The sequence below is a fragment of the Marmota marmota genome, unplaced genomic scaffold (assembly GCF_001458135.2).
Source record: "Marmota marmota marmota unplaced genomic scaffold, marMar, whole genome shotgun sequence".
Classification (NCBI taxonomy): Eukaryota; Metazoa; Chordata; class Mammalia; order Rodentia; family Sciuridae; genus Marmota; species Marmota marmota.
The window spans coordinates 26,802,136-26,874,224 of NW_026000242.1; the positions used below are offsets into that span (position 1 = coordinate 26,802,136).

Genomic DNA, 72,089 nt, shown 5'->3' on the forward strand with positions numbered 1-72,089 from the left:
ATTTCCCAGACAGCTAAAGATGTCATGTAATTTTCATATAATTGTTGGCCATTTGTATTGAGAAACTGATGTGACTCCATCACATCAGTTTCTCAATACAAAAAAAAAAAAAAAAAATCTCTACCTCAGAGCAAAGCCTGTCCAAGGAACGGGTGTGACCCTTGTCCTTGGAAAAACCCACAGAGCCTGAGGAGGCAGATAGCCACCCTGCTGAGTTGTTTGTCTGCAAATAACAGGAGAGATCTGTGGTGCCAGGTGTCCCTGACTCAGTTAGGCTAGGTGAGGACCCATAGCAACTTCCTAGCAACCATCAATCAGCATGAGACAGGGAAATACCTGGGATACCAGATGACCCCCCAGTAGTTTATGGTGGTTGATAACATGTTGGGAAACCATGTAGTTTAGCACGTACACCCCTCATGGATTAAACCAATCCGTTCAAACAAATCCCCCTCGTGTACTAACCAATCACCCCTACCCAACTTGTTCCCACCAGTGAATGTGCTAATCAATGCTAAGAGTTGTTTAAATTTCCTGTGGTGTGGAATGATTTGCTGTGTGATGTTGTGACTCATAGAGTATCCCCCAAAACCTATAAAATCTCATTGAACATAGGACCAGGGCTCACTTCCTGGGAAGTGAGCTGCTTCAGAAACTGTTGTGAGTCCAGGCTCAAGCTTGCAATAAAGACTCTTGTGTGATTGCGTTGGATTCGGCTCCTGAAGGTCTGTTGGAGTCCCAGGAATCTGGTAATACAGTACTTCTTTTGAAAAGGGTCTGTTCATTTCATGCACCCATCTATTAAATGGGTTGTTTGTTTTTTTCATTTGCCTGCATGTTGAGTTTTATCACTAGGTAATACTGGATTATGAAAGAGCTACACTCTTGAACTAATGAGTTTGAGTCCCATGGAATCACCTTCTCTGAACAGTTGCTCTTGGGGTGCCATTGTCCCTCCTCCAAACCCCCCAGCATCATGAAATCAGCCTGAGGCAGAATAGAGAGGCTTTTGTAGGGTGTTGTGCAGGGCCATCCCCCACACTTCATCACAATATGGCTTCTCAGTCAGGAGCCGTGGAACATTCCTCAGGGCCAGATTGTGGCAATGGAGGAAATGGACTGGTTTTAAATCACAGCCTGTGTGAGTTCTATAAAGGCTGGGTGCTCCTATTTGTTCCATCATGAAGTTCTGAGGCAGATCTGTGCAGATCCCTTGTGTGGGAGGGTAAAAAACCTCTTCTACTCTCCAAGATTCAGTACCTGGAAATTAACTGACAAAAAACACATTAAGAGGAGAGAAAAGGTTTTTCATATGCATATGAGCTAACAAAAGGAGTAGCCAGCCTGGTTCACAGCTAAAGTTAGAGATTTACAGACCTAAATTAGTAGTGGGAGAATAAGAGTCTCTGGGAAGAACAGTTTTCTTTAGAAAGACAAACAGATTCTTCGGAGAGATAAGAACGTCTGTGATACTGTTTGTCCATACAGGAGCAAATGGTCCTCCTGTCTTCTTAGGGCCATATAACACCTGGTGACTTATGCTCAGTGTGCTATTTATTGCCCCTGGGAGTAGATCCATCCTGAAGAGTGACTATAAGTCAGCCTCTTTTCCTATAAGTAGCAGCTGTTAGATAAAGGAAGCTTATTTCTACGCTGCTGAGTTTCAGATGTCTTTAGCTTAAAGCCTCTTCATAGCAACTCTGGGGTTCCAAGCAGGTCCTGGAAACTGCACCCCATGTCTCACTATGATTCCTTTGCTAGTCAGAACTATTTTTCCTTTGCCCCCTTGTTTTTGAGTCCTGTGTAGTTTATAAAGCAGCATACATCCTTTCTGGTAAAAAGAATAGATTTAGATGATTATATTTAGAATATTTACATTTAGAAGATTATACGACACCTTGAATGATTTCTTAACAGTTTCCTTATGTACATTTAATCTTCTTAAATAGATTATAGTCAAAACAAAAGGAGAATCATTTTTCAAGTTGCTGGGATTACAGGCATGTGCCACCATGCCCAGCCATTTTTATTACTTCCTTTATGTCTCTCATTGTGTCATCTGTCTCCAAGAAAGAATTAGACAGGCAAGAGATTTCCTGGGGACAGGGAGCAGGAGGGGTGAGAAGCATCTTTAGTTCCTGATGTAGATATGTCACCTATGAAAGGAGAGAGCAAAGTCAGGCAGGAAGAGTTCTGTGTAACAGGAGCTCCTACCTGCAGGCCAATGGGGAGAGCCAGAGCAAAGGTTCTCCAGCAGAGCAGTCTGCCTTGGATAGAGAATCTTCTGGGAGAAGTCATTGGAGACCTGGCCTCTGGATGAAGATGAAGACTTGGATGGATCTGAATGGGCATAGCTGGAAACTGCTCCCCAGCTACCCTCCCTGCAGCAGTTTCCCTTGAAAAGAGATCCAAGGGGCACTTCAGTGGCTGCCACCCGCGTGGCACCTCACCAACCATGTGCCAGGGACTCCAACTTTGAAGTCACTTCAGCAATGTTCATGCATCATATCTTTCACTCTCTCCTCAGCATCAGTACTTGGTTGTTTTGCATACAGTTCTTTATTAACTGATTAATTAACTTTTTGCATATTGTTTGAGATGTTGTGTACCATTTCCTGAGGACCTGGATTCCTTCTATAGAAAATGTTGCTGCAGTGGAGTAATTAAGAGTCTGGAGCCAGACTGCCTGGGTTCCCAGCCCAGATTCACTGACTAATAGTTGCAGGATTGTGCCTCAGTTTCTTCATTTACAAAATTATAACAATTATGGTGAAGCAAGAATTAAAGACAGACAGTCAATATAGATAGGTAACCAGGTTGGATGCAGTACCTGGAAATTAAATGACAAAAGACACATTAAGAGGAGAGGAAATGTTTTTCATATGCATATGAGCTAACAAAAGGAGTAGCCAGCTGGTTTGTGTCTGAGCAGTTGGAGACCACCACTGGGAGATTGGAATATTAATGTCTCCAGAGCACTTTGATTACCAAGATCACCTGCCTATACTACCTCTCCCAAAATGTTGCAGAGTTAATGCCTCCTGGGCTGCTTCCTGCCTGGATCACTCCATTTGGCCCTTCTCCTTGCCCATCTCACCTTTTGGCCAACCCACCCAGCATTTCCCAGGCCTTGTCAAGTTTTCAGGAAGGAGAGAGAGAAGGAGGAAGAGGGCAGAAGAACAAAGAAAGTCTAAAATGCATAAAAGGGGCAGGTTGCTCTCATTTCTTGGGATATCAGAAATGAGACACCAGCTATGTCCCCCTTTTCCCTCTCAGGAGAAGTCTGTGTTAGTATTTTTTAAATAAAACCTGCTTTATACACTTGCCTCAGTGTGCTTCTCTAATGTTCAAACTTCAACATTTGAGGAAGCAGAACTCATCACAGATAAATGGTGGTATCAATAGCATTATTGTGAAAATTAAATGCTACATGGGAAGCACTTAGTACAGGGATTTGGCAGTTGTGTGTTTTAAGTCAACATTAACATATGTCTCCCATTGATTCTTTTACCTTTGAAATTTTGCCTTTCAATGCATATATCCTTTTTGAAAATTTGGAGTATGCGTTTTGGTCTGGCTGAGTGTTTAAGGATCTTCCTATCATATTGGGATGGTGGATGTTCTGCCTAGCTTTGGAATCTGCTATAAAATTAGGTTAACCTAGAGTGTAACACACAGTAAACACTTGAAAATGGTAGTGATTTCTAGTGGGAGCTCTGTTAAAAGTTAGTCTCTGCCTCCATTTATTCCTCTTCACTCTCATTTACACAATGAACATTTACTGGGTATCCGTGAATGTCAGGTACTATGTAAATACCAGAGTATTGAAGACAAGTCAGCCATAGTCCTTATCCTCTACAAGACCAAACTCTGAGAGAAGGTACCAGCATACACACACACACACACACACACACACACACACACACACACAAAATCTATAATAAGAATTGTGAGATTTTTAGTTGAGGCCTGGATAACATGCTAGGAAAAGTAGAAGGAGAAATTGCTTTCACTTGGTTCTTAAGTGCCACACTCTAGGGTCCAGGCTAATGCACGTGAGAGGCCCTTTGAAAAGGAGAAACATTGAGCATCACATTTGTCATCTGCTTTAGGTTGGCCTAGGAGAATATTCAGGAACCACCTGCTTCTCAAATCACATTGTAAGTACAAATGGCTGAATTACACAGTGAAGCAGAAATAATAACAAGGATTGCTTCAAGCCTGTCATCTGTCCCTCTTAAGCATTCTATAAACAACATCCATCTCTGACAAGATTACTTTTCTGGAGCATGAGGAGAAGTGCACCAGGGCTCTTTCTATTCTTTTGTTTCGGGTCATTAGCAGAATAATTGCGGGAGGTGTCAATGCCCCATTAACCATGTTGACTCCATGCTTCTGGGGAATCGCACCTGTCTTTTGCTCAGCCTGAATCTGCTTTGAACTGTGTTTGTTACTCTTTTTATTTATTTACATTCTGCCTTCACAGCCTCCCTCACTAGGTTTCTCCTAAAATACTGGCACTCCAAGGGCTCAGATCACTTGTGTTTTTGTCCCTTCAAAACTCCTCTTGGTAACAAGAGCTGCTGGCTGTCAATCACATTTCAGTTGCCCTATTTGCAGCCCATTTTCTGCAAGAGCAGGGAACTCAGGGTTTTTCTGCCCACATGTGATAACTGGGAGGCACTGAACTGGCCAGGCCATTTCATTTGTGCTCTGTTATTAGATTCAGCAGTCCTGACTCTAATATAGGAAAAAGCAAGGAAACCTGTGGTGACACGGGGCTAATGAAGGAGCAGGATTCCTGGCAATACTGCCTGAAAATCGGTTCACTAATACTAAGAACTGGGGGAACAGAGAAAATAGGAGGAAAACGAGTTTAGTTTGGGAAACTTTGGGATCTCTTTCAAGCCATCCAAGTGGAAATACAGAGAATACATATATAAATGTGTAGTTTCAAACAAACAAAAAAAAAGAAGTTAAAGTTACAGAGTACACACACACACACACACACACACACGAGAAACTTCAGGTTATAGAATTTCTTAAATCCATAAGACTGGATGATGTCATCAAGGAAGTGAATATTTATGGAGAAGAGATCAAAGAGTTCTAGGGCCTTCCAAAGTGTAGACATCAGGGAAAGGAAGAGGACCTAGCCAAAGAGATCAAGGAGTAATCAATAAAGCAGGGAAGTTTGGAACCTAGAATCCTGAAAGCATTTCAAGAAGGCAGAATGATCAATTTTTCCAGTCAGCTGAAAGGTCAAGTGTGGTGGGGACTGAGAACTGACTGTCAGGTTTAGCAACTTAAAAGTTTCTGTTAACATTGACAAGAGCACTTCAGGCAAGTTGGCTCTGGCCTTGGAGCCCATGTTCTCCCATACTAACTTTTGGGGTTCTAGCCCTCTGCCTCCCAGACCTCTGGCCTCTTCTCCTGGCTCTCAGCCTCTCAACATTCTTGGACTCTTTTGCCACTGCCTTGATCTTCTGTATTCAGATATTGCCAAATTTCTCAACTGCTTGGGATCAGCAACCGTTTAAAAAACCTGTATAAGTATGTGCTCTTTCTGCACATATGCAACACATATATAGATTTATGTATATAATTTCAGGTGCTCATGGACTTCCTGATTCTTGGGCCTGTTAAGAAATCCTTACTCTAGTTTCATCAAATAATTTTCCCTTCACCTCTGGGAGCTCAGAGTTTTTAAAGTCAGTTTGCCAGTCCCCAGGCCCAAAAGCCTTCTCAGATCATTGTTCAAATTAAAGACAGTTAGAGCTAAGAGCATGTTCTTAATTTAAGCTTTCAGGGAGACAAATTTGAGGTAAAACCAGTAGTCCTGTAACCAATTCAAAGATATGTTAAATATGATGATTTCATCTGTATTCACACCTTCTTAGTTTGGCTTCAGATCTGATATCTTCTAGTTACCATAGATGGTTACACTAAGGACAGCCAAATCCCCTAGGCCAAGGATCTAAAATTAACATCCATGGGGACCAGAAGTTGAAAGGCATGGAAAATCATCTTGTTACAGAGTCTGTGGTGAACAGACAAGGAGAAAGCATATATACTTGGTTTAAAAAGAGAAGTTGATACTCTACTCAAACAAATTGTTGACTTGCAAGAATTTCAGCTCAAGTTGGGTGTGATCATGCAAGCCTAGAATCCCAGCTACTTGGAAGGCTAAGGCAGGAGGGTCACAACTTTGAGCCTAGGCTGGGCAACTTAGTGGGATTTTGTCTCAAAAAAAAAAAAAAGGTCTAGGGATTTAGCTCAGTGGTAAAGAGTCCCTGGTTCAATCCCCAACACCACCACCAAAAAAAAAAAAAAAAAAAAAAATCAGTTCAACAATACTAGAACTTCAGATTTTTTGAGATAATCTAAAATCTTGATTTTCATACAGACTATGTAGGCAGAAGCCTAACTCTGATGACCAGCTTATGATCCCTTAGCTAGGCGAAGTCAGAGAATGTAGGTTAATTTTATTGTAGAGCCCACTTGAAAACTCTTTTCATCATTTTGACAGATTGTGTTTTCAAAAAATAGTGAAAGCAATATTTCTAGTTGTATTAGTCAGCTTTTTGTTGCTGTGACAAAACACTTGAGATAAACAACTTAAAAGGGGGATGTACTTTTGGCTTTTGGGTTCAGATATTTCAGTTCATGGTTGCTGGCTCCACTATTTCTGGGCCTGAGGTAAGGCAGAACATCCTGATGACAGGGGACAGGGGAGGAAATTTGCTCACCTCATGGCAGCTGGAAGCAAAGAAAAATAGAGGAAGGGGCCAGGGACAAAATATAATATTCAAAGGGATGGCCCCCCACCAGTGACATACTTCCTTCAACTAGGCCCCGCATCCAAACACTATAGCATTAGGAACCAAACCTTGGGCACATGAGCTTTTGGTGGACGTTTTAGATCCAACCCATAACAACAGTCCTGCATATTTTTGAATGTAGGACTTGACATTCATATCAAGTGAATCTGGAATGAGGAAGACCCTTGTAACTACCTTGACAAACAGTATGTGGTTTGTGTGATGCTGCACAACTTAAGGTCGGGTCCTGCAAAGTGATACGGTTTCTACTCATTCTGTCTTGGGACACTGACTCTTGGAATCCAGCCCCAAGGCTGTGAGGAAGCCAAAGGAGCCTACACAGAGATCATTAGCAGAGATGCACTGTTATGTTTTAGTCCTATGCCAGGCAAGGCCCCTGGAGCTGTCAGTTATGAATGGGAGAAAGTTAGTAAATAGTAAGTAGGGCCTGGCAGGGGAATTAGGGCCTTGCCATGTGTGCCTGCAGGGGGCACCAATCACACAGAACACCGTAACCTAGTCAGTCTAGGAAGTGAGGCCCAGTGGGAGCAGAGCCAGGAGCAAGTAAGCACCTGGCTGATCTAACCTGAACTTAATGCCAAGGTGAGTGGGGTGAGTGGAGGGCACAGTGCACGGGGCAAGTCAAGTGCCCAGGAGAGGGGGCTGGCCTGGAGACAAGGCACTGGAATGAGCCTAGGCACTTGGTCAGCATGGATGATTTCGGCTGAACAAATTAAGCATTCCATTATGGAGCACATTCTGGGAACATCTCACAGGTTATGGTGTCTGTGTGGGATTCTGAGACACCCTCCATATCCAGAGCCTACTGCAGATACCAAAATCTATGAAAATCTGTGCATTAAAGTCTTTTCTATTAAATGGCATTTTTGCATATAACATGTGTACATCTTTCTGTTTGCTTTATATCATCTCTAAATTATCATATTATCGTATCAAATATTACTATGTTCTGTGAATAATTGTTACACTGTATTGTTAGGGAATAATGACAAAAAAGCCTGTATTGTTTTTATTATAACAATATTTTTCTAAATAATTTTGATTTGCAGTTGATTGAATCCACAGATGCCAAACTCTTGGCATATGAAAGGCCAACTGTACGTAACTAATATCGTTCTCATTCCTCAGAGAGTTCATTCATTCTCAAGGAGCAGTTTTGTGGTACTCCTAAGATGCACCACAGGAACATATCATAATGTCACTTACCTCTCTCTGCACTTCCTTTCTGATTGTTTTTTCTTTGGAAACAGGGTCTTACTAAATTGCTGACGCTGACCTTGAGCTTATGCTCCTCCTGCCTCAGGCTCCAGAGTTACTGAAATTGCAGATAGGCACCACCATGCCCCACATTACCTCTGCTCTTTCTGATATATCTTTCCCTCCATCTTGAAAATTTAAGTCCAGTGTTACCTTTTCCTGGAAACCTTCTCTTGGATTGGTTGCTGCTTCCCTTGTGTTTCTGAATAGTACTAAATGGCCTATGGACTTTTCTCCTCTAAATTATGAACTCTTTGTGTATGTTCATAGATGCATAAAAGATGTTCAAGAAATGCTTGTTGAATGTGTCAATCATTGGCACAGAGAGGAGACATTTTACCTGGTTGAGTCCAGGTGATAGTTGATTACCTGGACTCACAGTGGCAGCTCAGTTGGACAGCAGCCTGTATACCTGTGGCCTGAACTGGGCCTACCCCTGCTGGAGGGCTGGGCAGGCAGGGTACCCTTCACATGCACAGCAGTTTCTTGTTTTTGTTCCCTCCTACCAAGGAGCAGCCTGGAGTCACAGATCCGAAAGCCAAGGAAGGTGTGGTAACTAATTGGTAATAAAACTCTGGCTGAGGAGGAGCAAGCCTCAAGTACACTGGTCCCAGACTCAGAAATCTCATTTGTTACAATTTTGCTATTAGCTTAATATGAGTACACCACACACATCCAGTGGGGATGGAAACCAGGGCTTCACATATGCAAGGTGAACACCATCACTGCACCACATCTCCTGGCTGTGCAATTTTCTGCCAAGTTGCCTCTTTTCGTGGGTGATTCAACTTGCCTCTCACTGCCAGAACTCTCAGAAGGAAGGGAGGTGAGAAAAAAAAATCAGCTGTAGTCAATTGGCTTGACCAGGTTGGGGGCCTTCCTTTTTCCCTGGGGAAAGAGCTTCCCTCTATAAGAAAGGATATATGTCTGATCTAAGACCTGGAACATTTTCTCTTTCATTCAGATTCCTATCAAGATATTTGCTATACATTTTTAAAATAAAAAATGACTACAATTGAATTTTATTGGTTTGTTTATTTACTGGTACTAAGGTTCACCCAGGGGCACTTTATCAGTGATCTACACCCCCAGCCCTTTTTATTTTTTATTTGGAGACAGGGTCTCACTAAGTTGCTGAGGCTGGCCTTGAACTTGTAATCCTCCTGTCTCAGCTTCTTGAGCCTTTGGAATTACAGGCATATGCCGTTGGGCCTGGTCAGTTTTATTTTTGGAGTTGGCATTTTTAAACATTTACTAAACCATTCTCAATAAGTTCCTAGTAATTTTCAAATTTGAATTGGTGAGGACAAGTCTCCCCAACCACATTCACTCCCTAACCTGGAAGGACTAGGGCAGTCAAGAAAAGGTGTGAGGGAAATGGATCGGGTGGGACCCACAGCCCAGCTCTGAAGCCACTCTCCTCCCAGCTTATGTAGACTAGGCCTGGGTGTTCTTAGCAACTGTCAGGAGTGGCTGCCATGCAGCATAATGCCCCGAACACAGACTTGCCTAATCCTGCCACAGGATGCCTGCTAACCGGGATTATCCCATGCCAGCCATGACCCTGTTGGTCTTCAGGACTGCAACTAGTCATCGGATGCCTCCAGGCCTTTCAGCCTCCCAGCCCTCCTTATGAGACAACCTAGAGTCAGGTGTTCTCTGACTTTTTGAGCCAAAGAGCAAATTGATTGTGTTTGGGCGGCGTTGAAGATTGAAGAGGTTGCACACACCATCAGCCACCTTTGACTCCTGCCTTTCCCTCCCCATGGTCCAGCTGGCCAGTGGGCTGGGGAGGCTAATCATCTTAAAAGCAGGTTGGGCACATTGCTGGATGCCCACATCTATTCCAAGGAAAAATCAGGGTCCATCTCTCTTACCACACCTTGCTTCTCAGCACCTCCACCCAGCCCGGTCCCCACATCAGTGCAGGGGGATAGGGTGAGGTCAGAAAGGTTCTTAGCATGCTTACTTCAAAGAGAAGAGTATGTGAAGCCAGTAAAAAGTTCTCATCCATGAGGAGATGTGAAATTTATGCAAAATATCACAGAGGTCCCTGCCCTGGGTGCTCTGTGCAAAGAAAACAGACCACCAGCAGAAGAAGTTCCTGGTTTTCACTCCATGTCCTGTGGCTGGCCTGACCCTTCCTGGGCTCTCCAGGGAGTCAGGGCCATGAGGTCAGAGATGCAGATGGTGACCCAGACCTGAGGCCCAGGGAAAAAATTTTCTTGTTTTCTTGTCCCAGAGGGCTTCCTCTTCCCCACTGAGACCGAAGCCACAGGAAATTAGGTCAAATAGCAGCAAGAGAGGGTGATTTCCATTAGAGAAAAGGGGGTTTCAGACAAAACTGAGGACTTTCTAGCACTCAGGTCACCTAGTCTGGAGCTTTGGTGGCTGTTTAGGAAGAAGTTATGAGGCACACTTGAAGGAGCACTGGGACAGGAACTGAGGGTTCTGATTCTGGTTCTGGCACTGACTAGCCGTGTGACAAAGTCAACCTCCTAAGGACTCAGTTTCCTCCTGGAAAATGGAGAAAATATGTCCTGCTCTGCTTGCTACACACAGTGCTCAGGATGATGATCAAACAAGAAACAAAATGTGCACAGAGGTTCTCTGTGATCAAACAGAACAGATTTTACAAGCACTTTGAGTCACTCAGAGAAAAAGTGTTGTTAAAAACAGGCAGTAATAAATCTGGTAGCAGGAAGACGAGGCCACTCTGATTGCCTGACATCCTTGCTCGGCTCCCCGCTGGTTACCCTTTCTTTACCCATAACACTGGTTGTAGAAGATCAAGGAGAACATGACTCAACTAATTTTCACAACTAAGGTATTGGGTCAGTTTAAGCCAACTGCTTTCCACTCTGGATAGAATTGGTTGAGCTGAATTTTGAACAGAATTGAATTGTCAGGTAGAGCATCAGCTAGGAAGCCTTACCTGATACAGCCCCAGGGGAATAAAGAACCCTGGAACCTCTGGGTGAAGCCTAGGCTGACAGGGGCAGTATGGAAGAGACTGAAGGCCCAGCCCTAAAGCCATAATCACAATAGCTGTTGTTTTCAATATCATTAAAATAAGTTGAGTGCTTATTACAGGTCAGGTACTATGCGAAATTCTTTAAAATATTGCTCTTTTAAATTCAAAAACCCTGTAAATTACCTATTGCTATTTTACGTATGAAAACACTAGAGCTCAAACTGATTCCATTAGGTATGTAACCAGAGTCACACAGGTGAGAGAGCCAGCATTCAAACATAAACATGTTTGATCCCTGAAGCTGAGCTACTAGTCATTATGTTAGTGATCCCACCAGGACACAAGGTACTGGAATCACCACAGGGCCAGCTCTATCCCCAATTTCTGGGCCCCACGCCCCAGAGGGTTTGATTCAGTTGGCCTGGAATTTCCACTCCTATCAAGTTCCCAGGTAATGCTGCTGTCAACAGCGCCAGGGAGCACCCTAGGTGGGGGAGTCTTAATGCTTTTCACGCAGCTAGGGGGCACTGCAGACGGAGAAGCCAGCAGGGCTGCTGGTGTATTCACAGTGGCAGAAAAACCCACCTGTCCTCAGCACCTTCCCTGCAGGCAAAATCCCTCATGTAGGAGCCTCACCCCACTTCGACAGCAAATACAGGGGCTTTCAGCTTTTTAGACAGTTGTTTTCCAGTTTGCTTTCAATTAGTTTCCCCATTAATCTATTCATTATTTTCTCAAAACCCTTACCCACCTCAGAACCTGGATCTGGAAGGATCTGCCATAGAATTGCAAAGTTGCAGCTGAATTCTCCCTTGGGTGCCAACAGAGCCTGATGCATGCATAGTAGGCATCCGTTATGACTCAGGCAAAGTATGCTGAGCTGTAAATACAGACAGGTCTATGAATCTGGCTAAAGGCTTTCTCAGAGGTGTCTTGCTGGCCTGCTTTCTAGCTGTCAATATCAAACTCATCCCACCATATGCTTGAATTTCTGCCTGTGCCTCCTATAGTGAATTGAATGTTCACATTCTAACCTTGAATAAAAAGTCATAGATAATAGGATCATAGTCAAAACCAACCCTGTGTAAAAAACAGTGGAGCAAGAGTTTTCTACTTTGCATTTTTCTGAAATTATAGTCTGACCTCAGGTAGCATAATTTTGCCATGGAAAGGTCAAGAAATGCCTTCAGCCTCTATATGGTCTTAAGACACACATGTATTTATGGAGAACTTTGTTCCTGGTTGCAGGTCTTCCTCATCACTCCTATCAGCAGAAAAGTTCAGGGTCATGGTGGGCAGAACATCCAATCCCCAGCTCACAACTCTAATGATCTCATCACTGTTCACCTCCACCCCATTTTAGCTTTTACTCCATGGTCACACCTAGACCTTTTTATACCTGGAACTCGTCTACAAAAGAAATATGACTTCTCCTAGCATGGCAATCTCATTCTAATCTTCTATTCTTCCCGATCTTTCACTTTTTTTTGCATGCCCTTCATGTCTTCTCAGACCTCATCCAATCACTCTGTCCATCATTCCTTTATTCCCTCACCTCCCTATCTATCGGCCTATCTTCATGATCCTGTGGACCTTCCCTAATTTCCTTGTGACAATTCCAACTCCTTTATGCCATTAATGTCATTTTTGGACTGACCTGGCCAACCCTCAACTCTGAATGATTTTAAGCCATCTGTTTCTCCAATCTTATGCTCAGATTTTGCTCAGTCTTACGCTCAGACTGTCATAGGCATGTGCAGATTGAGTTCATCACAAACGAACACAAGGTCTCTAAATCAGAGGGGTCTCAGTGCTATCTGGCAAGCCTTTTATGGGACTTTGGTCAGCAACTCAGTGCCAGGCTTTTAGCTACTACACAGAAAGTGTGGTGCAAATGGCAGAACCACCATCACCCCTATCCCAGGCTGTGTGGAACTCAGGGCCCTGTGCAGAGCTGCAAGTGCTTTGGGAGAGTATCTTTGTGCAATTCCAAACTACATACCTGTATTTGCTCTGCCTCTCTCAGTCTCCACAATAACTGTTCCAAAACTTTCCTATGGCCATCATTTCCACCAAATAATGTACCTTTATTTATTTATTATTTTTTCTTTTTATTTATTTTTTTGTAGTGCTGGGATTGAACCCATGTGTGGCCTCACACATGCTAGGCAAACATTCTACCACTGAGCTACATCCTCAGCCCCCATGTACCTCTATTTAATAAGAGAAGATAAAGATCAAGGGTGATCTTCAGAGATTTCTGGTCCCTCACCTTGACAAACCCTCCTGCTTGATAAACATTCTCCTGTCTTTTCTTTCCTCTACTCTCAAAAGAAGTTTCTTTCTTGCTCATTAAGGCAAATATTTCCTCCTGTGTTTGCAATTCATCCCCAATCTCTCTCTTCCTCCCTTGATCATTCTCATTCCTTCACAGGATTTAAACATGTTCAAACCTCTTTCATTAGAATAAACACCCTCTGCCCACACTTACATTCTTTTTAGCCACAGCTCTATTCCTATTATCTTTTTTCAACCAACACAATACAATTAATATTATAACTTTTTTAAAAATTGAAAACAGAATAGTACCATGTATACTTATGTCCCAGATTCAAGATGTGCCACATGTCCATCCAGGGTCCTGGAGAGCTAGCTCTGCTCACTTCCCACTCTGTCCATAACCCCCTCATCACTCCAGTGAGGCTGTGCTTTCAAGTGTCTCCATTATCGGATGGCCAGATCTAGCAGACACTTTTCCATTTGCAGCTATGGACCGCTTCACCCTCTGACTTCCTCTCCTGCTTACGTGTCCCTCATTTTTTTCCTGCTTCTCAGTTTCCTCTATGGCTCTCTGAGCTCTGCTTGTTCCTTAAATATTCTATCTTTAGCTTCCTCTTGCCTCATTCTTCACTGAGACATCCCTGACACACTCCAGACTGGAGCAAAACACTGCTTTCCCATTTATAAGCGCCTTTCCCAAGGTATTATACTCACTTGGCTAAATATTGGCATGCCGCAATAGACTATGAATTCCCTAAGGTCAGAGAATCTTCTTAATGTATTGCCAGAATCCAGCTTGAAGTAAAGCCCAATAAATATCCATAGAAAGAGGAATGTATTCCAGGCCTTTAAGACCAAGGAGAGAGAACAGGTCTATCACCATGACCACAATTCACCACTGCTTGTTTACAGATTCCTCCAGCTTGGCTATGAGGAGGAACAAACAGAAACAACTCTTTATTGTCCCTGCTAATTAGGGCATGAGTAGGAAAAATTCCAGAGGCATCCAGAGCCTCCTTTAAGCCTCCCAAAATAGTAAAGCTATTCCTGCCAGAGGGGTGGATTTATGTTTCAGTTGCTTCCCAGTTTTCATTTACCAAGTCACAGAGGCCAAAGAGTCACCTTTAGGCTAGAAGGAGGATAACATTCTGAGCACAGAGATTTCCCACAAGTCTGTCATAAATTAATGGCATTGGTATCTCACCATATCAATTTTTTTCTTTTTTCTTTTTTTGTACTAGAGATTGAGATCAGAGGTACTTAACACTGAACCATATCCCAGGACCTATTTATTTTGAGACAGTGTCTTGCCAAATTTTGCTTAGGGCCTTGCTTAGTTGCTGAGGCTGGCCTTCAACATGTAATACTCCTGCCTCAGCCTCCAGAGCCACTGGGATTACAGGCACCACCACACAGGACTCACCACATGAATTTTGAGACTAAGAGAACTCCCTTTGGCTGTGAGATTCACTCCTTGTTATTCCCAGATGTTGTGCAGGATCTCTGTTCAGTCCTGGGGTCAAAAAACTGGAGGCCAAATGGGAAGTTACCAAGTTGCAGCACACAGTGGAAAAACCGCCACTTAATTGAGTACCTATTGTGTGCCAGACACTGTAGCAGGCTCTCTTTGTAAATTTAATTGTCTAACCAGCCAGAAAAGCAGCTCTTACTCATAGAAGCATTGCCAACAACCTAAACCATCTTCATCCTCTATCCTTGATAGAGCTGGCCTGCTGTCTTCTAAAAGTGTTCTCATTGATATCATTTGGTTTGGTTTTTAGAGAGAGGCATGAAGCATCATTCCCCATTTATGAACAGAAAACTAAGCCCTAGACAGCATCTTGCCAAGGGTCACACATTGTAGAATCAGGCTTGGATCTCCCTGAACTCTTTTCAACATTTGGGATGCCTGAAAAGGGGTTTGACTCCCACTGCCACCTGGCTGTGTGGGCCCAGATCCTGCTCTGTGTGGAAGGTATGAGCCCTGAAATGACCTTTTTTTCTGCACTGACAGTCTCTGCAAGATACAAACTCTCTGAGCTGCAGTTTCTTCCTCTGTAAACCAGCTGGTGATACGTGCTCTGGCTACTTTGTGGAGTTTTGTGAGAATCAAATGCGGTTAGGTCAGTGAAGGCATTTTGAAAAGCACAACATGGAGACAGTGACCCCAAAGTGTTATTATTAGTAGGGACACAACATTCAGAGGAAAGCCCGATTTCTTTGCTTTAAAAAAAAAAAAAAAACTTAAGGTGACCTTTAAGCAAGAAGTCAGCTGGGTTCTCAGCTCACAGTCATTTAACACACTTCAATTCAGAGTCTTTGAGAGCAAAGAGAAATATTTGGAAACACAGTTCCAGAAATAGGCAAGCAGGAGAAACTGAAGCTCCCCTGGGAAGTGGGGCTGGGGACAGGAAGCCAGCCCAGACCTCCTCTGTCACCAGCTTCTCATCCCCAAATTCAGGAAATCCGTCCCACTCCTGGAGCTCTTTCCCACACTGGCTTCCCAGTTCCTCCCACAGGGGCGGCCGTTCTCCTCTGGCATCTTGTTTGGGGTGAAAGATGGAGGGGGGTCTATGGGCAGGAGGAGCCCTGTTTATTGGCCCTGCCTATGGGGAAAGTGGGAGGAAAGTGGGAGAAGGTTCTTGAGCCGCGGGAGGGATCAGAAGGACTCTCCTATACTCGTTAGCTGTATTGGGCCCTATGCTGCGTGCTTCATGTATTTTATACACTGTGCACAAAAGGGCTTATGAGGGAGATATCCCTATTTCTATTTCAGAAAAAGGAAACTGAGGCTCAGAGTTGGGCTGGGTGGAACTTGAGAACTCTCACAGAGCTGCAGAGCAGTGGGGCTGCATTCTAGGTGAGTCCACAATCGTGGCGTTCTGCTTCCTCTTGGGGTTTTCTCTCTGAACATTCATCACAAAGGTGTGCAGATCCAGTTCTGAGTGCAGAACATGACCTTGTGCTGTCCATCAGCGGAGCTCAGCCAGCAGGCTCGTGCTGTCCCTGCTCACACTCACCTCCTTCCAAGTTGTGAGTGCTCACCTCCTCCAGGAGTTGTTTCAGTGTGACTCTGCTTCACAATTATAGATGCCGAGAAGTCCAACATCTGCAATCGGTAAACTTGAGACCCAAGAGAACTGAAAGTTCCAGGCTTGGTCCAAAGGTCTGACAACCAGAAGAACCTATAGTGTACATTCCAGTTCAAGTCTGAGTCTGAAGGTAGGAAAAGACCAATGTCTGAGATTGAAGACAGGCAGAGAGAGAATTATTTCTTACTTAGTCTTTTGTTTTATTCATTTAGTGGATGGGACGATCATGGTCCACATTGGGGAAGTCAGTTTGCTTTACTCTATAAATGTAAATGTTAATTTCATCTGAAACACTCACAGACACACAAAAAATAATGGTTGAACCAAGCATCTTGGCACCTTATGGTCCAGTCAAGTTGGCACACAAAATTTGCCATGGCCACAAGGGAGAGAGGATGTTGGGAGGAGTTTTTCGAGGGTGGTGAGGGGAGACATTTGAACAGTGACATCTGAATGGAGCCCTAATTGATAAGGAGGAGCCAGGCATGTGAAGTTCTGGAGAAGGAGGATCCCAATAGGAAAAGTAGAAAAATGCAAAGCTCTGCTTGTTTGAGGAGTATAAATAGGGACAGGAAAGCTGGAATGAACCTAGCAACAGGTAGTGGGTATAAGAAGAAGTGAGCAAGGAAAGCAAGGGTCAGATCACGTCCTGTGTTTCCTACCCCTGCCTCTTGGCTGTTTCGTCTCTGATAAACCCCGTAGGGCTTAGAAGATGCAGGCCTCACTGAGCCAGATGGGTAATTGGCTGACTTCCCAAAGGCCCGATTACTTATTTGTTCCCCCCAAACAGAAATGACAGGTAATAGGGCTTTTCTGCTCACAAGCCTTTAAAAAAAATCTTTATTTTTTTAGTTGTAGATACTTTTATTTGTTTATCTTTATGTGGTGCTGAGGCTCAAACCTAGTGCCTCCCACATGCTAGGTGAGTGCTTTACCAATGAGCCACAGTCCCAGCCCCATGCTCACAAGTCTTAATGTGAGATAATTCAATCCAAGTTTTATTAGGAGAAAGTTGAGGCTTATCCTGAATCCTAGGAGCCTTTCAGAGCATACTCAGCTGGACAATGGATCCCTCCATCTTCAGGACCTATAGGATGGAGTCCCTGAGAAACAAAGGGATTTAAAATAGCTGTAATATCTCTACTGGTAGAGATAAAGTGGCTTTCAAGCAAGAAGTGAAAGAGAAATCGGAAACTTCTATTAATATCTTTCACTTCTTTGAAATGGCTGTCCATTAAATCTGAGTTCTGGACTTATCTCTTCAATATTATCTTTTTGTCTTTTTTTTTTTTTTAAGAACATATGGCATAGCTACCCAACTCCCAAATACACCAAGCATGTTCACTTGCCTTTGCTCCTTCTGCATGGAATTCCCATAGAGCCTCCCTCCAGGTGTTTACCACTCTGTCCCACCCCTGTACTCCACCTGGCAACCATTTACCCATCTTCTAAAACTCAGGTCGAGGATTACTGCCTCTGTGATGCTTTTTCATACCCACCTGAAGGTAGGATTGATTTTTTTCCCCTCCTTTAGCTACTTTAAAGCCTTAATTGGTTCTGCAAGGTGGGTGCTTAAGTTTCAACTTCAACATTATTAAATTTGGATGAATTAATAACCCTCTTGTCATAGGTTTTCTGTGGATACATAGACGTTGCATGTTGGGAGACAATTTTCCATTTCTTATTTGGAAACTCTTGTACTTTCTTCCTTTTGTTTCAGACATTCTTTTAAGATGTTTGTATAGCAAACAGCATTGAAGTTAGACATAGTGTCTCCCTCCAGAGCTGCTTGGTGGCCTTTATAAAATATTGGTTTTTCCCAGCTCAGGGTGCCTCTTCCTTCCATGCAACCCACCGCATGTGCCAGAGTCAACTTCCTGTCTTGCCTCACCCTGTTGGAATTGGGGCTTGGGGATTTGGCATGCACATCTGGTATTCTAGCTACCGCTAGTGTGAGTAAAATACTATCCTTCTTTTCTGACCTTCAAGACTTATTTCTTCTGTGGCAAGCTAACTTGTTAGTTGGTGGTTAGAAGTCTAATAGCTCAGACTTTTCACAGTCATTGACAGCAAGTGGTACTCACTAAATATTAATTTTCCTCTCTAACAATTCACAGCTGCCTCATTTTCCAAAACATTGCCCTGGACAGCAGGAGCCCAGGCCCAGGAAATTCCCCCACTGGGACTGAAAGCCAATTATTGACTCAAGTAGGAAAGCAAAAGCCAAATCTCTTGCTCTGGGTCTGGGGGTTTTGGGTGCTATCTACCCTTCAGAGCCTTCTACCTTTTCATCAGACCAAGGATAAACTACCTGAAGCTACATCCTTGCTCAGCTCTTTCCCCTTTCCTGCCTGGCTCCCTCCCTTATGGATTTCACACAAGATTCCCTCATTAAAAGACATGGACCAAATTTGTGCATTAGACTCTGCTTCTAGGTAACTGGCCTAAGACACACATGCCATTTCTTCCTAAAGATGCTTCAGAATATTCTGTGAAGGTTTCAGTCCTCAGCCTATCCTAGAAGTATAGAAGAATATGCAAGAGTGTATACAAAGTGTGCTTCATACCCCTGCTTTCAACAACTCTTTCAGCCAATCAGAGGCAGCTACTGCCCATGCACTACCCACCATTCTTAGGACTAAGACAGAATCCAAACTGAGCATTCTTGTCCTAGGCTTGAGTGCTCATTCTCTCCCAAGGCCCAGCCCTCAGACCCTGTAAGTATGGTGACCCTTTTTCCTCTAGGCAGTAGGTGTCTGATAAATTTCCCTCCAGCTCTCCTCAGCAGGCTGAGTCCAGAGTCCTGAATTTATTCATTACGTGGCCCCTGCTGTTGAACTGGTTCTCATGTGTTCCTGGAATCTAGGGCATCCCTTCCTCTAGTTAGCCTTACTAGAATCAAAATTTTCAGCTTGTTTTTTGGCCCATCTGAAGACAGCCTTTGGACAAAGCCTTAGATTTTGCTTGTGTCATGGTTTGGATATGATGTGTCCCCAAAAAGTTCCTGTGTTAATGCAGCAATGTTTGGAGGTGTAATGACTAGACTGTGACTCTCTGTGTGAGAGTTGTAACCTAATGGGTCCATCCAAAGTTGAATGGACAGATTGGGCATTAACTGTAGGCAAGTAGGGCAGGGCTGGAGGAGATGTGTCACTGGGGACATGCCCTGGAAAAATTCATCTCCCCTGTGGTCCCTACTGGGGACCTCATTTCTTCCTGGCTGTCATGAGGGGAGCAGCTCTTTTCCGCCTTGCCCTTCCACCATGATGTGCTACCTGATGTTGGACCAAATCACGGAGTCTGCCCACTAAACTGCTGGAACCATGAGCCAAAATAAACTTTCCATCCTTTAAGTTGTTCTTGTCAGGTGTTTTGGTCTCAGTGATGCAAAGCTGGGTCCTTCCAGACCCCAGTGGTCTCTGCAGAGCAGGGAGGTTAGGAGTAAGGCTCCAGCTCTGCTATTTACTAACCCCATGACCTTGACCATAGTTACTTCTATTAGAAAATGGAGGGGGCTATAATGGTACCTACTTCAAACAGGTGAAGTGAGACAATGCATGTAAAGCAGCAGTGCCTGACACATGGTAAGAACTCAGCATATGCAAATGACTATCCTTACCCTTGTCATCATTACCATCAGTAACAAAGCAGCCTGTTTATAGTCCCATACAGAGTTCTGAAAGCACCTTCATACTGAGGACCCAATCTGATCTTCACCATGGTCTCTCAAAGCAGGGTGGACAGAGGTCTCTATCCCAATTTATAGATGAAGTTGTGATTGGAAGATTGCACTGTTTGAGGTCGCAGAGGAGGTAAGCAAAATTAGATCTCTCCATTCTACATCTTGGACTTCACCTCACTGCCTCCAGTCCAGCTGTGTAGGCTTTAGTAAGCCCCATATTACATAAGTAGGGGATGGGGGATTGGCTTCTTTGCTTCTAAAGGGATGAGAGAGAGAGAGAGAGCCTGAGAAGTAGATTCAGCAGCTTCTGTTCTTTCCAGGCCCTGGATCAGCTCTGTCCTCCCCTGCTTCCTCCCTCTATCCTTCCTCCTTGCCAGCACTGATATCCACAAGGTGCAGACATGGGGCAGTGGGATGCTTATTATTTATTCATTGGTAGCACATCTGCAGATTCCTTCTCCATTTGCCTAGAGGAAGGTCATAATGTGCCAACCTATGCCTTATCAGTCCCAGGGGCTGGATGTGCAGGACACAGAGATCTCCACCATAGAAAGCAGAGGAGGGTTTCTTTAGGCAGGAGAGTGTTTCTGATACAGCCATAAATGAACACAATGGAAATTTGCTAAGGAAATGTGCAGAGGGTTTGGAAAATGGGGAAGAGACAAGAGAATCTCTTTCACTAGCCTCTAGTCACCATGGCAACAGCAGCATATTAAGCAGGAGAACTGATCATTTTAAATCAGGATTTTTAAAATATATTAAGACATACTGGATTCCAGCCTCATTTGTAATTCTGGACTAGATGAGTGAAAGGGGGATTTGTACCCCAACTCAACATGCAGGTATAGAGGCTTGGGGGGACATGTGAATCTGAGCTGGGAAGTCTCTAATTTCCTTATCCTGATTCAGAGCATGCTTTTGAAAAGCGTGGAGCATGTCAGTGGGAATTGCAAGAGCCATAGTTGAGACCCATGCAGGGAGTGACTTAGGATGGGTGGGATTATCCTTTCCAGGAACACCAATGGGGCCCACCCAAGAGCAAGGGTGGAGGTGGCCCTCACATCAAGGGACAAAAATACAACTTATTTGGTGAAATAACATGGCCAAAATGCTCATGGCCTAGTTTCTGAAATCTGTGAATGTTACCTTACATGGCAAAAGGCACTTCCCAGACATGGTTAAGAATCTTCAGATGAGGAACTTATCCTGGATTATCCCAATGATCCAGTGTCAGAGTACAAGGATGATTATAAGTGAGAGGCAAGAGGATCAGATAAAAAAAACTATGTTAATGGAAACAGAGGAAAATTAAGAGATGTGTGATGCAGACAGAGACCTTGAGCTCCCCACCCCCCACCCTCTCCGCCCTCTGACAAAAATTGCAAGCAACTTCTAGAAACTGGAAAAGGTAAGGAAATGGATTCTCTCCTAGAGCCTCCAGAGGGAATGCAGCCCAGCTGACACTTTGATTTTAGGTTTCTGAACTATAAGAGAATAAATGTGTAATGTTTTAAGTCACTATTTTTTATGGTAATTTGTTACAGCTGCAGTAGGAAACTCATATAAGACTAATGTTAATAATGGTACCAGCTTCATCACAGAGATGAAGGGACCAGAAAACAAGGGTTCACCAGTGGATCAGTGTGTTAGTCAGCTTTCTGTTACATGGCAAAATACCTGGAATAATCAACTTATAAGGATAAAAGTTTTATTTTGGCTCATAGCTTCAGAGCCTGAATTTCATGGTTGGCTTTTACTTTGGGGCCTGAGGTGAGGCTGTACATCAGTAGGAATGCATGGCTGAAGCAGCTGCTCAACTCATAGCAGCAGGGAAGCAAAGAGAGAGACAACCAGGGTCCCAGTATCCCCTTCAAGAGCATGCCTCTAATGACCTAACTTCCTTCCATTATGCCCCACCTCCTTAAAGGTTCCACCACCTCCCAGGAGCACCAAAAGCTGGTGAGCAAAGGTCACTCATGGGTTTTGGAAGAACACTTCAAATCCAGTCTTTAGCAATCAGATATTCTAAATCTCTCCGTGCCTGGCATCTGAAAGCAGGATAGGACTCTTTGAATGAGTAAGCCTGCATTGTTTAGAGATGGTTGGGCATAGAGGAAAGGTCTGGACATCAATAATAAGCACACAGTGTTCAGGGACACAGAGCCTTCTTTTCTTTTCTATGATATGTCCAGTGCAGGAGGTAAAAAGGACAGGGAAAGAAAACATGAACTTCAGGTCTTTAAAAATGTCAGCCACGGTCAGGAATCTCAAATAGCTTTCCAAGCCCATGCAAACAGTTGGGGAGAGATATAAAACAATGAAAGAGGTACATGTATAAACCCTTATTAATAAATCCTATCAACGATCAGCTTTCTAAATCAGAGTGGCCAAAATATCTGGGAGTGGATAGTCATGTTTTTAATTTTAATGTAAGTTCAACAACCATTAATTATGTACAGGCACATGTTACCTTTGGCCTTCTGTATTCACAAATTCTGCATCTGTGGATGAGAAATATTTGAAAAAAATGTATCTCTACTGAACATGTAGAAGCATTTGTTTTCTTGCCATTATTCCCTAAACAATGTAGTATAACGATTATTTACATTATATTGGGTGTTCTAAGTAATCTAGAGATGTTTTAAAGTATACAGGAGGATGGGTATAGCTAATAAGCAAATAACATGCCACTTTACATAAGTGACTTCAGTGAAGTATTGAGTGTTGTGAGTGATTGTAGAATAAAAAGTTTATTTTTCCTATATACCAGTCCTTCATAGCCACTAGGCTGCTCCATCTGTCTTCTAGGCTGGCTCAGATATGCACAGCCCCCTATCAGGTCTATTCTGTCCTTGGAAGTTTTGAAAATGGCCTCCCTGGAGTGCTGGGCAAACTTCTGAGTGAAAATAAGAATTGTGGCTGTTCTACAGATCCTAAACATCTATCTCCTCCCAATGTCATATCCTAGCTGACAAAGAGCTATTAGGGTGAACTCTGTGGCCCTACACATTGGAGAGTCAACACATCAAAAAAGCTGTTTGGAATGGTGGACAAAGAGCAGTGGTCTGGGGGTCAGTGCTATCACCAGAAGCTAACTCTGGGCAATCCACTCCACCTCTCTGGGTCTCAGCTACCTTGGTTGTTTATTAATTGACTTGAACTGGCTTTTTCTAAACATCTAGAATGTCATGTTTCAGAAAATGGCAGCATGGGCTGTGCGTGGTGGTGCACATCTGTAATCCCAGCATCTCAGGAGGTTGAGACAGGAGTGTTGTGAGTTCGAACTCAGTCTCGGCAATGGTAAGGCACTAAGCAACTCAGTGAGACCCTGTCTCTAAATAAAATACAAAATAGGGTTGGGGATGTGGCTCAGTGGTCCAGTGTTCCTGAGTTCAATCCCCAGTATCCACTCCCAAAAAAAGGAAATGGCATGATGTAAACTACAAGGGAGTAGTGGAAGGAATAAGAAAAACTCATAGAAAAAAACAAACACCCATCACATCCTGCACCCTCCACGATATTCTGTTGTCTCTGTTTGAGGACATGCATTGCTTTGACCTTGTATGACATGTTTACCTTGTGTTATCTCTGCAGCAAAACCCTGTGCTCCCTGGGGGCGAGCACACTGTGGTACTTTCCTGTGTTGCTCAGAGCCTGTCACACAGCAAAGGATAGCAGTCAAACAGTTACTCAAACCATGACCACAGCATAGGCCGTGCTCTGAGTACTTACCCAACAACTCATTTAATCCTCACACTAGTTCACAGGTAAGATCTATTATTATCTCCATTGTTCAGAGATGTAAACTGAGGCCTGGAGAGTTTAAGGCACTTAACCAAATTTGCATGATCGAGAAGTAGCCATAACAAGACTCAAGCCCAAGCAGATAGGCTTCAGTGTTCCACCTTTTCTGTCCCATGTGGGGTGTTCAATCATGTGTGTGACAATTTGATGGACGAAATTAATGAATCTGTTAAGAGAGGCCTGCAGGCCTCAGGATGCCCCCAACTTCACAACTAGCAGGGAAAACACACTACAGGGAAAGCACCCAGTGAAGGGCTGGCCACATCAAGATGTGGCTTTTTATATTGTGAAAAAGAAGATATCCATAATTCACAGGATTTCACACCCACACAGGGTACAGCTCTTTACTGAGATGGTATGACCATCCCAGGCACAAACATCCAGCTGTGCCCTGACTTAGCCCCCCAGACCCATTTCTCTCAAATCTTCATTCATACTCAGATGCAGGAAGAACTCCCAAGTATTTGTCTCTGAGATTTAAAGGAACAACTAAAAAGAAAGCCCTCCTGACTTGCTGCACATTTGCAAGCTAAAGGATTTTTCTTTCCAAATGGAACACACATAAAAGACAGGCATCTATTATTCACTCTATGCTAAGGGAGTAGCCCTAGAGACAATAACACGAGCTTATGTCTCAGATCCACCATTTACCAGCTCTGGCATTTATTTCATGTCTCAGCTTACTTGGCTGTCACTCTGGCAATGTGACATCAGCCTCACAAAGCCTTGGGAGGACTAGATCTATGTAAAAGCAATAAAATGTGTTTGTTCAGGATTGTTCTGAAAGGGGGCACTGTTCACCTCTTCTGCCCTCATCTTGGCCCTGGAATGATGACTCCAGTTGTAGGTTGGTGTCTATAGCTGTTGGTCCATCTTTTCAGAAACATTTCCTGAATCTTGCCTGAGGGCTCTTTAAATTCAGGATACTATAAGAACTGCAAAAGGATTAATTGAGTAAAACAAACACTTATTAAGGAGATGATCTAGGATGGTTTATTAATCCTGGGCTGGTAAATCCATATGGTGGTGCAGAACCCAGGCTTGGGAATCATAGGTCTGAGCTGCCAGTCAGCTCTGTTACTGCATCTCCTTAGGAAAGTTACTTACATGCCTAAGTCAGAGTTTTCTGTCTTCTAAAATGTGAATAATAATAACCACTACATGGGTTTGGTTTGGTTTGGTTTGGTGTTAGGAATTGAACACAGGAGTGTTCTATCTTTGAGCTACGTCTCAATGTTTTTAAAATTTTGTTTTGAGACAGAGTCTCACTAAGTTGCCCAGGCTGGCCTCAAATTTGAGATTCTCCTGCTGTAGTTTCCCAGGTAGTTGGGACTACTGATCTGTGTTGCTGTACTTGGTTTACGGTTGTTGTGAGTATTAAATGTGATGGTATTTGTAGAATACAATACACCACCATTCCATAGCCATTCCCAGCTCCCTGTCCAGGGCCAGGCTCATAGGTAGGGTTTCACTGTCAATAGGTGAATACAACATTCTACGTTTATCTTAACATTCCAAGGAAACAAATCTCCAAAGTAATTTTCTCAGCCCAGGCTTCATATTGGCAAGTCACTCACAACCTTCTATATTTAAGCTAATAAAAATGCTGCTTTGCTTAAATTTAGCCTGGGGCAGGATTTTTGCAACGAGGAGGCAACCTGTCCTAGACGTGAATGTTGCTGAGATTCTGGAATCTTTGTGATTTTCCTGTGTCTGTTTCTTCTCATATCTAGCACAGAGTATAGTATCTGAGTAGAAGTCAGGCTACCTGGGTTTGAATCTCAGCTCTGCCACTTAGTAGATGTGTGATATTAGACAAGTGGCCTTACCTTTCTCTACCTATAACATGGGGTATTGCTGCATTTACCATGGACTTGTGAGAATCAACTGTGTTACTTGTCACAACAGGAACTGGGTCTAAGCAAGTGTTATGTAAGGGCTAGACTTCACTGCTATCTGCTTTGCTTTCCCAGGTGACTCGCAGTCATCACTAGGGCCATCAACAAAGGGGAAACTGGTACCCTGAGACCCCTGACAGTTTAACCTGGTCTTGGGGGAAAAAAGAGTGAGGAGTAGAACAGATGGTCAGAAGGTTAAAGAAAAAGAAGAAAGAAGAGGACCCAGGAATAAGACTATGGAGTTGGAGAGTCATCCTGGGACTTAATGGTAGAAAGGCTGGTGAGGATCCTGAACTGGCTTTACAGTGAGGTTGGACATACTGAAAAGTTCGAGAAACCCTGGAGGTCTCTAAGATAAAAGGGTTTCAGAGCCTAGAATTTATAATCAGTCAGACCTGAACTTAAATTCCTTAGTGTATACTTATTGATTGTATGACCTTAAGCCTGAGTTCTATTTCACAGAAAATAGAAGGACTATCAGTATTTACCTTATAGGTAGTTGTGAAAATAAAGACTACCCAAGTTAGAACATTCAGAATCTATTTATGTAGAGCTGGCTATGACAAAGGAGTTAGCCATCGTCAGTTGAGTTTGGGAGATTTGAAGGCAGGCAAAGCAGTGGGAAATCTCTAGAATGGGAAAAGGCGTAGGCGTGAGTCTGCTGTGATTGGAGGCTGTAGGCATGTGAAAGCTGGAGGTGGGCTAGCTGGAAGGGTGGGCTAGCTAGAAACATGTGTATGTTTGACTTTCTCCAGTTAGTCCTAGGTTGAAGGCAGAGCCAAAAACCAGGGGAGCTGGCAGTTATTGATTAAGTCCTGACTGTTTGGAGCTAATTGCTATCATGTGGTGGTTTGGCTGCCTGGACTAGTATCTGCAGATTGTGCGCCTGGGTTCTATTTTTATACGTGATCTGGCCATTATTCGTCTAGTTTCTCACGATTAATATTATTTTATCATAGAAACTAATATATACATGCAATTGTAAATTATTAATACCATTAATATTAAATATTAATGTGACTAAAGTGCTTAGCAGAATGATTGACATATAACCAGTGCTTAATCAGTATTGGAATGGGAGAAAAACATGGAGAAATAAGTTTTTGAGAATACAGAACTATGAAACAACCAAACATTTTAAAAACCAGGCTTAGTATGCTTCGTTTTTGAGAGTAGGATAGACTGGATGGATAAGGTAATTTTTCTAGCTTTAAGATTCCAGGATGCCAAGGGAATGTCTTCCTGGAGTTTCACACATGAACATTTTATTCTATTGCCACTGTTTCCTGGTGGCAGAGGTCCATTCATATCTGTGCTCCCTAGCACCAGTCATCAAGAAATGTTCCAGTCATCCAACAGCACCAGTCATCAAGAAATGTTCAGGGTCAGCATCTGTCTGTGGACCATCTTTTCACTTGCAGAAGGCAGCGAGATTTGAGCCTTGTCCTTCCACTTGCAATCTGAGTGATTTGGGGCAAGCCATGTCTTCATTTGAGTTTCCTTCCCTGTAGAGTGGGAATAAGGGCCTGCCCAGTCTACCTGACTGAGTTTGTGGTGAGGTTTAAGTAAATCAATGTGCATGAAAGCACTTTGTAACATGCCAACGGGACATGGAGGACCCTCCATAACGGTCTTCTCTTTATGGAGTTCTCTATCAGAAAACTGCTCCTTAGGGTGCAGTCAAAACTTTCTCTGTTAGTTCAGACTTGAGCCCCCAGGCTTTCTTCAGGGGTGACCCAGGAGGAGTAGACATGCTTCATCACATGGCAGCCCTTCAAATATTTCAATACAATGATTATGCTGGTATGGCCCATGTAAACTGGGAGAGGAATGGGTACACAATGACAGCTTTGAGCTGTTTCAAATGAAAACACTTCTAAGGCTGCATCGAGACCCAAGCATAGCCATTTTCCCCACAAGGGGGAATCCATTTTAAGTTCACATCTGGTGTAGCACAATTACCCTTCTTGACCAAAAGTGAGTAGGAACTAACATGCAGGTTGCTGCAAAGAGCAGCAACCAGGAGCTTTATGCAAAGGGGCTGAGGGGAAAGCGCAGTTCCTTAGTGACACAGACCACAACATTTGCTACATAAAATAAATTTCGATCAATAATGATGTAAAACTTTTCAACATTTAATAACAAAGACACTGTTTTAGCAAAACGGATGCCCAGAGCCTACCAATGGGATAAGAATATGGCAGAACTCAAAGGCAAGGATCCATAGACCCTGTCCAAAAAAAATGATTGAGTTGAATCAACAACAGGATGTTCATGGTTTTCAGTTTTTTAAAATTAAGTGACTGAACAGTGTACAGGATATAAGCACAGTTTAGCTTAAATTTTCTCATCTCTGTGTTTACCCATGCACCGTGGAATCTGTCTTTCCCACCTGCTAACAGCATACTGGGTAGATTCCAGGGGTGGCTTGCATTTGAGGTATTTAACATCCAGCTCAGCCTAGTCCTGCTGAAAGCTCCATCTCATCTGATTTAGAACTTGCCTCATCAAACTGGATGATTTTGAGAAAATACAGAGGAATATGTTGAACACAGTTTGGGGATGCAGCCAGCCCAATTCAGATCTGAGGAAATGATATAGAATAACTGACTATGGCAGTTCAAAAAAAAAAGAAGAAGAAAGAAAAACAAACCAAAAATGATGGTTAAGAAGCCTGAAAGAAAATGCTCATAACTAGGCTAAAAGTCACAGTGACAGCAATCCAGTGAAAGCCATCAGGAAGCAGGCCACCCATAGCTTCAAAGACATGGGAGGAAAAGATTCCTGTGCCCAAAGACCAGGAAGGAGCTTTGCTTCTCTCTGGTGCCATTTGCATAGAGCTCCCGCCTCTTCCACGAGGAGATTTCTATGGCTGCCAGCGGGCACCTCATCCTCTCTGGATCCGTTATTCTTCCTCCTTGCCCACATCTCCCGTGAGCATGTCTCTGTCTAGAAGCTGCGTAGGTGCTGCCTGCTGTTGCTGGCAGCCAATTCTATCATCTTCTTCTCCAGCTTCACTGTCCTCTCCTGAGAATCATCCCTCCTGCTCATAACATCTTTTTCTTCTTAGTCCTCACAATCTTCCTATGAGTTCTTTCCAGACTGCCTCTTATTTTTAGCTTCCTGGGGAGATAATCACATTTTCTTAGCAGGAGGGCCTGCATGCATCTCATCCTTAATCTTCCTCCATCAGCATCACCCTATTCCTGAAACTGTGAAAAAGTAACAACTTTCTTTTTCTGACAGGCCAAGGCATGTTCACTGTTCAAATAGGACAGAGTAAAGAAACCAAAGAACAGGAGCTCTGTGCACAGCCTGCAAGATCAGCCTTCTGTCCCTACCCGGCCCCAAACAGCAGCTCCTGCAAACTAGAAGCTGCTGGCTCCTCAAACTCTGCAGCTCCTTGGTTCTGGGTCCCTGGATCAGTAAGCCCCACCCCCTACTCCCACTCTTACTCCACCATCTCTTTGGAATGCTGCTGTTACATTTTTAAAAGTATATCCTCATCTTTTAAGTATACATGTTGAAATGTGTATGGATAAAATGACATAATGTCTGGGATTTGCTTCAAAATGATAGGAGAAAGGGGGAATTGATGAGGATGTGGATGAAGTCAGATTGGTTTTGAGTTGTTAATTGTGTAGTAGTTGGACCTCTTTCAAGAGTGCAAAAGCAGAAGCTGCCAGGCCTTGCTGAGGGTCCTCAGCCTCTTCCCAAGCCCACTGGCACTCAGCCTGAAAGGAAGGCACTGTTCTCTGGTGGCATCTTTCCTTGGGGGTGTTCTTCCACCTGCACTCTGCCAACAGGGCCTTCTGCTTCTTCCCTTTGAGCACAACCCCAACCTCAAGTCCCAACCTATTCTCCCACGTAGAGGCCAATGTTCTAAACTCATCCTTACATCTTAGGCTGTTAGGATCCAATCCAAACTCACTAATGTGGCCCACAAGGTCCTGCAAGGTGTTGTCCCTTCCTACCTTCCCAATCTATCTCTGAGCCCTACACTCTCACTGCTGACCAGAGCTTGGCCTCTTCCTGTCTCTCTCACGCAGTGTATCTGTTTCTTCCACCCTTCCACACCAGCTATTTCCTCTACCACTTCCTACCTGTCCCACCTCATTACCTGGTGGATTTTGTTTAATGATTCCTTATTCTAGGAAGCCTCCTTTTCAGGTTGCCAGGATACTGGATGACCCAGATTCCCTCTGGAGAAGGGCTTGCTGCCTTGGTGTGAGGAGAGCATCAGCAGACAGCAGATGGCTTTGGGCTCCACATCCAGGAACCTCACGAGTGGTGTAGGAGCAGCTAGAGCAGTTCCAGTCAGCCTCAGGTTCCTACCGTGGGCAGTTTTCTCGTCACAATCTCACGCCTGGTTGGCCAAGGTTTTGAAAGGATTGCACTGCAGTTCAATTTCTTTCTCTATCAATCCTGCTTCACCTGCCTCCTTTCATAGATGTTAATCCTGACTAACCATCTTTTACCCCAAGTTGTCTCAGTATCTTCTTCCCAAGAGCCCAACCAGCAGTACCTTCCCATCCCATGCCTGTTTCTGCACCACTCCTGGTAAATGCCTCTTCTAGTTGCTTAATCTAATGGCTCCCATGCTTTGCTTTTCATACTCTAGCCTGCCATCACCTGCACAGCAATTGTCTATGCCACAGTCTGCATCCCCCACTAGACCCTGAGCTCTGTGTTGGTGCTTTATCTTGCTCATCTGGGTATACTTGAGGCACAGCACAATTGTTGGCACACAATTGATATTGAACAAACTAATAGAAATCCTAGTGATCAGGGTATTGGAAATCAATATCAGAATTCCACTGTTTATGTTATTCATAAAGAATGAGTGCCCCTGTTTTGAGATTTCCTAAGATTTGGCCTGAGAAGTCATGGTTCATTTAATGAAAGCAGCAACATTTCAGAGTATAAAAGCCTTTAGAGAGAAAGAACCATGAAAAAAAAAATCTTCAAGAGGAACAAGCTACAAAGAGGAAGAAAATGGGGACCATGTAGCCATTCTTTGGATCTATAAATAAATAAATCTGTTACCTGGTCAAGATCTTTGGGGATATCTTTCTACAGATATGTACAGAAGTAAGTTTTTAAAATACTCTAGAAGATATATCATCTATCTATCTCTCCATCAATTGATCGATCGATAGATCTACCTCCTTATAGCATTAATTTCCTTTAATAACCAAGAACCCCTCTGGGACTTTATGAGACCCATTATCTATAATTAATTGCATCCAGAAATGGGCCACCTGGATTCCCTTCATTAGTAGTTGCTGGATAATCAGAGAAGAGGGAAGATGAATTCCTTTTCCTTCTCTCTTACACTCTCTTTCTTTCCTAAGCCGTCCCTACACATCAAGCACATTTGCCAAACCTCTGTAGAGCAAATAGTCCTAATAAAACCTGATACCTACTAAATCCTCAGTGTGCTAGACTTGTCCCAGGAAGATGTGTGTTATCTGAAGAAATTTGCAATCCTGGGGAACAAATGTCTCCAAAAGATAAGAAAGCTGAAACTGGAGAGATTTATTAAACAGCCTGAAGCTTGCAGGATCCTCAAAAATAAAGTTTGAATCCAGGTTTGTCTGACCCTGTCCTCTTAGCCCAAATTGTGTGTCTGTTGGAATAGCAGAACTTCTAAGTCTGGATCCTGGAGAGAATAGTGGTCACACCTAGGTCTGGCCACTAGAGGGGGCCATCACCAGAACAGCTGCTTTTCATTTCCTTTAGCTATGACCTTTAGTTCAGGGTATCTAGACTTCCTCACAGCTCTTGTTCTATTTCCCTTTGTTTTTGCAGGACTAAGGATCGAACCCAGGGTTCTCTACAACAGAGGTACATCTCTGACCCTTTTTATTTCTTATTTTGAGACAGGTCTCACTAAGTTGCCAAAGCTGACTTCAAACTTCTGATACTCCTACCTCAGTCACCAGAGTAAGTGGGATTACAGGCATGGAAGGTGAGGTTTATGGAAGACTTAGGTCATTGAAAGGGAAGAGAGAAGAAATTGAAGACCAGACTCACTTACTAGCCTAACTCCTCTTTCACTGTTACAAGAACAACACACAAGAACTTTAAAGGATTCTGATTATCCCACCTATGGCTAGTGCGGTCAACAGAGAGGATTGGATGACCTGCTTGGACCATGCTGGGACCAGTCTCTGATTTTTAGTATTTCCATCAAGAGGAAGTGCTCACCCGCCCTGGGACTTGAGCAACTTTTTTTCCTGTTTCTTGGTTCAAACCTGTGGAGGCACTTGCCTCCATTCAATGGAAATGAGCCTTAGAAATAGACCTGCCCAGGATCACTGAGCTAGTAAATGGGAGAAGGTTAAGAACCAGGTCTGTGTGACTGAGCCTGATCGTGGATGGCTGTGCAGGTACACACTGCCCCACTGCAGGAGGTGACATGCACATAGGCCTCTCCATATTTGCAGTTTTTCAGTAAATGGCAAGCAAATGACTTAAGAGTAAATGGCAAGCAAATGACTTTCTCTAATTTGCAAAAGGTGCCATTTGAGCCCCCAATTGTTCTGGAATGACTGTAGTCACTTTTCTCTGCATTGGGAAATAGAGCACAATGGGCTATTCCAGAAACCCAGATCACTTTGACAGCTGCTCCTGTTCAGTCATCCTCCTCGTGCACTTGTATTCCAAAGGTTGCCAGGAATCTGCTGAATTCTAGCCGGGCCCTTGGGTAGGCACAGGGGCTGGAGGTCAGGGGAAGGTATAGAACAATTTATCTTGGTAAAGAAGAACTTGATAGAACAACCCATTTCCTATAGACAGGGAAGAATCAGCAAGGAAATGAAGCATGAAAACTGGAGCCAGTCAGACTATGGCCCAAGTCCATTGCTCACTAGCTGGTGGACAGGCAGTGAGCTCCCTAAATTTCCTGGACCTCAGTTTCCTCATCTGGAAGTGGTTGAGGGGGTGATGAGAAGGATCTCCTTTTTCAGAGGTTGTGTTGATTGAATGACATAACACATGTAAAGGGCTTGGTATGGTGCCAGGCACAGTGAGGGCCCCCAAAAAGTTTAGCTATCATATTGCTAATAGATGTTAAGTCAGCAGCCAGAGATGTGCCCCTCAGGGTACTGGGCTGGGGAGTGAAGAAGTCACAGACCTAGAGCTGAGAAACTCTCTGCAGTCCTGTTTGTAGTTCAAGGAGACAGGATGGCTGTGGGAGAGTGAGTCTCACCCTCACCAAGGCCCATCCAGGCATCGCTCCCTGAATTCTGAACAGGAGGGGTGTTGGGAGAGTCTGCCTTGGGTCCTGATCATTCCTTCAGGTTCCCACTAGGTATTCCAAGAATGCAATTCCCTGACTACTTTTGTACCCAGACCACTTCTCTGGGTGGTGTTTGCAGCAAGCAACCTTGAGGGATGAGGTAATGTCTGTCTCCCTCTGCACAAAGAGCAGGCTTGTTACAATTCATTATAAAAGCAGTGGAATCCTTAGCCTCGGTGCTCCTCAGCTGTGATGCAAACCATCTTTATATACAGCATCTGTCTGGCTCCCTGCATTGCCCTGTGTGATGTGAGCGTGAAGCTCATGCTATTTGCTGTGCTGTAACCAAGTCCTATGCCTCAGCCTCTGGAGTATTATGTTTTCTATCAGCATCCATGAAACAGTAACAGACTTGTTTATTATCTTAGGAGTAGGGTAAAATCACAGAGCCCAACAGAAGGCTTTGGGAATCTTCTGATTGAAAGAAGAAACTATGAGGTTTTGTCATTTGAAATTTTTTCAAATTTTGAACTTGGAATTGACTATAAAGCACACTAGGAACTAGCTAAGAGAAAAAGAACTTACTGAAATCTATCAAAACACTTACCACTGCCCCATAAGTCTCCTTTGGCATCAGCACAATATAGGATGGGACTTTATAAGTGCAGGTGGGCTGGGGGGCAGTGGTGGACACCTGTAAGACCAGAGGTTCTCAAGGCTGAGGTAGGAGGATCACAAGTTCAAAGTCAGCCTCAACAACTTAGGGAGGAGGCCCTGAGCAACTTTGCAAGAGTCTGTCACAAAATAAAAAAAAAAAAAAAGGGCTGGGGATGTGGCTCAGTGGTTAAGCAGTCCTGGATTCAACCCCTAGTACCAAAAAAAAAAAAAAAATTAGTGGTGGGCAGGTGGGCAGAGGAGATGGACCAAGAGGGCTATAAACCTGGCCACAAGCTCCATCCTACAAGGCACACAGGGGATANAGAGAGTTTCAGAACACCAACCAATGTGTTCTTTGAAAGCTGTGTGTCAAAGCAAGCTCTGTAAAGACTCCTATTTGAAATGCTACCTGGGAAATGAGGCTGATTCCATGTCAACGGAATCTTGGGAAGTGCACGGCCTGCAGGAAGACTGGGTTTTTAAAGATAGGCATATCCTATTCTTTAATGTTGTCTTTGTTGTTGTTTTTGTTTGTTTGTTTTCAAAAAGAAAATGAAATGAAATATTAAAAGAAAGGAAAGGAGGCAAAGACAGGGGGTGGAGGGAAGAAAGCCTGTGAAGCTGGTGATATAGAAAGGGGAGGGCCTTTCCCACAGTTGGAATCCCTGGAAAACCCCTCAGCAGGTCTGATGGTTAGAGCCCATGGGCACTGGGCATAGTGGTCTGGTTGGCAGAGTTTGGAAGGAAGGTTTTATGGAAGCCAAGGGGATGAGGACATGATCCATCCTCTGATATCTTACTGCAGGACATGGAGGCTGTGGTGGCTAGAGTCTGCCCTGTGCTTCCATTACCCAGGACTCTTCTAGCACCAAATGAGAAGAACCCAGCTAGCTGGCTTAGGCAAAGGGAGAGATATTTTGGTTCATAAACTGAATTAGCAGAGGGAGAGGAGTGCACTTTGGCCAGGGTCGATGGGAACCTGGAGCAGGAACACAGCCTTGATGTCTCTCCTCTCAGCATCTATCTGCTATTTTCCCTCACAGATCTGCTTCTGTGAACACAAAGAGGGACTGCAACCCAATTCAAGCTGAGAAGTTCTGTATGGAGGAGATGAAGAATGGCCCGGCTTGAATAGCCAAGCAGAGATGTCTTTCTCACAATGGGTGTCATCAGGGGCCTTGGCATCTTGGCTCCCTATTCACTCTTCTGAATCTACCCATAAAAGCTTTTATAAAGCCCACAAAGCCCTTTTGGGGAGCTTCAGCCCTCCCTTCATTCTGGTCATGGGGCTGATTCTTGGAGCCACTGCCTGCTGATGCTAGGAGAAGCCTCCTCATGTAGCAGCAGGATGATATCCTATCCAGGACACTTGTCTGTGTGTCAGAAGCATGGACAGAGGCCCAGCTGGTATGAAAGTCAGGCCTAATTCAAGGTTTCATGTAGTTCCTCCTATGTTGTGCCTTTCCATATATAAACCCCAAAGCAGAAGTGGCTTTGACAGGCAATGAGGATAGTAAGTGGGAAGATGCTGAGGATTATAGGAGGCTCTCGCTTCTTTGTTTGTAGCTCCTTTGCTGATCCAAAGCACAAACCTTTAAGTCCAGGGCCTCCTGCCCTCACTGTGATGCAGTGCCATGGGCCACGACTCAGGGCCCTGGCTCTCTGCACTTGCCAGCGTTCATAAAGCTGCACCGTGTTGGCAAATTCCTCCCTTTGCAGGCTGACCTCATTCCCCATTTAATTGGTTGGTTTAGCCCTTGTGTGTGACTTGGCAGATTCACCCCACCTCCACCCCAACAAGGCAAGAGTAAACAAGCTGCTTCCTGGCCCTCTGCAGATCCTGAACTGAGAACTCATGGTCTCAGAATCAATCCCAAGGAACTGTTGGCACCAGCTCTATACAAATAAAAATAGCTGACATAGAATGAGTGCATTAGCCGTGCTGGGGTCTGCACTGAGCACTGGTCAGGCTTGTCCCCCTCTCCTAAAGGGAACTTCTGGGAGAAAGAGGCTGCTATCCCCATTTTATCAATCAGGACACTGATGCACAGGAAGGTTAAATGACTGACTCAGGGTTACACAGCTGAAGGCCAATTTCCAAACCCACAAATCTGACTTTAGGGCCTTCTATGTACTTTAAGTCTTTTTTTAAAGTTAATGTTTTGTAAATATACATGATGGTAGGATTCACTGTGGTAGATTCATATATGTACATAGGGGAGTTAAGAAGATTTAGTCCACCGTTCCTCCTTTATCCCCTGTTCCCCCTCCCTCCCTTTCAATTCCCTTCTAGTACACTGATTTCTTTTATCTTGATGGATCCCACCCCTGCCCTTTCCCTTTCTCTCCCCTACCACTTATTTTGGACTAGCTTCCACAAATCAGAGAAAACATTCAGCCTTTGACTTTTTGGGACTGGCTTATTTCACTTAGCATGGTAGTCTCCAGTTATAGCCATTTACCAGCAAATGCCATAATGTCATTCTTCTTTATGGCTGAATAATACTCCATTGTATATGTACACCAATTTTTAAAAATATATTTGTCTATTGAAGGTCACCTAGGTTGGTTCCATGGGTTAGCCATTGTGAATTGTGCTGCTATAAATATTGACATGGCTGTTGTCACTGTAGTATGCTGATTTTAGATCTTTTGGGTATATGCTGAGGAGTGGGATAACTGGGTCATATGGTACTTCCACTCCTGTTTTTTTGTATTCATACTGTTTTCCAGAGTGGTGGTACTAATTTGCAGTTTCACCAACAATGTTTGAGTGCATTTTTTCACCCACATCCTCGTCAACACTTATTTGTATTCTTGATAATTGTCATTCTAACTGGAGTGAGATGAAATCTCAATGTTGTTTTGATTTGCACTTCCCTAATTGCTGGAGATGTTGAACATTTTTTTTCATGTATTTGTTGGCCATTTGTATTTCTTCTTATGATAAATGTCTGTTTAATTTTTTTGCCTATTTATTGATTTGTGTGTGTGTGTGTATGTGTGTATGTGTGTGTGTGTGCGCGCGCGCACGCACGCTTTTGAGTTCTTTGTGTCCTGGATATGATATATCCACTATCTGAGGAGTATGTGGCAAATACCCTTCTCTCCTCCTTTAGGCTCAGAGAGGGACCTTCTTAAACACTCCATGGCCAGTGGTCCACTGAGGGGAGGTCATCAATTCACCTATTCATGTTATCACATTGCTGAATGGGGAAAGATTTCATGAGGCAGGGGTGGACTTCCTGGGGCAACATCCTTTTGTTCAACATTCATGTCTTTAAGCCCAACAGTAGTAACAATATTATTACTTATCTCACAGGGTTATTGTAAATATTAAATTAGGTAATGCTCACGATATGCTTAGGACTTGTTAAGTAATCAGGAACTGTCAGCTCTCCCTCCTTGATGTGACTGTGGGCAGTAGCTCTGAAGTGCTTTGCAACAGCTACTGCAGAGCAATTCTGTCATCTAGCAAATACCAGCAGATACAGCATGAATGCAATTGGTCAGCACAATCTGTTGATTCAATCTCAGGTTCAGCTCATAAATCACCTTTCCCTTTTCAGTGTGACACTCTGGGGCCTTCTGTCCCCATGTTTCCTTCCTAAGGCCAAAGTAGCTATAGTGAGGGAAAGAGACTTTGAGTCACTGGGCTTGCATGGAGCCAAGCTTCACACTTTGGGCTGTCTGACTTTACATAAACAATGTCTTCAAGCCTCAATTTCCAGGTATTTACGATGGGAGGATAATGCCTACCTCACAGTTAGAGGGGAGAATAAAATGAGAAAACGTATGTAAAACAGATGATAGAAGTAACTGACTCTTCAGAAACACAAACAAGAACATGGAGCTCTTCTCTGGTGACTTCCAGGCTTATCCAGACCAAGCTTACCACTTCTCAGTTTACTGATCCACAAGCAGCATAAGGTGCAGGAGTCTGAAAAGTCCCAGCACCCATGCATCATGGGCATAGATGGCCACCACTGCCCCCAAATCACCAAGGGGGCTTGCCCAAATCTGGCTCAGGGGGCATTTTGCCCTGACCTTGGGAAAAGGTCCAAGTTCTCTGTTCTCCTTTTCTCCAGCTCTATAAAAAAGGAATCATGACATTTACTTCTAGGTATTTCTGCAGGCCATGGTAACAGCATAAAAGATACACTCAGGCTCTTTAGGAGAAAGGCATTGTGCACAGGCAGGGGAATGCCACTCTTTGAATGACCGGTATCACTCTACGGAAAACAGATGTGAGTGGTGGTGGGTTTTGTGTGTTTGTTACTGGAAGCCCTGATGCAGTGAACATTCATGGTTCCCTGCAGCACACAATGACAGGCTGGACTGAGAGCTGCATGTGACCTGAGCAGCAGCTGGTTTGCATTTTGTGATTATTACTTCTGTTTGTTTCGATGTGCAACAGTTGCACATGCCAGGCAAGCTGCACCCTGAGCCCAAGTCTGAGTGTTTGAATAGAAGGGGACAGTGATGTGACAGAAGGAACAGAGAAGGTATTTCTTGTTTATCAATGTATAAAGTACTTCATACACCTATGTTTATTTTTAAAAAGAAGAAGAAGAAAGAAAGAAAGAAAAGTAAGGAGATTGTTATGCTTACTGACACCAGCCAACCCTTTTCTGGGAACAACCAAATTGTGGAGGTAAACAGAACAGAGAAAGTGAAGGGGAGGGAACACTACTGGCTCATTGTGAGCCCTCTCAGTGGCTGTTCCAGGAAGGCTGGGGCAGTGGCACAGCAGGTGGGCACTACTGCTGCTGGTGGAGCTCTCTTCTGTAATGGTGTCCCAGTTGTGAGATTGCCACATGCAAAGTTTGGTGGGGCCTTTGTTCTCATCTGGGGAGGATGTCCATCCTGTCCCCTCCAAGCCTGGACTGCAGTGCAGTCCTGGGAACCAGCCATCAAATTCTTTCACATGTGGAGAATAGCGGAGTCTTAAAACATGTGCCCAGAGACCCTGGTGTACATTTTCCAACAGGTCACATGTTTTTTAAATATACCTATCCTCTGACCTTGATTAGATTTGAACATGAGGCTGCTTGTCATAATGGAAAGGTCTTGACCTTTCGAGTCACCCAAGCCTAGGCTCAAATATCACTTCTGATGATCTGCTTGTGGGGATTTTTCTCCTTTTCCTCTTCCCCTCCTTCCTTTTTTTTTTTTTTTTTTTTCGGTCCAGAGGATTGAATCCAGGGATGCTTTACCACTGAGCTATATCCCCAGTCTTTTTTTTTTTTTTCTGAAGCAGCGTCTTGCTAAGTTGCTGAGATTGGCCTCAAACTTTGGATCTTCCTACCTCAGCCTCACACATCACTGGGATGGCAGGATTGTTCCACTGCACCTGGATGAACTGGGTCTGATTCTACCAGTGAATATCTGTAAAATTTCTGTAAAAATCTAATAGACACTCAAAACAATAGTGCCAGTGTCAGGGTAGGAGCAAAGTCATCGACATCTTTGAACAAAGTCAGACCGGACTAGAGCAGAGTTGAGTTGTGTCAGGAAAAAATATGTTCTTCTCTAGGTCAAAGGGTAAGACATGGGATGGAGAACCAGCCCCCACAGTTAAGGGCTGACAGAAGTTTTCTGGATACGAACAGGACAGGAAGCCCAGATTGGCCTGAGCTATCAGCTGGGCCCAAGGTGCCATCAAGTCCTTAGGCTCCCAATGTCATCGTGACAACACCACCAAGGGCTTGGACTGACAAAAGGAAACACTACCATGTTCTGGAGGAACCCAGGGATGGCATTTGGCCAGGCCCAACTTACTCTTGTGACTTCTGGCCTCTTCTGTGGGGAGAAAAAGAACCTCTCCCCAGCTTCTCCCTGCTCTCAGCTTCCCCTTAACTACCAGGGAAATCTGTGGGGAGCTGGGTGGCAACAAAGGAGCTCCCTTGGATTTCAGGGAGCTCCCTTCCTTCATCCAAGGACATTACACAGCCACAAATCACAAGATACAGCTGTCTACACTGCCAGCGGGATATGCACGTGAAATCTAGCATTGAATGAAAAAAATCACGTTGTTGGACCTACACAATGTATTTTTAAATTAATATTCTCTCATTCATTACTATGTGTATACTCACATGTCTACAGAAAGAAATTCTCTGAACTGTTAACAATGGCTACTTACAGGGATTTAGAGGAGGGAATAGCTCCTATTTTATATACTCCTGTATCATTTGTTTTTATGACAAATGTGCATTACTTGCATAATAATTTTTAAATAAAATTTTACTGTAGGATCTCCGATCTCCTCTTCCAGTTCCCCCCTGACAACAGTCACTGAACATATGCAGTAAGAAGCTTGGAATAATTCACAGTCATCTCAACTGTTAATGAGCATCTTCTCTGGGGACAAGTAAGGGTTCCTACCCCAGACAGATGAGCTGACAGACATTGTGTACATAGTTCACCGTCACAAGAGGCAAACTGGGGCCAGGCTGAAATAGCTGCCACACTGCACAGCGTTGACATTTGTGAGGGTGTATTATGTGCTATGCACATTATAACTTTTCTCTCACGAAACCCATAAGATCGACTCATTTAGTCAGCAAACACTCCAGCACCCTGGTGTATAAGGAACTGCATCAGGTGCCTGAGTCACATTAGTGAAAAAAAAAAATTGACATGATACTTGCTCTGTGTCATCTTACAAATGAGAAGTTCAGCAACTCTCTGAAGGCGACTCAGTTAATAATAATGGAAGAGAAGTAATTAATTTTGATCTTAGTGACTTGGAATGCCTTCCTGGGGAAAAAGACAGTTGAGTCTCACTTTGAAGAATGAGTTAAGATTTGGGTGGACAGACACAAGGGCATTCCAGACCAGGTGACCCTGCAGGCCGGGGCCAAAATGGAAATGCACATAAATTCTGGGCACAGTGGTGCCTGAGCAGGAGATGAGGTCTTGAACTAAGCCTCTGAGACTGGAGAGATGTGGAAGCATCATGGGAAGGCACAGTGGGCAGGAACAGGGGACTGACTAGCCATGGGGGAGAGGGAGGGAGGAGTCTAAGATAAGGAGGCCAGGTAGTGGATAGAAGAGAAGCAAAGCGGTGAACGTGGTGGGCAAAGTGCCAAGTCCCAGGGGACTGGGTCACCCACATCTAGATATCCATCAGGAGCAGTCAAGGATTGATAAACACTTCTATTTTGCACCTAGCACCTCCAGATCACCATTTGCCTGATGAAATAGAAGAGCAGGAGCCCAGTCCCTGGGTAAGCCTGAGGCAGCTTCTGCTTGTGGATCCTTTATCCCCATGTTGCTTAGCAGGAGCATCCTGTGTTCATTAACAAAGTCCAGAAAACATTAATTACATTTCTTCCTCACAAATAGACCAGAGCCGTTGATGTGGTTGATGTGGCCTGTCCCTTCAGTACAGGCTTCTGCTGGCAATGTCACATTTCCAAAAAGAGCCTCGATAATGATTTTTCTATTAGACATTTGCCTACCAATCACTATTAAGAAATAACTGGCCTTAGAGGTCACAGGCAGTGCACGGGGAGAAGACAGGGACAGTAGGAAGGAGCAGGCTGGGTTCTGCCCTAGAGCCCTTGTCACTTCTCATGAACCTGTTTCTTCATCTGAAATGCAGGGGTGAAAACATACCATGAGACTGACTGCAGGGCTTTTTTTTCTTTTTTTATGGTGCTGCGGATTGAAACCAGGGCCTTGTGCATGCAAGACAAGCACTCTACCAACTGAGCTATATCCCCAGCCCTACAGGGCTTCTTAACATGAAATAATATTCCAAAGCCAACTCAGTAAATGTTAGGTCCCACCTCCCTCAAACATGCAGAGGGCAAAAACAAATCTGGATGTGGTCCTGTGTTATTTATTAGCTTCCACAATTCATGTGCTTGTCATTGTCCTTGAGCCTTATGTTCTCTGTGAACACATTTTAAGTCTCCAAAAATGGGGCACAGCCACCCTTTGATATGCCCTTTGATAGGGTCTCCTTCCGGGCTCCCATAGGCTCCAGATTCAGTTTTAAAAATCATATTTATAAATACATCTCCCAGTATTCTATAAAGGGAAGGGTCTGGAGGGCAACAGGCCCATTAGGAGAGGAAGCAGCTCTGGCTTACCTGTCAGGAGCAGGGGCAGATATAGGGAACACACCGGGCAATGTCATGTTTGATAAAAGCGTGTCTAAAGCAATAGAACATAAAAAACATTGAGTGACAGAAAGTTTTCTTTTATATTGCCAACACGGAACATTTTTCTTTTCTAAGAAGAAATTCCACAGCTCCTGGTTTATTTCTCATTTGTGTCCCAACTCCCGATTACAATGAGCCCAGGCATTTTAAAATGCTTTGCCTTTCCCTGCAGCTCTCTGAGGCCTCAGCCAGGCTCTCAGCAGAGGCCAGCATTCCTTTGGGGTACAATGACATGTCCTGCTTGGAATGACTACACAGAACTTCTGGGACTGAGGATTTCTCTCCTGCAGTGTCCAGGGGGCTAAGAGAAACGCCAGAGCTCAGGGGGCACGTCACAGGAGCTCCAAGGACTGGGTGAGGGCAGGTAGATGGGTGTTGGTGGAGGAGGCAGCTCTGATGCTCCTCCAGCAGTCTTCCAGGGGCAGTCCTGGACAGGTAGGGGCAAGGGTTCTTTCTTGCTGAGGGAGGCACGGAGGCAGGCATGCAGAAATGGAGTTACTCTGGATGGAAGGCAGGACAGACAAGAAGCCAAGCAGACAGGAGCTGAAGCTCCCCATCTCCCAGGCCCCCCACCCCTTCACAGGCAAGTCCACAGACTCTGGGCAGGTACAGCTGCTTCAAATCCCCACTCTGCCAATTTTCGAGTCTTCCAGTGTCAGTTTAAATCCTCATAAAACGGGATCGTGACTTGACTGCTGTGAGGGCTGATGGGGACAATGCATGTAAATCACCAGTGTTTCTTGGGGGACTACAGATGCATTCTTCACAACCACCCCAGCTCATATTTAGGAAGTTTTTCGGTGCTACAGCTAGGAAAGGGTGAGCAGAGACTTGGAGCAGAAAAAGGGCCAGAGGACAGAGGGCACTGCCCTCCTTAACACAGAGATCCCAGGGTCACATCTCTACCCTGCAGCCTTCACCGGAGGACTCTCCTGAGGTTTATTCTGTTCTGCTTTAGTCACTGAGGTTCTTGGACTAAATTCCACCAATTTACCATGTGACTTCTTTCTACCAAAGCCCCCACCACCACCGTGCCCCATCACCCCGAAGCACTAACAATGCAGTTTCCATGCCCCATGTCCATCCTGGGGCACAGGGGCACCTCCGACTCCCGTCCAGTCCCCAGGGTCCAGGCTGCTTGGGCAAATCCTTGAAGCAGAGCTGTTTCCAGAAGTAACAGGCAGACTCTGAGTCCTGGAACCCCGACAAGGATGCTAGCATGTGATCAAAGAGGACATGCCCCCCATCCCTGTCCCCTGAACTCCCTTTCTCTTGATTTATTTGGAGGAAGCCGGAGGGTAGGTGACCAGCGCCACCATGACTCATTTCCTCCTCAGAACCATGAGCTCCCTGTCAGTGTGGGCTGAGGCCCACAGGGGGCGCTGAAGGCCTCTGGAGCGGAACAATCAGTGGTGCTGCCTCCATGCGGCACAGTGAAATGAAGCATTTATTGAGCACCCAGTATGTACATTCTTTGGGGAAGAAAAGAGCCAGTGAGAGGGACAGAAGAGCCACTTTGCCATTTTATCCATTTATTATATACAATATTAAGGCACAAGTTTAAGCAGCAAAGAATAGGAAAATCTTTGGCTGACCGACAGCATCCACATTTGCTGTGGGGGACACGCCATGTTCTCAGTCTCCCCCCCACTCTGTACACAGATCCATCTGGCTGTACACCACCCCTCAATGCAGACCAGCAAAAATGAAGGTGACAAAAGGTCACACTCGATGCCAGATTCTATGGGAGGAACACAGCACACGACAACCAGGCACAGTGAGCACACGCTCAGGCAGGGGGTGCAGTGGCCTGAGGGCGCCATCATTCTGGTGGAACGCACCTGGCTCACCCTGGTGTCACAGAATTTTACACAGATTCTGTTAAGTGCCTCGTTGAGTAAGAGGCTCCAGTGTCCCTCCCTAAAAGGAAAACCACCTTGATTTAAATAGAACCACTGTGGATAAATCTGCTTACATTCTGCTTTGTAATAAATACTCACAGGTGTCTATCTGAGAACAGAATCCTAGGAAAAATTACATGTCAACACAACACTGGGCGTCAAAACTTCAGCAGCTGATACAAGAATATGCTGTATATGTACTGCCTTATATAGAGGACAGTGTTTAACTCTGTGAAGAAGCAAAGTTTCATGACAAAGAAACACCTCAGTCACAGCATACATGACAATAACATGCTCTTAAGTCTAACTCAGTTTTAAAGAATACCTACCAGATATTCATACTAACGAATATGCACTTACATCTGTCGTGTATGCAGAGATGTGAACACATACGAGGCATGGCAAGAGAACAGCCTTCTAAAACAGAATTCTCTAGAAGCTGCACATTCTGCTGAGTACTGTCCTTCCTTAAATGGGCACTTTGAGAGGCTCTGAATCCAAAGACTCATTCCAAGACACTTCAAGATCATTTTTAGAAACAAGAATGGTCTAACTTACTTTAACTGCAAACTTTATTCATTCACCTGTGCTGACAACAACTTGGGATTATTTCCAAAACTTAAATCCATCTTCAAAGGATAGAGATTCCTCACCTCTAAGGGGAATCAAAGGAACATATATCATGTCCTGAAGGTCACTCTAACAGAGGAGTTCCCAAAGTGTTTTCATTACTTAGACAGCACTGCAGTCATCAGTATATAGTCTCCCAAAGGGACACATTTTAAAGGAAGATGGGGTGAGATGAAACACTTGGATTTTCTGAATATTAAGAAATTCTACTCACAACCCTAGAGTCATACCTCATATGTAAGCACTTACATGTACACATCTTAATATATCATTAAATTACTAAATAAGAAAAGGGTACACTTCTTAAAAAGGAAGAGGAAAAGTTGCTCATTAGTTCCAGAAGAAATTCTTTTACTGAAATGCTGACCTTTGCATGCTCCCAGCTGGCCAGTTTCTGGAAACTTCTTAATTATCCTTTCCATCTCTGTGGATCCACACACCAGAGGCAAATGCACTAAACAATTCTCACATCAAATGAAAACATTTCAAACACATGGATTAATTAGCAGGAAAAAAAAGAAAAAGAAAAGAAAGTCAACATTTATAAAGGATATAGCATGGTTGCCTCAGGTTTGGGGATATGGAGAAGCTATTGGTAGATACTCTCTGGCTTCTTAAAGCCTTCACCATTAAAAATTCTCATAAGATCCCACTTGAAATGGCCACAAGACTCCTTTACCTACGAAGTGTACAATGTCATTCAGGAAACACGGAAAAACATGCGCCTCAGTTGCTCCAGTGCAGACATGGAGCACGACTTTGGTTTTGGGAAGCATATCTCTTTGCTCAGTATAGGTCCTTGCAGTCCCCATGTGAGCTGCCTGTCTTGAAATCTTTTAAACCCCATCTCTTCTCTACTGTCTCCTAGGACCCCAGCCCCAGTTATGTTTGCATCCCCTCTGGGATTCTGAAGGCTGTCAGGTAGGACAACTTCTCATACCCCCTGCACTGGAAAAAGGTGCTTTAGCGACTGCCTCACAAGGACCCAGGGAAAGAGGCCAACCCAGGTGAGAATGGATAGGAGTAATGACTGGCTGCAGGGACATTCTGAAAGCCTCTTTCCTGAGCAACAGATTCACAAAGTTCTCTGTTCCAAGTTCAGAACTTATTTGGAGCAACTGTTTGGATATCCATTCTTAGCCCTGTAGACTCACAAGGGTTCCAAAGGGCAGCCCTCATGGGACTGTAGCCAGAGGGGCTCTGTCATCTCTGCCCTCCCAACCAAAGCCTGGGTAGAACTAGGCAGCCCTACCTGGCAGGCATGGAGAGAACAAGTGAACTCCACACTGTCACTGGCCACCAAGCTGTGGGAAGCAGAAGGAACGCCAAGAAAAGAAAATGCTGAGCAAGTGTTCTGTACATGCTCTGAGATTTTTGAAAAACAATGTTTTTCCTGGCAGCTTAGCTATGTGAATCCACAGCAGTACTAGTTCTTGTGTACAGAACTAGCTAGTTAGTGAATGTCTAGTAAACCCAACAACTTCTAATATTCCATATCTCATACCCTGGCATCACACAGAAACGACCCGACAACCCATTCAAGGATGAAGCCAAATTACTCTGGGATACTTTCATGAAAAGCCAAAGTCTTATTTTACCCTTCATCTGGAGACAGGATCCTCAAATTCTATGATCAGATGTCCCTGGGAACTTCTGAAAAAGTCTAGAACTCCAGAAAATGTGAACATTTTTTTTATGTAACCAAGTAATTTATCTACAGGAATCAAACTTAGGGCTTCTCTTGCTAGGTATTAAGCACTCCACCACTGAGCCACAGCCACAGCCTGTAAGTATTTTTCAGATATATTTTGTAGCTGTGCTCGGAATAGAACACAAAGATCTCCAGCTATGCCTGGTGTTTATGGGCAATTCTAGAAGTTTTAGGTCTAGTCCTATTTCTTAGGCCCTGAGAGGTGTGGCAGAGAGATATGTGTGTGTGTGTGTGTGTGTGTGTGTGTGTGTGTGTGTGTGTTTACAAGCACATTACAAAGTCACAGAGAATCCAGATGAAGTGCTGCAGGTCATGTTTAAGGCCAGGAAACCTGTGGTTTAGGCTCCTCTTTAAGCCTTTGCTTTAAATCCTAGCTTGTCCTGGCTGTGAGGCTTTGAGGAGAGACTTCTCCCTCCTGAGCCAGTTTCTGCATTCCTGTAATGAGGACAGTAAACTTACCCCTGCAACCCAGGGAGATTTCACTACAGTGCTCACATATGGTCAGTATTAAAAAATACAGCTAGCATTCTTCTCAAAATCAGATGATGTAAGACATCGTACAGCACCTGTAGTCCCTTTGTCCTACAGGCAAGCTAGGTTTCAAGCAAACAACGATGCTGAAAAGTCCCTGGCTGTCAGGAGATCTCCCACAGAAGAAAACACATGAAGGCCAGAGATCCCCTTTCTCAAGGAGGGGTCATAATAGGTTAGAAAAAAGAAGACTGGCACAAGCCACACACAACTGTAATTGAAGCCCTGAAAAAACGGTGTTTCCATCTGTATTCTGAAAGATCTTTGATGATTCAGGGGGTCCCACGAGAGCAAGCCTCATGCCCAAGAATGCCAATCTCGTGTTCGGAACATGCAGATCAGGCTTTGGGGGGAAACTGGGCTATGGCTCTCGGTTTTACCCATTGCTGGGGAGACAGCCTAAGTCTGGGGTGGCTCAGACATGGCAGTGGAGCTGGCAGAGGTGACTTCCCATCGTTGGACACTTTGTTTTCTGGTCTCTATCCAACATTAATAGGGGTACAAATGTCATTAAGAGAGTTAGTTGCGATTCACTCAGCCTCATTCCTGTGAAAAATTGACGGGGAACAGAGACTGGTGGGATCCCTCTGCCCCATCCCTACCCTAGCCATACTTAACCCTTTCCCGAGGACTCTCCCATATACCAGGGCATGGAGCCAACTCATGTTTCAGAGCTGCCTCACTTTCCCATTCTGTACAGTAGTTGCTCTGATATTCCATGTGAGACTACAGGAGAAGCAGGTAGCACAAAGCTCAGGACCCACCCCACAGCAGGGCTCGGAGCATTAGTTCCCAATCACTCTGTCATGTTAGACAGATCAGAGGCCTTCTGGCCAAGCCATGTGTTTCCTCCCTCCCCTTTCTGGCTCTCACCTCTCGTCTTCTTTCTGTTACCTCAATGTGGGGATGCTCTAACTTTGCCCAGTTACACTGTGATCATCAGTCCTAAAATAAGCTACCCAAGCTAAGTTTCTGAGTAGTATTGTCTTCAGTGCTCATTTAGGAGGTACCGAAGTCTTAAACCTAGGGCTTGTTCCCTCCCACCCCTCCATCCCCTTCTCCAAAGTAAGCATGAGGAAAGGGGCCTGGGAAAGCATGGATCCAGCTGACCTGGGAGAAAGATTCAGGACCCTGCAAGAGCAGATGACACCAGATGAGCTTCCCCTCTTGTCTAAGCCAGCATCTCCTGGATTTGGACGGGCAGCTTTGTGAACATCACAGCAGGGGTGCAAGAGGCCCACTTCCTCACCCACTCCTGGCTCTTGTCCCATGGCATTTCTGTCTTACTCTGGATACACTATCACACAACTGAAATCTTGAAAAACCTGACCACATTGTATACATACTGGCCTGACAGATTACAAAGCAAGTTCATGGCAGAAGCTGAGGCAGAGAAGTCTATAGGCTCCGCAACAGCAGGCAGAGGAGTGTGCAGGGCAGGGGAGAGTGGTAAACATGTTTGTGAGCCCCAGATATAAGGAAGTAGTACAAAGGTGCCTGGCAAGATTCCCCATGCCACTGAGACGACTGTTTGTAAACTGTCATCCATTTCCTGCAGAGCTATCCTGAAAGTCTTACCCTAGCAGAAAAATGGGATGTCAGGTTCCTTGCAAGAAAGATGACGTGAGACAAAAAAGCCAGTGCCGTGATCTTGATGCAAGATCTCACAGTGACCTACGGAACCCTCTGTCCTGTCAAAGCGGACAGTCAGCATGAGATTCACAGCTGCAGCCCACTGTGCAAAGGTGGAGAAAGCAGCCGGGAAGCCAGCAGGTGGCTTGTCCTACTGGCCATTATTACACATAGCAAGAAGGATGACAGTCAGATGCTGCTGTCCTAAGTCCCACACCTAAGGAAGGCTGTCATGTCTTAAAAAGAAAACAAATGACGGAACAATGAAAAAGTAAAATGAAAGCAAGTAAAGCAGAGAAACTCAAGAGAAGTGAAGGAAAATAAAGACCAAGATCATAATGCTCCCATCCTGTTTAGAAAACACTGCTGAATCCAGAAAACCTAAGAAGCCCATAAATCTCCTGAAAATTCAAACCCAAGAGGTAATTAGGTGAAGCCCACCTTTGAAATTCTCCATGACCCTGGACATTTCTTCTTGCTGCCAAACCTCCACACACTCATGGGACACCCCACAATGGTAAGGCGGGCTACATTATATCAAGATGGGCTCTAGAGATTTCTAGAAGGTTCTTCTTAAGCCAAACATGCTAAGAGGCAAGGAGAATGGGGATATTCCAAGGAAGGCCCATGTTTAGGTTTATCTATTTATAACCAGAGAACGGGGTATACACAGAGCCTTCCCAGGAGGTACAATTTCTATACAATAAAAAATTCCATTTCCTATTTCTTCTTCTTAACTTTGTTTCCAAACCTACATGCATCTTCTCCCTTCTGCTATATGCTCTAAAAATACATAGCTCTCTCTTCTCTCTGCAGTCATGTAGGTCTCTTGTTTTTAACAACTATAAAAAATGTTCTTATTAATCTGAAATCTTATCAGTTCATATCATTCCTGGTTTCCCATCTGCAACCTTCCTGATCTTTCTTTTCCTCTGCCACTCTCCTTGTTTGTCAGTGTTCCATAATGACATTCAGCAGGGATGACAGAGTTAGATGAGAACTTCCATCATCTCTCCATCAGGGAACTCGGGCTTGTGCAGCAAGCTGCTCACGCGGCCTCTGTGCTCCGGTGACTTCCCGTGGCCAGAAGAGTTCTCTGCCAAATAGAGAGGGAATAACATCAGCATTCCTCAGGAAGAGCAGAGGCTTTATGAGCTCTCTCTACAACAAATTCATTTCAAATGCTGGGGCTCTCCTGGGAGTCTCACTCACCACAGAGTATTCAGGAAAGGCCTAAGTAATCCATCTCACAGTGGAAAAACGATGAGTGACTAGACCAGGATTCAGATACAAATGAAAATGAGGACCTTGATGGAAGAGCATTAAATGGAAAAGATGACACTGGGCCTTTGTGCAGAACCTGCACACCCACTCTCCCTCCACTCAAAACCACCAAGCACTCCCTACAGGCTAGGCACTTCTTACAAATTCCATTTCTTACTTGGAAAAGCATATCCCAAGAATTACATCTACAAAAAATGACAATACTGAATTTACCTGTCCGTTTTGGAGGGTGAAAACAAAGACCACACCCCCTTGGAGGAAACAGGTAACACATGTCCCCAAGGAACTCCCACCTCCTCCAAAGAATTCTTGAAAAGGGCTATTCCCAGAATTATGATTGTCCAAGGCCAAGTCTACTCTTCCCCTGGACACTTTGGACTCACCCGCCCTAGCTTTCTTCTCTTAAATATTTAAAACAACTCATAAGAATTGGCCCAAGTGCTGTGGTGCAATTAAAGCAACTCTGAGTTCACTCGACTTCCCCTTCAATGAGCATGTCTTCCACGGAGGCCTGGATCCTTGGCAAGTTAATGCCTTGAAGGCACCATCTATGAACCTGGGGACCAAATGTACTGGAGGGCACTCATACCCTAATATCCCTCAGAGGTGCTGTCCTCGCTCCTTCTGGGGAAAGTAAACATTACAGGGTGGACTGGAGCTGGGTGCTCATTTTACATGGTAATGACTTAGGAGTGTCTTTGCACATTTTATCACCATGATGACAAAGAGTAAGCAGAGCCTATAAGTGCTGCTGCTCCCTCTCCAGCTCAACAAAAACCTCCTTCCCGGGCCCACATGGCTCGGTGGGATCTCGAACATAGAGGACATACCGGTTTTCTCTGCAGTCCCTTTGGTGGCTGGGTGTTTCAGGACGGGGCTGTTGGAGGGGGTGGTGCTCAGCCTGCCGCGGTTGGGGAGCGAGGCCATGTTGGGCCACAAGAGTTCAGTGCTCTTGTCAGTCTGGGTGCTGCTGTCCTTGCTGCCTGTCTTCACGTGGGCACTGCTGGCTGACGTTACAGAAGCCGCAGGGGACAGTACAGAGGCCGGTGGAGTTGGCAGCAGAGGGGCAGAAGCATGCTCATGGTGCTCTTTTCCCAGCAGCAACCCTGAGGGCAGAAAAAGAGTTTTTTTCAATGATATTCTTCTCTTTTCTTTTAAAAACTAAACCTGGAAATTGTTTCCTTCTTGACTGAGGATTGCTGCGTTCATTGATTGACTCATTCACCAAGCACTTAATACACACTTTTTGTGACAAACACTGAGAGAATAAAAACGTGAGCGACTCAGTCCCATCTCTAAAAAATGGTAGTTTTTTTTTTTTCTGCAGAGGAGGAGGAGTCATCAGGTTATAATAAAAGTCATAGGATGAAATTATTCATAGGATGGTGTCCACAAACAAATAACATGTTACAGGAAAGAGTGAGTAGACTCCTGCAAGGCTTTCTAGAGACCACACTTACTTTACCCAACATGTCCCGGGGAGATTCTGGGGGAGACATGCTACACCTGAGGAAAATTAAAAGGCCTCCCTGGTCCTAGACATGTTCCCACTGGCCCTTTGCTCTTCTGAGATGCTGCTCTGTCTGGGCTGTGTAGTATGTATCCCTTTCGCTTGCTCTGCCTTTGATCATCACATAGCACATGAGATGGGTGTGACCTTCCAAGACGTCAGTCAATCTGCTGACAGCAAGACATTATGAAGCTAGACTCAACTCCCTGAAACCTGACCTCTTGCCTCATTTGAATGGCTTATCCCCAATAAAACTCAGGTTCTAGGTATGCTCACTCTCTTTCTTGCCTGCCTTGCCCCCTTTGTGGGAGCTGTGGCTGAGGAGTGGTCACTGAACCCAAAGAAAAGGTACTTTTCTGTGTCTGTGTCTTCTTTAGTCAGCCAAAATTCACTTGGAGTGACCCTGACTGGTCAGTCGTGTGTCTCCTACTGCCAGATTCGAAAACAAATGTCTTCCCTGGCTGGGACAACCACCAAGTCGTACATGTTATTTCCCCACAGAGCTATGGCCCCCAAGAAGAAGGAGCCAGCTGGGCTCCTGGAAAGGGCCACTGAGCCTTGTCCTTGACCTCCCCAGAAAGTGGTGAGGCTGGGGTGGGAAAGAGGGCATGCTGGCTTGGAGGAGGGAGGTATGGAGAGCAGAGGCATCTATTTTCCGTCTTCCTACAAAGCTGGATAGGAAGGTAACTTTTCTATTTTTAAATAGAGCACACATTTCAGAAAAGTGCCAGCACTTAGAACTCTGGTCTATAGGAGAAGTGGTAAGCACAATCAAGTATTTGTTCATTTGTCTTAGTAAGGACCCAGCAATTCAGAAGGTATTCTTGCCAGAGCTGTTCAAGGTGCCCATTCATAACTCAGGGAATTTCAGTGTGACCACGTTATATTTCTCAAAATGCAACGTGCCTGGCAATTACTTGGCTGTATGGCTATAATGAAGAAATGATGCAGGAACTGGGCCTGAGCTTCTCTGCCTTTCTGTCGGTCCACGGACCACACTTTGAGTAGTAAGGGCAACCGGCCTTTCAAATTCCTTAACCAGGGTTGCCTGGGCATCCACTCTGCTCTCTAACTGGTCTAGGATAGCGAAGTGTCCTTGGGATGGTGTTTGATGATCCCAGCTGCTGTCCTAGGGCTTAACACATTATCTTACTTTGTATTCCACAACTTTCTTGTGAGGTAGGTCTTATCCTCTGTCAACAGAGAAGGAAATGGAAGCTCAGAGAAATTAACTTCTCTCAGCTAAGAAGCAACAGGAAGGGAGTCAAACCTAGCCATGCCTGATCTGGAGCTCAGCCTACACTCTTTCCTCCTGAACCTGCCTGGTGAAACTCTGGAGTCTGACAAGATGTTCTCAGGGTGAATGGGTTGAGTAAATCACTAGGCAGCTTCTCTCCTATGAGCCTCTGAGCAGTAAGGAAGGTGGACACTGTCATCTCTGCCTCCTCCCAAAGCTGATCAGGTAAGAGAAGACAAAAATGTGGGGGACTGAATGAATGCCTCTGCCTGGACCCTAGGGGTCCCTCCCTGTTTTTGTGAGACATGGACACCAATTACAATAACAGAGAGGAATATGGTGCAGACAATACAGCCACTCTTCCTTCAGGTCAAGGTCCGAGGCTCCCAGACCTGATTTAGAACTGCTAAATCCTGGGGAAAAGACACTAGAGTGTTTGCCTGGCTGTAGGTCAAAACATGGGCTTCTCCCAGAGACATTTCCACCAGAGCTGAGCAAATTTCAAACTCCTTAACCAGGGCTGCCTGAGCATCGCCTCTGCTCTCTCACTGGGCTAGGATAGCTAAGTGTCCTTGGGATGGGGTTTGATGATCCCAGCTGCTGTCCACACATGTCCTCTTTGAAGTGAATTTCCTTTGAGGGCAGGGGCTGCTACGGCCACCAGTGGAGGGACTTCAAACAGTGATTCTAGCTAGGAGCCTTTGATCCCCCCAACTCTGTTGGGTTCATATGGAAGCTCTTATCCCCTCTGGAACAAAGCAGCCAGGCTCCTCTGGGGTCCTGTGCTGGGGAAAGTTGGCTCTGGGCTCAGCAGAGAAACAAAAACACACACTGACCCAGGTACATGCATCAAAGAAGGGCCAGATCCCTGGAGTTGCCAGAATGCAGGGGAAGGGAGTAGAGCGTGTGTGTGTGTGTGTGTGTGTGTGTGTGAGAGAGAGAGAGCTGCCCACTTCCTCTCCTCACTAACCCAGGCAGTCAAGGAATACTGCCCTCCCTTCAGGAAACCCACTTCTGGCTAGGACCACACTTGTAGAATTCTCAAAATTCTGCTTGCACAACAACAACAACACAGCAAGAGCCACCACCTCACACTTGAGAGCACTTCCTCCAACATGCTTCCCCGTCATCTCACATGGCCTTCCCATGCCCCATGGGGCAAAGCAGGGCAGACCTGAACTCTTTCTAGACACAGAAGTAAAGGCTTGGAGCAGAGCCCAGTTCAGAGGCCTGATGTATCTAAGCCTTTTCTATTAGGACATTTTGGTGTGTCACCTCAAATTTCAACAATAATGACATGGGTCCACTTAAGGCTAACAACTACTCTGCTGACTTCAGAATTTACACAGGGCTTCCACATAGCCCATTTAATTTCTACAACCAAAGTATGACAGACTGATTGTCTGTCCCAACTTACAGAGGAGTAAACTAAGATGAGGAAATATTTAGGGAAACTCCTGTGTCCCACAAATGGCAGGAAGACCGCCTCTCAGTACTTGTGTGATCTTGCTTTCTAGATCCTGGTCTGAAGGAGGAGTGGGGCTCACCTATGCTGCCTTTCCAGGTCTTCTCTTCCTTCTTCTCTTCGGCCAGCTGGTTGCTGGTAAGTGAGGTCTGGCGGGAGTGTGCCCCAGAGGCCGCCGCAATGGACGGGACAGAGCGAGCTGGCCGAAGGCTGGAGGAGTCAGTCTTCCCAGCATCCTTACGGGATCGCTGCTGGAGGACTTTAATCATGGCATCCTTCTCAATGATTTTGGCATGGAGATTCTTAATACTGTGAAACAAATCAAAACAGTCTTAATAAAGTTTATTTAGTTAGAAAAATCTGAAACATATTTCTCAGGTTGTCCTGGAGACTTAAACTGAAACTCAGGGTGGAGGGTCAAGTACAGTACAAGTCTTCAAATATTCAGAATTTTCAAATTGCATAAGGTGGGTCTTTTGTAGTAGGTCAAAAGGGCATACCTTTCTCTGACACCTCAAGAGAGTGGGACTTCTGGGAGGTGTGGTGAGAATGACCATGGCCACCTGCTAGAGACTCCCTGGACCAATGTGCTTGGGACCACATTTAGCAGGTCTAGTACGGGAAGCAACAGAGGAACCCAGAAACTAAGGCTCAAACGGGTGAGCTTCTTCACATTCTAAGGGGAAAATGAAGATATGGAAGAAGGTTCTTTTCCCTCATGGATGGCCCAAAGTGGGAACCAGAAAATACCTGAGTTCATTTCACAACTCTGATAGTGACTACTGATGGCTCAACCATGCAACCCTATTTTCACATCTCCACAGGTCCTCAGGTAGTCAAGTGGGGCAGGCTAGTTTTATAACGTTAAAAAGCCCGCAGGTAATCTTGTGCAGCCCCACAGAGAATGAGTTAACCAAGTTCCTTATCTTTGGCTAGAATATGTAAACTCTGGCTCAAAAACCTCTGGATCTTTGGAATAGAATTGGTTTCTCCTTTCCAGCCCATAAAGTCTGGAAGGTAAAAGAGATGTACACCCAGAAATAGCACAGGCATCTAAATTCTCCCTTCCTTACACTCAGCCTCCATCCTAAAGCCTACACTGACTTGCAGCAATGCCCCCAAAAGCACCAACACCAGTCCTCCTGCTAAGTGAAGCCACCTGCTTAGGTGTGAACCTTTCCCTTCTCTCCAGGGCAGGTGAAAGTCTTTGGAGACCTCAAGCTCACAGAATTCAGAACAGGCCAGAGAAGCAATCCTCTCTGAAAGGGCTATAGTGGGGGTGCTATAGCAGCTGATGGTCCCACTTGGGTGAAGTGTAAGCTGTCAGAGTGGTGCCCAAGGGTTCCACTGCACACAGAGGTCCCTTACGTGTACTCCATGTCCTGACACCTCCTGTTGGCCTGCACCACTTCCTCCTCCTCCTGCCAGATGTGGGCCTCCAGTGAGCTCTCGCCATAGCTGCCGTTCCTTGAGTGGTTGATGATGGTGGTGTCCCTGGGAACACAGGACATGCACTGGATCACAGGAGCCTTCTTGCTTATTTTCAACACAGACACAGAATGGACAAGCTGGTGTTCACAATGGAACAGAGATTTTCTCTTTACCTTCCCCTGGATCTTAAAAGCCTCCTGTCTCCACTTCCTCGCTCATTTATCAATCTCATCAAATCCAACAAAATGTGCAAATGCTCATGAACAGGCAACCAAAGGGTGCATGCTAACAACATCCACAAACTCCTTCACCCAGTTTCCTTTCTTATATCCTGGCCAATTCGCCTCCTGAACTCGAAAGAAGTAAGATAGTGTCTAGGGAAAGCAAAATAGAATTCAACATCAAACTTGTCTGACCCTTCTACTAAGAACTTTGCATATTAATCTATGTGGTAGGTTATAAATATATAGATGGGGCACCTATGGATTTCATCTACTGGCACGGGGATACTTTATCATTTTATTTACTGGTGTTTCTATGTTTGGATTTTTCATACTCATCTCACTCTTCCAATCAGAGTTAAAAGTTCCACCTGTATGTATCATCTACACAGCAGTATTTCGGTATTTTACAGTAAAAGCAAAAGGATTCAGTAATGGATAGATGCTGAGATTGATCTTCTTGGGCAGAGAGGCCCCATGCTGAATTCTCTCTTCCTGTCTCTATGCTGCTTCCCTTCTTGTTTTATGGGCTCTTGCCTAGGATTCAGGTCAGTTCAAAGTAACAAACATACAGGGTACCGGGAAGAAAGATGAAGATGACAGACACATGGTACTGAAAGTTCAGTTGAGGTGGGCAGAGAGAACACAAGGACAAGATGTAGGTAAATGAAAAAGCAGTTCATCCGAAAGCAGGTGTCTGAAAAGAGCCGGTCAGAGATAACTATTCCTGGGCTGGGGTTGTGGCTCAATGGTAGGGCGCTTGCCTAGCATGTGTGAGGCACTGGGCTTGATTCTCAGCACTGTATATAAATAAATAAATAAATAAATAAAGGTCCATTGACAACTAAAAAAATTTTTTTCAAATGATAACTATTCCTACCACTAATTTTGTCAATTTAATCTCTCCAAATTCAGTGATAAGCAAAAATATAATGAGCCATTTTTGTGATATATGTTAAGATACACAATAATGCCTGATTATGTGAATACTAAATTCATAAGAAATAATCCAACTAAATATTTCACATCTCTTTAACTTCATATTCCAAGGCTACAATCATATTGAAAGCCTTAAAGCTTTTTCTAGATTATCCAAAAACAGCAAAACAACAACAAAACAACAACAAAAAAACCAGAGGCCCCTTTTTCACAAGAGCTATCAATGAATGAGCATTATTTCATGCAGGACTGGGCAAAGCATGGTACACGTGGTCTCTCATGTAGTTCTTATAATGTGTGTAGCAGGTATTAGCCCCCAATGTACAGATGAAACCAGGGCCAGATGACTTTTCCAAGAACACCCAATTAGTAAATGGTGGACACTGATTCAAATTCAGAGAGTGATAACTCCCATGTCCATGTCCATTCTACTACACTTCTTGAAGTTTCATTTGCCTTTATGAAGCAGGCTTCAGCCAAGGTACACATAAAGAGGGTACATATGTAGAATGTGCCTCAAAAAATGCAAACTATGACTGAAAACATATCATAAAAGCAAATAATAAGGCAAAAAATGTTTTAAATATATTTACAAAATTATAAAATTACTCTATAGTGCACAAAATTCATCAATATAGGAATTAGCGACTAGAAACATTTTCAACCAACTGACTTTTGGAGAACTCACATAGAACCACAAATTTAAAAATTTATGCTTATACTGACAAGTAAGAACAGCAGGCACAATTAGATGAAAACAACATTGAAGGTAAATAATGCATTGCTTTGAAATTCATAAAAAGTTTCAAAACCTTCTCCACATGTGGAAAATAAGTTAAGCCACTAACAATCCTGATCAGTGGCAGCAAGATGCATAAAGATGACAAAATCAGTTAGTTTATAAAAATTATATTCTTTGTTTAAAGATCACTGCTTATAAATGTGACCCATGTACCAGTGGCTGAAAAGCCACAAAACTAATAGCTGGAAATAATAATTTTTACCAATTTATCTGTAACAATTCAGCAACTAGACGTGAGCTTAGAATTTCAACCTTTCTCAAAAATGCTTTATTTTTCTCCCCACCCCACTGTGCCACCTTGTTATCAACAGAAAGGCAACACTGACATTTCAGAGATTTTCTATGAAAAGAACATTAAAACTGGAGTAAATATCTGCACATCTCTGAATCCAGCCCCCTCACCCTTGTTCTGGCTGTGGGAAGGGGTAGGCTACAAAGGGGAGGGCAGTTTCCCACAGAATTATCAGATGCTTGAAGAGGATATGTGGAAATAAACAAGGGGGGGAAGGGAGGGATGGTAGAAAGGGACTCCAACTCTCCATTTAGGCCTCCAAACAGGGCAAAGAACAACAAGACTGGGAAAAATCCCACAGAACTACCATTCTCTGAGATAAGAGCCATTTCCTCCTGTATGAAGGCTAGTGAATAACTCTGGGCCTAGAATCTGTGAGAGGGTCTGTGTGGTTCTTCTTATGTGCTCCTCCCTGTACCCATCACAGGGTCTATTTATCCACCACTTCTGATTGTATGGTCCAGTTCCAATCATCCCCTTAGGACCCAAGATCCCAAACAGAGTCTAATCTGAAAAATTAATAGAAGTTGAAACAATAATAATACATGAAGGGCCCTTTGTCATCTCTCCAGGGTGACACAGGTACACTGCTATGGGCACTTTAACATCCTCAGTTAGAGGAATGTGTTCCCTGCTCTTAACCAGTCCAGAATTATAATTTCCATTTCACACATGAGATCAGAAACCCTCAAAAGGCTTATCCCAGATCTTATACCCACAATCAGCAATAAATGGAGAGGTCTTGAATGCAGATCTCCTGCCTCCCTGTGCAGAAATCTTTCCTCTTAAACCCACACAGAGAAAGCAAACCCCCAGGGACATCATTGACAGTGATACATGTGGTTTTTTTAAAAAAAGGCCAAATTTGGGCTAAGGTTATGGCTCAGTGGTAGAGTGCTTGCCTAGGCACTGGGTTTGATTCTCAGGACCTCATATAAATAAATAAAATAAAGGTCCATCAACAACTAAAAAATTATTTTAAAAAAAGGCCAAATTTCTAACTGTATGATGTTCTGTTCTCATACCTAGGACAGAAAGGTAGTTACCAGCTTAAAAAAAAAAAAAGAAAGAAAGAAAGAAAGAAAGCTGGGGGCTGGGGGTTGTGGCTCAGCAGTAAAGTGCTCACCTAGCATGTGTGAGGCCCTGGGTTTGATCCTCAGCACCACATACAAATAAATAAATTAATTAAAAATTTCAAAAGGTTAAAAAAAAAAAAAAAACCCAAACCCTAAAAAGCTGAAAATAAAAATCTTCCAATTATGTAAAAATCAACAAATATTTCAGAGGGCTTCACTATTGCCACCTATAGAGTACGGAGACTGGGCTGGAAAACATGACTTCCCTTCAACTTTCACCCCACAATTCTGGAGCATTCGTGTCTTCTCAGGTTGTATATTTCCACTCCCAGAGTCTCACTTGGATGAACACTCTAGGTGGTTTTCCCTCAAAGCAAGGACATACAGAAGCAACATATACATGGTAGAAAGTGATTTCAAAGTGGTCATTTTCCACGAGTCTGCAGGTTTTCCCAGGTGCAGAATGCTGGGGTGCACAGTGGAGACACCTAGCCCATGAGATGGCAATCTTTGCTTTCTCTGCTTTCTCCAGTCCCAGGAGCTAACATCTGAGCATGCTACCAGGGATATTTCTTTACTTATTGATGAATCTGAGAGCCCATAAACAGCTTATATAAAATAACCCCTCCATGGACAAAGGCTTTCCTATACTCATTCGAGAAGAAATAAGTTTTTATCCCAATGCAATGAAGAGCTGACTACATAACTGGCTTTTACCATTCCAAGCAGAACAATAGTTCTCATTTTCTAAGAGGTCTGGTTTTCTGAATGTTGCTTTGAGATTGAAGATTCCCCTCCAAATGTACTGACCCTACATTTTGGTGAACTAAATTAAATGCCCAATATGACTTCTGGGAAAAAAGTAAACTGAGTGAAAGGTAGTGAAGGGCCTGACCAGCCCAAGCAAAGCCACTCAGTATGAGCAGTCATTAGGACTACAGCTAAGGCCCAGCAGTTGAAGTGCAATGGGCACTGCCTTGCTCATTTGGACAACAGTCTTTGTGAGTGGTTTTTGTGGATTATGGCATATTTTGAGCTAATTTTAAAGGAAGAAAAAAACTTCTTACCTACAGAGAGAAAGTAAAACAACAGAGGTAAACATTGAACAGCAGAAAAAGATTTTGAACTACATGAATCAGGTTTTAGGTCAGAAAGATCTCCATGTGACCAAGGTCCTCTACTACCTACCAGCACAATATGGAACCCACCACTGGGCCTCTCGTAGCCTTGATCCTTCACTTGTAAAATGAGGATACCTGCTCTAAGGGTCAACACGAGGATTATATGTTCTCCTCTGGCTCATGATACAGACCCAGTATTAAAAAGAATCACAAATATACTTTCCCAACATCATTCTTAAAGATCACATAGTATCCCAATGTGTGGGTACACTTCATATTATTAAATTAATCTCTTCTTGTTAGACTCTAGGCTGTTTGAAATGTGTTGGTATTTTCAGCCACACTGGGATAAACATCCTTGGACATGACTCTTTAGGCACTCATGTGATGATTTCCTTAAGACAAATGTCTAGATGAGAATTTTAAAACCAAAGGAAAGGTACACATTGCCAAATTATCCTCCAGGAATGTACACCATTTACTCTCCAATAGCACTGCAGCCTCTAAGAGATTATCTTTAGCTGAGCTTGCTCCCAGGGATGAGCCTCTGGACCACTTTGGATCCTGTTTGTTTTGGTTCGATGTTCTTCCCAGTGGTGCTCTTCTGATGGGCAGAGCGCCGCTGTCTCACCTCTCAGCTGCAGCAGTGGCTGCAGCACTCATGGCGAAGTGACGGATGGTGCTCTCCTCCAGGTACTTCTGCTCCCACTTGGTCATGTCAGCCTCCAGGGCCAGGATCCGCTCCTCCTTCTCCCGCACGAGTTCCATGAGGGCCGGAGCATTGTATTCTGGCATGCTGGCTGGCTGGCCATTTCCATGTTTCTGGATAAGCAGAAATAACATTGTGGTGCTCAAAATGGGCTCTAAGGTTGACCACATCAACCCTGTTTTCACAGTTACCCACATGAAGCACACACGGTCCTCGAGACCCTGCAGCAATTCACACACAACCCCATCATGCCCATGTTCCCTCTCTCCAATGTGTACCACCTGAACTCAGTGGATACAAACACCATGCCACCTGTTATGATTCAGATGTGAGGTGTCTCTCAAAAGCTCATGTGTGAGACAATGCAGGAAGGTTCCAAGGAGAAATGATTGGGTTGTAAGAGTCTTAACCCAATCAGTGATTTAATCCTCTGATAGGGATTAACTGAGTGGTAATTGAAGTGGTCGGATGTGGCTGGAGGAGGTGGGAATTAGGGTGTGGCTTTGGTGTATATATTTGTATCTGGAGAGTGGGGTCTCTCTGCTTCTTGATCACCATGACGTTAGTTGCTTCCCTCTGCCACACACTCTGCCATGATGCTCAGCCTCATCTCAAGCCCCAAGAAATAGAGCCAGCCTTCTATGGACTAAGACCTCCGAAACCATGAGCCCTCAAATACACTCTTCTTCCTCTATAGTTGTGCTCCTCAGGTCCTTTAGCCACAGCAGCGAAAAATCTGATTAACACACCACCTTACCTCCACAGTCCTCTATCTCACTTAATAGCTATACAATTCTGTAAAACAAACAATATCCCAATTGTACAAAGAGAATAAGCTTCTGAGAGGTTAAATTAATGGTAACATTCTCTCAATCAGTAGTAGAATTGGGATTCAAACTGAGTCTGGCTCCACAGCTCAGGGACTTTGCATGATAATAGTGGCTTGCAATGCAGTCTACTTATACCAAACGCAAGAGCAGTGTCCAGGACACTTCTCCATAATTCAAGGAAGTGATTCCAGCTGATTGCTTCCCCTGGGGCTTGAAGACAAAAAGGAAAGGCCAGAAAGCAGGAGTGAGATGCCCAACATGCCTGCTATCAGATGCCAGAGTCTCTGGCAGTGGAGGTATAAAGATTTGCCCCGCCAAAGGCCTGAGAATAAGAAGCAAATTAGATAATGCACGTGAAAGCAAGAGATGTCTAATGCAAGACAAGGTCATTTTCTGGCCCTTTCTTTTCATCTGTGTTGGTAAGAGGAAATAAAATGGCTATTACCTGGACTGATCACATTTCAGAATTTTTTTCTCTGAATTCAGGTATGCTATTTCCCTAAAAAGCATGACATGGGAGATGATGGGGTTTTCCAGGAAAGTCTAAACTCAAACCAGCAACAGAAATGTCACATCTCAGAGTCTCAGGTTTAGGTGCCCAGTCTGAACATGAGCCAGCTTCCTTTGCACTTGAGAGGAGAATGATTTCATCCCAGCTGTTGTACATCCTGGGACATGCATTCCCCTCATGTTTTCCAGTGATCACAAATTTTAAATGTAGAGCTACTTGCAAGGTGAGAGGTACTTAAATGTTTCACCGAGACCCACATAATGTTCTAGATTAAGAAAGGACTCGAATTACCTACAACAGCAGCTGGGTATTGATCTGCACTGATGTAATCTAATCCTAGCAGAGAAGAAAACAAATGTACCTATGGGATTTTCTATTCAGCTTTTAAAAATTCCAAATATAAATTATCCCAGAAAGAGGCAGCTTGTCGGGGACTGACATTTAAGTAAAAATACAATGAAAGGCACATACCTGTCCTCACCTGACCTGTACAGGAAATCACTGATCCCATCTGGCCAGGCACCCGGACTCAGGCAGGAGGACAGATGAATCAGTCCACCAGATGAGAAGCTCCTCTATTTTTAGAAATTTTCCAAGAAAGAGCTCCCACGGCCTCATAAGCTACCATCTATGCTTGTCAGTTTCTGTCTACATCTTTTCTGTTACCATCTCAGCTGGCTTGTTTTTGCAGAATCCTCTTGACCTCACATGAGATAATGACAAACTCTTCACAGTCCCCCTAATTTGGGTCATCAAGTTATGTAATTAATACACAAGTTTCAGCCTTCAAGAGTACAGAGAGCATGGGCTAATGAGTAAGTCTGCTAGTTAGAAAATCAAAATGAGGGTCAGGCAGGACAGCTTATGACACCCACTTACTTAGCTAGTCCACATATATGTACTGCATAAGTACCATGCGCCAGGGATACAACAGTGAACAATGCAGGCAAAATCTCTGCCCTCGATGAGCTCACATCAAAGAATGTCTCAGTGAGCTACATGACCTTGGGCTGGCCCCTTAACTTCCCTGTGTCTCATTTCTCACTTCCAGAACAATCCCACCTTCTCTCATAAGATCCAACAGGACTACTGTGGAAGAAATGAAAATTACTTAGAGTTCTTTGTTTAAAAATTAAAAAAAGATGAAATTGAAAGCTTTTAAAATATATAAATTTTAAAATATATAAATTTTTCCCCTCCCATTTTTATCTTTCATCTCCCTCACAGTTTCTATTGATATTAAAGTACTATGTCACCTCGTGGTAGAGGAGATGTGACCTATAATGACAAGATCAGTTGAGTTTCTTTATAGGCTAGTCCTAACCTTTCTTTCTCTCCCTGACTCTTCAATCAGCCTTACTTCTGTTTGTCACCCTTTTTTTTTTTTTCCAGTGGAAAGTTGGGTAAGTGGAGAATTTGGGAGAGGATACCAAGAATGCCCTAAGCCTTCAAATAACACTGAAGGTAATGATGTTAATATAAACGCAGCACTGAGAGTTTGCCTTTTCTAACCAATTGCTAAAGAAGCGCTTTTGTGCAGATTTTCTCAATTGTTGTTACAAGCATGAGCTAAGTATAATCAGTTTTCCTCACTTTATAGACAAGGTAGTTGAGGGGGCCAGGTGGACAGACTCAGCTGCATCCCAGTGTTAGTCTAAGGACAAAGCCCTTGTGTAGGGTGTTGATCCAGTAAGTACTCTAAGCCACTCTTCAGAATCTTGTCCTGGGGAAAGTGGCCAGACAGAGTGGCTGGTCTTACTGCTTTGCTGAGGGTGGAGATGACCCCAGGCTTTGTTATAGTGTGACTTCAGCTTTGTTATAGTGTGATTTCTAAAGAGGTGGGATAAATGCCTGATTGCCACAGCGGGTGAAGGAGCAGGGTGTGGTGTGGGCTGTGGAAGCTCTCCCAAGGCTGCTCATGTCCGAGTCAAGAAGGGGCAGGCATATACTTGGCTGTGTGGGTGAGTGAGGAGGAGGAGATGGGAGAGGCCTGGGACAGTCTTTCTGGAAAGGTCACGATGCTCAGATGATCCTGTCTTCCTGAGTGGGCTCCAAGTCATCCCTGCCGGGTGCCAGCAAAACTGCTCCACACTTGTCCAGGGGCTTCAGACCTGAGTGTGACCAGACTCTACCTTTTACAGCATCTGCCACATGGCACTGGAGCAAAACTCAAGAATATTTGGTTGCATTATTTTGTAATATTTTTACCTTTTCTGGTTATATAATAATGTATACTCAACGGTAAAATTAGAAAATAAAGAACTATTAAAAGAAAAAAGTAACGCGTATCTTTTTAACAAGAGGGCAAAGGCAACAGGAAAATCTCAAGTATATTTCATATCACAGGGGATATAATCATACTTTCATTTTAAACAAATCAAACTGCAATATTCTTTATAAAGAAATGTCAAGCATCCATGTTCTGTCCAACTCTAAAGATTGTCTCCTCCTCTCTGGTCTCATGTCAGCCATACACAGCTGCAGATCTATCAGTTCCTGAAGACAACTGAAATGGCAAGCTGAGCCCTTTCCCTGGAGAACCTCGATTCTAACACTGGGGCCCTCTGAGGTGTGCCTAGTCTGTCAGTTGCCTCTGCATATGGCAGGAGGAGGACAGAGGAAATAATGTGAGTGAGAGAGCATGAGTCTGCACGTGGGCAGCAAACTGTCCTCTGTGGCAATGATGGTATTTTTCAAATAATTCCAGATTCACATTTCTTCTTGATCCATCACAAAGATAACAGAGTCTGGTTTCAGAGCACTCAAAAGAAGAGCCAAATTCAGTAACCAAATTGCAGGGTGTGGCTAGCACATTAACTGGAAAAGAACATTCTTTTTGACTCTAAATATTGAGATGTGCCCATTTTGACAGCCAAAGACTTGCCAGGGTCTACTGTACTGGATACCAGAGAAGCCTGCCCTCATGTTGGGGAGGTTCGGATCTCAGTAACTGAACAACAGAGAACAGGCAAAGGGCTTAACCGATGCCAGAATATGTGGCACAGGTTCTAAGTCTCAGAAGACCAGAGAAAGACCTACTCCTCCTTGCAAGCCATCAACCAGGCAAGGTGGTAGGAGGTCAGGGTGGGTTTCTGGATTTTCTGGGCAATCTTGGTAACACCTTCTTTTCCCAAGTGCACACACCCAGTGGAAACTGCATGGCCTGCCAGGCAAGAGGGTGGAGTGGACCTGAGCTCATGCTTTCAAGTGTTTTCAAGTGTTTCAATCACAACCACTATGCCCTATCCAGTAGATAATTCCACAGAGCCTGCCTTGCATTTCCCTGACATCCCAATATACAGCACACCCTTCATCAGCTCTACAAAGGGCTTTGTCCACCATGTTGGCAGAGGTCATCTGCAACCAGGAACCTTTGATGAACCTGGACTGGAGCTTTTTTGCAGACTTCTCTGTACTGAAGCACCCATGGACCCTGAGCTGGATTGTTCTACTCAGCACTTACTCAGAGGTGAGTTCCACTATCTCCTCTCTGTTGCCAGCAGAGAAGAGGCAGAAGGAATAGCTTATGGCCAGTGTCACTTCCTAGGAGTGGTCTTGAGCTCCTTCCCCTGAAGACTCGATGATCACCATGTTCTGATTCTAACCCCTTACAGTGGTTTCAGCTGTACCACGGATTCTGCTCCTACACCACACTAGCAGCCTTCAGCCTGGCCACCATCTGTGCTCTAGATGGTTCTGTCCCTGATCCTCTGTGTCACATTCCCCTCCAACTTAAAAACCTCAGAGGTATTGGCTCTCTTTTAATTACAGGAACAAGACCAATCCCGCCAGTTGACCCAAGGCTTTCTGCGATGGAGCCATGCTCCTCACCGTGATCTCACTGGGCATTGCCTGCTCACAGCGGCACCAAAACCGCCCTAGACTTGCCATGATGTTTCACGACCCTTTCCTTCACATATCCTCCTCTTCCTCTACCTCCTTGTTATTGCCCCTGAATATCCCAAACCTTACCTTTCAAAGTCCAGCTCACGTCTCCTCCTCTCTGAAGCTATTTAAAGGCAAATTCCATCCTCCCCCTAGACCCAAGTCAGGGACCCCTTTGTACCTCTCTGTGTTCCTCCACAGTGAGTAGCCCACCTGACTCCCCCACTGCACTCAGGGCAGACTGCAGTGGCTGGCTCACAGGGGCCTCCATCCTCTGGACAAGAATCTAATTCACCTGCTGCTTAAGCCTGTCCCTCACCTGCTGGGTCCTCAGTGCATCCAGCTCTCTCTCCAGCCAGGTCCGCAGCCTGCGCTCCATCTGCTCTCGCTTCTCACATGCGGACTGCAGCTGGGTCAGGGCCTGCTGCAGCTTCTCAACTTTCTCCACATACGCTTGCTTCTCTCGCAGCTGAGTGCAGAAGAGCAAAGAAAGCACAGAATTGAGACCCGTCATTCTCAATGGCGAGGGAAGGGTCGGACTACCTGGAGATCCTATTTAAACCACAGCTGTGTGCACCTCTTCTTCCTGTCCCCCAGGGCTGCTGGTGACAGAAAAAGTTCACACAAAGGTCATCAGTTACATCTGGAGTGGCTAAGAAGTTTGAAATGGAAGACCCTCCAGGATACCTGCATTTGATAATTTGTTCAGTTTTGAGCTCAATGTTTGATCTTTGCTTAAATTAATTATAGCAATGGAAATGAGGTTGAGAAAAAGTTTTTAATATCAAGAAGAAATGCTTATTCTATAATGTCAAAACTTGTATACAACATCATCACAACTGTTTGTCCATGAAAAAAGACTGGGAGGAAATATGTAAAGCATTAACCATGTTCATCTGTGTGTCAGATAGTAATTTCGGTGTATGAGTATTCTGTATGGAAAGTAAAGACTTTATTATTTCATTACTTTTCTATAATATAAATTATTTTATAATGAGGGAATTGTGTTTGTATACATGCATGTTATCCATTTGAGTATAAACATTTTTTTTTATTATAGATATTTATGGAGTAACTTTCACCTGAAGATTTCAGAGTCCTTTACAGCTGAGAAGTTAACAGCTCTGAAGAGACAGGAAGGGCATACCGAACACTCAACACAATGGCTGAGGAAATGGAAATTAAGGTTGAAATGATTTATGTCAACTTCACATCAGGCATGGATTTAGGATCATGACAACAACTTCAAAATCTTACCCTCAGACTTTGTTTTTTTTTTCCATTTGGGACTGTGGCTTGTGTTCATAAATCCAGGCACATTTTTAGATTTCTGGGAACTGGCTGATGCCAAAAATCAGGTTGAGGCATTTACTTGTTCTGGTCTCAGGTGGGAGACACCAGATCCAATTTCCTGTCATTCTGCACCTGGGTGTGCTGATGCCCTGCAGGCAATCCAATCCTGAGCTCCAGCGGAGACCAGGCTGGAAAGCTAGGATGTGTTAGTGACTTTGCAGCTTGCTTGTTTCTGACTGAGTGGGCAGCAGTGCTGTATGCTACACCTATACCCCGACCTCTTGGAAGTCACTAGAAGAAAATGGAGGCATTTCCAATCTTACAAAGAGGGACAGAAACTTGAAAGATTTTTCTACTTCTCTTTTGGGGGTTCAGTTCTTATCTGAACCCTTTCATTCATTGTGCTTTTGAACATCTCATTCAATTTAGTAGACTTCTGAGAACCCAATAAGCACTGTTTTTGTGCTTTTTAGAAGCCTCAGTGGACTCAATATTTTATGTACCGTTCATTTGTACATTTTCCCCTACACACAGTTTCCTGAGTATGTAGTCAACAGAATACAAGCCAGCACGAGATTTGTCTGTTTTGGTCCCTGCTGGCCAATGAGCAGTGTGTCCTAATGTGTATTTGTTGAATAAATGAATGAATATTATCCCTAAGCAACTGCAGGCATGAACTGTCTCCTTTGCTTTTTATCACCCTTAAGTCTAATAGGAATACATCATGATGAGAAGCATCTGTAACAGTGATGATAAGAGCCAACATTTTTAGAGCACTACCACATCAAGCATGGTGTGTTATGTAGTATCTCATTTAATCCTCCCAAAGGTAATAGGAGGTAAAATCCTTTATTATCCCCATTTGAGAGATGAGAAAACCCAGTTTGAAGAAGCTGAGTGACCTGCTCAAGGTCAAACAGTTGGTATGTCCTGGGGCTCACACCTCACCTCCACACCTGGCTCTACAATCTACTTTCATCCACCACAGTAACCTAGTGTAGGCATGTGCACTGAATTAAGACCTTTCAAAAGAAACTTATTAAGACCAAGCAGTGAGGCTGGAAGTCAGGCACATGTGACGCCACTAAGCAAGGATGTTTCATAAAAACCATGACAAGAAGAAACCCTGATGGCGATTGTAAAGAGCCTGTCTTCAAGGATCCCACAGCCAGCTTTCACTTTAACAGTACAACAATTTAAAAAATTATGATTGTCCTCAGCTCCACACAGAAAGACAGAGCCACAGGAAATTATTTCAGTGATGACAATAATAAGTCCAGGCCTCCCTTCCTCAGAACAGACCTCCTGTCCTTCAAGGGTTCAGGTCATTTTCTGTGGTGACAAGCGAAATACTCAGCTGCTGCTCCGGTTTCTGAGGCTTCTACTGGGCAAGGCCCTTGTTTACCGAAATCCCTCCTCTCCAGCTGCATTCCCTTCAAGTACTGAGGTTTGAGGGGACATCTGAGTTACCTGGCCCCAGGTAACATTTTCTGAAGGGAAAACTTTTTTTTTTTCTTTTTTCAACAACCACTGTTGCACAGTTGTTGTTTGTGTGCCAAAGCATCCAGCTAAGTACTGACGTAGACTGTTTCAGTTAAACCTCTTGCTGACACAGCACGTTTGCCTCCCAGGAGGGAATCTGCTCAGGTCATCTCCACAGCACAGGGGTGCCTGTGTCCCCCAGGGAGCTGGATGGTGCGGGCACAGGCCCCTGGCTGCCTGGATGCACCTCCCTTTCTCTCTTGCCTTGACCTCACAGCCAGGCTCCTCTGGCTTGAACCTTAGAAATGGTTATTCTGACTGCTCAGTCAGGCTTAAAGGGAAAGTGCACATCACAAAAGTTAAGCTGAAGGGTGATTTCATCAGACTCTACTAAATCCGGTGTTTGAGTGGGATCCAAATTTCCTGGACTAGGAGCAGGAGGTACTGTATGGGTCAAGACAACCTCTGGAAATTAGAAACACATCTACGGGATACCACCCCACACTACTCCACCAGAAGGCTTTTGCCTTTTTCTATGTAATCGGGAGCCTAGACACAGCAACTGAACACTTTCCAGAAATCGTTAGTCCCTTCTCTGCATAGGCACCAGTGGTTTCCTGTTCTTATATTTATTGCCAGTTCTGGACACTTGCCTACCAGTGGGCTGCAGGCTGGGCTTAAGGTCGTGAGCTCTTTGCTGATGGTATTCATGTGTGCCTTTCATACTCTGCCTGGCTCTGGGTGGATAAACGCTGCTTTTATTCATTTATATTTGGGAGGTTTCCCACATCCCTCCCCGGTCTCAACTCCTTGGATCTGGATCTGGTTAAAGTAAGCAGGGGTAGGAAAAGGAAGGGGAGGCCCTCAGGGCTCTGCCTCCCTCCTCCCTGACCCAATCACCCTCCAGCCTGGTCTCACCTCCTCTTCCAGCTTGATGACTCTGGCCTGGGCATTGCTCAAAGCCTGGTCCAGGATCTCAATGTGTCTCCGATGGTCCTCACTCGCAGTGCGCACAGCTGCTAACTCCATCTCTAACTTCTCCTTTTCCTTTAAGAACTCTTTGTCTAGAAGGAGACAAGAACAAAACCACCTCTATCAGAAAAAGCTCAGTCTCTGGGCTCACGGCCAGTCTACATCTGGCAAGGATTAAAAATAAAAACGCATGCAAACGGTAAAGGATTGAATTACCGCTATTGCTCTCTCTTAATAGTGGTATGTAAGGTGAGGACTTTCTCAAAAACCACTGTTAACTCCAGAGACATTCCAGGCTGCAGTTAAGAACTAGCCACCCCATGCTCTCCATAACTCACTTCCCTAGAACATTGACTTCAGTGCTTCAAACAGATCAATCAAATCAACCTGGTACCCATTATCTCATTTTATGCTCCACCTCCTCTGCCTCCATTTTCCAAGTCTGTGATGTAAGGGCAAGCACTGAAAGTAATGATATGAATATTGTCATTCACAGAAAAATAAACCAAGGTTTGTTTTGTCTGAGGCCAGACAGTAGAGGGGAGTTTCCAGTCCAGGCCTTTAATCTCGAGCTGGATCCTCTTTTCATATGACCTGGCCCCACATTTTCTCCTAGTCCTATTCAAGAGAAAAAAGGGACCAATGCTTTACAGTCCTTCAAAGGCAATATAAGTGCCAGTGATGGTGGTTCTCTCTGCATGTGGAAGCCAGGCTGGGATGTCCTCAGTTCCTCTCTCCACCTCCCTCTACAGACTGCTGTTCTGGATTAAGCAGGGGTGTTCACAGAGTCATGGGATGAGCATTTCTTAAGGGAAAATGTGTTTCTTGTTACCAAAGCAATGTATTTTGTTTTTAAAGTAAACTATATGTCATTTATGGTACAGAAAACTCAATGTGAAAGTAAGGGTAAGGAATTGATTAAATAGACTACTGTAAACTCTACAACAGAATAGGATGCAGCCATTAAAATTAAATAAGAGAATCTTGGTGACAGAGAAAAAAACTTCACCGTTGATAAAAGGTGGTTACAAAACCACACGTACATACACTACTCCATATTTACAGAAACTAAGATATATCATTGTAAGAGCAATAATCAGAAATTAATTTTGGTGTGCCCATGTCACATCCTAGCAATCCACCCTGAAGCACATAGAGTCCCAGTCTGGGTGCTACACCAGCATGTTAACAGTGGTTGTACTCACTCATTATTCCCTCCTACATGTAGTCATTCATTCATTTAACAAATAAGTATCAGAAATTAAAGAGAAGCACTGTGGACTCTGAAGCAATAGAAAGAATGCTGCAGTAAAGGAGCAGAAAAAAATGTGGTTTTTGAAGACAGAGCATGAAAATTAAAAAGACACTAGAAGGCTACAAATATCAAATAACAAACTCACAACTTTAGAGCCAGAAGGGACCATAGGAAACATCAAAATTCAGTTCTTTCTATCCCCTTTGCTTTATGGGTAAGGAAAGGAAAGCCCGCTGGGGTGGAACCAGGTCCAGAATTCGGGTCTCCCGATGTCCTACTACAACGTCCTTCCCATGTGAATGCACTGCCCTCACACTGTGAAATTATGTGGATGGGATCAGAGGGCCACGGAGCAGTTTCTGCTAAATGAGCAAACTTTTAATCTTAAGTAGTGCCTGTGCTTCCTAGAAACAAAATGAGCCCACCAAGATCCTGACCCAAAATAGCACTGCTTTGGGGCTCTTGGTGCTTTATTGCAGTGACCAACTGCCCTCCTCCTTCCCCTTTCAATGGCATTTGAAATGCTGCCCATGAAACCTCCTTTCCAATCCAAGGAAAATGGGCATGCAAGAGCCTGAACAAATGGGCCAACAGCTGCCCACCACCCACAGCCCTGAATAGGCCACAGCATTTCATTCTTTCTGTCCAAACTCACTGACATCTGAGCACCAGCTCCATGGTCAGATAATGTTTCAATGGGCAGGGTACCTGCTGGTCTTGTCCAGCCTTGGAGGGCACCCAGGAATTGCTAAGCAGGCACTGCTGGGAATGAACCACTGGATTCCAGGGCCTCTACTTGGTTATTGACCTAAACATAGAAGTTCCTCTCTTTGTTGAGGCTGCTGAATATACATCAATTTTGATCAGAAGCAGTAAAATGACAGGTGGGACTTATGACCAGGAGCTACAACCAAAATTTCTTGTTCTGCAAATCGAGGATTGCAATTATTACCATGACACAACTACAGCTGCCAAGATAGAGATCTGAATTAACAAATCCCTGCAACACACACGATTCCAGAATTTGCTGTTTCCTTGCTATGTAGTATCATGGAGTGGTTGAAGAATTGACTTTAACACCAGGAAGACCTGGATTCAAAGCCCAGGCCCACCACTTCCCAATTATGAGGCCCCAGGCAAAGTAATTGGACCTCTCTGAACCTCAGCTCCCTCACCTTCCTGATGGAAATGACAGCATTTGCATCACAGTGTTGTTGTGACACCTCAGTTAGTGTAGACGATGTAAAGTGCAAAAGACGTGAATATTTTATATGTTTTATTCTATATTCCCTGACCTGAAAGAGTGGCTGGCTGAATAATATTGCTGAGTGAGTAAATGAGACTCTCTTATACGCCAAGTTCAATGCCAACTGAACAATAAATTGTAGCTCTTGTTAGCTGTTACGCATTCAGCATCCTGTGATCTCCCATCAGCCTCGGCTATACAGCTGTCCACTCTACCTTTG

At 44.3% G+C, this 72,089-nt stretch overlaps 1 protein-coding gene and 1 long non-coding RNA gene across 5 annotated transcripts in view; both read right to left on the bottom strand.

Moving 5' to 3' along the window:
- Window positions 1–393: 393 nt before the first annotated feature.
- Window positions 394–14,264, bottom strand: LOC125613925. Of its 2 annotated transcripts, none has more exons than XR_007344515.1 (3): window positions 14,068–14,264; window positions 2,215–2,830; window positions 394–1,260 (listed from the first exon to the last, which is right to left on the bottom strand). It is a non-coding gene; the product is annotated as an uncharacterized LOC125613925 (long non-coding RNA). The 2 variants fall into 2 exon arrangements; XR_007344514.1 differs by having other exon boundaries at window positions 394–1,271.
- A 29,154-nt stretch (window positions 14,265–43,418) lies between these two features.
- Amotl1 (angiomotin like 1) overlaps window positions 43,419–72,089 on the bottom strand; it is a 153,349-nt gene continuing 124,678 nt past the window's right edge. For all 3 annotated transcript variants that reach the window (XM_048795775.1, XM_015489976.2, XM_048795776.1), the window contains 7 exons: window positions 69,315–69,460; window positions 65,941–66,090; window positions 60,318–60,508; window positions 55,173–55,298; window positions 53,887–54,113; window positions 50,423–50,698; window positions 43,419–49,404 (listed from right to left, as the gene is read on the bottom strand). In XM_048795775.1, the coding sequence (XP_048651732.1) occupies window positions 49,298–49,404; window positions 50,423–50,698; window positions 53,887–54,113; window positions 55,173–55,298; window positions 60,318–60,508; window positions 65,941–66,090; window positions 69,315–69,460 (1,223 nt within the window). In that variant the 3' untranslated portion in view covers window positions 43,419–49,297. The remainder of the gene's footprint in view (window positions 49,405–50,422; window positions 50,699–53,886; window positions 54,114–55,172; window positions 55,299–60,317; window positions 60,509–65,940; window positions 66,091–69,314; window positions 69,461–72,089) is intronic.